The 72,089-nt window shown below is 40.1% G+C and overlaps 2 protein-coding genes, 2 long non-coding RNA genes and 1 pseudogene across 7 annotated transcripts; 2 read left to right on the top strand and 3 right to left on the bottom strand.

Moving 5' to 3' along the window:
* Positions 1-2,703: 2,703 nt before the first annotated feature.
* LOC139188298 (uncharacterized) lies at positions 2,704-3,483 on the bottom strand. Its single transcript, XR_011571662.1, has 2 exons — positions 3,316-3,483; positions 2,704-3,140 (listed from the first exon to the last, which is right to left on the bottom strand). It is a non-coding gene; the product is annotated as an uncharacterized lncRNA (long non-coding RNA).
* Positions 3,484-15,096: 11,613 nt separating this feature from the next.
* Positions 15,097-51,448, top strand: LOC108169290 (nudix hydrolase 3-like; annotated as a pseudogene).
* Positions 51,449-54,008: 2,560 nt separating this feature from the next.
* Positions 54,009-57,345, bottom strand: LOC103444004 (uncharacterized). Of its 2 annotated transcripts, none has more exons than XM_008382913.4 (5): positions 56,824-57,345; positions 55,599-55,816; positions 55,375-55,503; positions 54,379-54,510; positions 54,009-54,231 (listed from the first exon to the last, which is right to left on the bottom strand). In XM_008382913.4, the coding sequence occupies exons 1-5, from the start codon at positions 57,155-57,157 to the stop codon at positions 54,118-54,120; spliced, it is 927 nt and encodes a 308-aa protein (XP_008381135.1). In that variant the 5' UTR covers positions 57,158-57,345; the 3' UTR covers positions 54,009-54,117. The 2 variants fall into 2 exon arrangements, with proteins under 2 accessions (XP_008381135.1, XP_008381136.1); XM_008382914.4 differs by having other exon boundaries at positions 55,599-55,799.
* A 1,337-nt stretch (positions 57,346-58,682) lies between these two features.
* LOC139188224 (uncharacterized) lies at positions 58,683-60,807 on the bottom strand. 2 transcript variants are annotated; one of them, XR_011571518.1, is made up of 4 exons: positions 60,177-60,807; positions 59,984-60,091; positions 59,750-59,816; positions 58,683-58,897 (listed from the first exon to the last, which is right to left on the bottom strand). It is a non-coding gene; the product is annotated as an uncharacterized lncRNA (long non-coding RNA). The 2 variants fall into 2 exon arrangements; XR_011571517.1 differs by having other exon boundaries at positions 59,984-60,807.
* A 3,871-nt stretch (positions 60,808-64,678) lies between these two features.
* Positions 64,679-67,481, top strand: LOC103444003 (tubby-like protein 8). 2 transcript variants are annotated; one of them, XM_008382911.4, is made up of 8 exons: positions 64,679-65,372; positions 65,566-65,680; positions 66,075-66,251; positions 66,343-66,395; positions 66,477-66,573; positions 66,757-66,846; positions 66,930-67,022; positions 67,225-67,481. In XM_008382911.4, the coding sequence occupies exons 1-8, from the start codon at positions 64,861-64,863 to the stop codon at positions 67,366-67,368; spliced, it is 1,281 nt and encodes a 426-aa protein (XP_008381133.3). In that variant the 5' UTR covers positions 64,679-64,860; the 3' UTR covers positions 67,369-67,481. The 2 variants fall into 2 exon arrangements, with proteins under 2 accessions (XP_008381133.3, XP_008381134.1); XM_008382912.4 differs by having other exon boundaries at positions 64,701-65,372; positions 65,566-65,650.
* The last annotated feature ends 4,608 nt before the right edge of the window (positions 67,482-72,089 follow it).

The raw sequence follows: 72,089 nt of genomic DNA, 5'->3' as shown, positions 1-72,089 counted from the left end.
CAAATGGGCGATAGCATTGGGTGAGTTTGACATCTCCTACCAACCAAAACCAGCCGAAAAAGGTCAAGCAGTAGCATATTTCATCGCCGACTTCACATATCCTGTTGACATTGCTTCTACACCTGAAGCAGTAGCTTCATTACCATCGGAAGCTCAGAAAGTAGAATCAACGACCTCAGCATGGAGTCTGTATGTTGATGGCTCATCCAACCAATAGGGCTGTGGAGCGGGACTAGTCTTGACTACGCCCGACAAAGTAGCAATGGAGTATGCTCTTCGTTTCAAATTCAAGGCATCAAACAATGAGGCCGAGTATGAAGCCCTTCTAGCAGGATTACGTTTGGCCAAACACCTCGGGGTTAAACAAATTGATATTTTCAGTGACTCCCAATTAGTGGTCAACCAGGTTACCAACAACTTTGATGCTAAGGACAGCTCCATGGCAGCATATCTTGCGTAAACACAACTTTTGCTCAAGCACTTCCACTACCAGATCACCCAAGTTCCTCGAGCGGCAAACAGTCATGCAGACGCCCTGGCTCGCCTCGCCTCAGCTGTGGAAGACAAGATTGGAAGAAAAATTCATGTCGAACTGTTGGCAACACCAAGCACCATGGCCGCAGAAGTATGCAACTTACAACAGGGGGATAGTTGGATCACCCCGATCTATAATTTCCTTGCTCATGGCACCCTCCCAAATGATAAAGTCCAGGCTAAGCAAATTCGATACAAGTCTACCCGCTACCTGATCATCAATGATCAACTCTATAAGCGAGGTTTTAGCCTGCCATACTTAAGGTGTCTTACGCCTGCCGAGGCGGAAATCGTCCTTCGGGAAATACATGAGGGAGTCTGTGGAGATCATGCTGGATCTTGGTCCCTAGCACACAAGACTTTTCGCCAAGGATATTACTGGCCAACACTCCACCAGGATGCCATCAAAGTATCCCGCTCATGTGACAAATGTCAACGATATGCGACTATTCCTCATTCCCCTCCAGAGCCTCTTACTCCTATGATCAGCCCTTGGCCCTTCGCCCAGTGGGGACTTGATTTGATCGGCCCAATGCCGGCAGGGAAGGGCAAAGTCTGTTACGCAGTCGTTGCAGTGGACTACTTCACAAAGTGGGCCGAAGTAGAACCCTTGGCAACCATTACTGAGGCAAAGATAGAGGACTTCGTGTGGAAGAACATCCTTTGTAGATTCGGCATTCCCAATGCGATAGTCACTGACAATGGGCGACAGTTTGACAACAAGAAGTTCAGGTTGTTCTGCTCTAAGTTCAACATCAACTTATGCTTTGCCTCTCCAGCTCATCCCCAGTCTAATGGACAAGTTGAGGCCATCAACAAAATAATCAAGCGCACTTTGAAAACCAACTTGGACAAAGCTAAAGGCTGTTGGCCAGAATTTGTACCCCAAGTTCTTTGGTCATATCGCACTTCATATCGGACTTCAACAGGAGAAACTCCATTCTCACTTGCCTTTGGCACAGAGGCGGTTGTCCCTGTTGAGCTCGAGCAAGCAACATTCCGAGTCCAGAACTACATTCAAAGTGAAAATGACAAACAACTCACCCTCAACTTGGATTTAGTCGAGGAACACAGAAACCAAGCTCACTTGAGGAATGTCGCCTACAAGCAGCGCATCTCCAACTATTATGACTCTAGGGTCAAGCCTCGTTCTTTCAAAATAGGAGACTGGGTCTTAAAGAAAAGATTACTCTGCGACAGAGTCCCGAGTGAAGGCACACTTAGTCCAAACTGGGATGGACCGTATGAAGTCATTGGCATCAGTTGCCCTGGCTCTTACACACTTAGAAGCTCCGATGGCAAGACCCTTGGCCATCCATGGAACGCTGATCACTTGAAGTACTACTACAAATAGACTCACGATGTACAAGTGTTGAGCTATAGCCGTTCGGCATCCTATGTAATGAAGGCCATTTGGCAATGAATTCAATAAAGAGGTAATTTAGCCAACTCAGCCCTCACTCTTTTACATTCATAGCAAGCGATGCCGGAACCCTTCTCAATCAGAAAGCAATCCGTCTTCCACAGTCACTACAAAACAAGCAAATGAAGACCGTGTCAAGCGACAAAAAAAAAAAAAACAGCTTCATCCAAAAAGCTTCACCCGAAAAGCTTCACCTAAAAAGCTTCACCCACAAAGCTTCACCTAAAAAGCTTCACCCAAAAAGCTTCACCCGAAAAGCTTCACCTCCAAAGCTTCACCCACAAAGCTTCACCTAAAAAGCTTCACCCAACAAGCTTCACCCGAAAAGCTTCACCCACAAAGCTTCACCTAAAAAGCTTCACCCGAAAAGCTTCACCCACAAAGCTTCACCCAAAAAAAAAAAAAAAAAAAAAAAAAAAACTTCACCCGAAAAGCTTCACTTAAAAAAGCTTCACCTAAAAAATCTTCACCTAGAAAGCTCCCTCTACATACTTTCACCATCAAAGCTTCACCATCAAAGCTTCACCTAGAAAGCTTCATCTACAAAGCTTCACCATCAAAGCTTCACCTAGAAAGCTTCATCTACAAAGCTTCATCTACAAAGCTTCACCATCAAAGCTTCACCTAGAAAGCTTCAACACCAAAGCTTCACCTACAAAGCTTCAACACAAAACCTTGCTCCAAATAAACAAATTTTGTTCACAAAACCCAAGATGCCCTTGAACTTGTACAAAAACACTTGGGTAAACATAAACATTTTTTGTTTTACACCCACAAGGGCCCAAAATTTTCCTTCTTATTTATTCACTTATATATGTTCCCAAACATATTATAATAGATCCAACAACAAGCCAAAGTCCCAAGTTTCATAATGGACAAAAGTACAAGCAATTCATCAATAATGAAGGTGCTACAAAAATTGGAATCTGCCCCAAAATAGAAATCCAACCCAAGAGACTTTTTCTCTCTCTCCCTCTTCCGCCTCCTTTCATCTATCAAATTTCTGCAACCTCTGCTCTTCTCCAATGGAGCTGAATTTTGGACACCCTATAGTTCTTGAGCATATGAACAACTTTCAAGAAGGAACCATTTCTGTTTGAGCGACGGAAATTAAAGTGTTGAAGCTCCAAACATGATAGTCGGCTTCTTGCAGATTTCGAAGCTGTTGTGATGTTTCGAAGATCTGGAAATATTTAACCGTTAGTTCATCCTGAAGTTTTGATATGTTATGAACGAGTCGATGAGGAACAACTTCAATGAAGAAAGCATACCGATCTGAATAAGATAAAATGGAGTTTCGAAGCTCACAACAAATCTGACGGGTTGACAGAAAAATAATAACCAGTCATTCATCATACCTGGATTTCTGGAGTTATACTGCTCCGAGGGATCTCAAATTTGGATATGTTGTAGTTCACGAGCTGAGGAACAACTTCAATGAAGAAAGCATACCGATCTGAACAAGAGAAAATGGAGTTTCGAAGCTCACAACAAATCTGACGGGTTGACAGAAAAATAATAACCAGTCATTCATCATACCTGGATTTCTGGAGTTATACTGCTCCGAGGGATCTAAAATTTGGATATGTTGTAGTTCACAAGCTGAGGAACAACTTCAATGAAGAAAGCATGATGATCTGAGCAAGAGAAAATAGAGTTTCAAAGCTCACAACAAATCTGACGGGTTGACAGACAAATGATAAACAGTCACTCATCATACCTGGATTTCTGGAGTTATACTGCTCCGAGGGACCTCAAATTTGGATATGTTGTAGTTCACAAGTTAAGGAACAACTTCGATGAAGAAAGTATGTTGATCTGAACAAGAGAAAATGGAGTTTCGAAGCTCACAACAAGTCTGACGGATTAACAGAACATTGATGAACAGTTACTCATCATACTTGAATTTCTGAAGTTGTACTACTCCGATGGATCTCAAATTTGGATATGTTGTAGTTCACAAGATAAGGAAAAACTTTCATGAAGACGACTTTGCAATCTGAGCTATAGAGAAAGGTGTTATCTTGCATCCACTCAGGCTGATTAGTGGAAACGAAAAGCAATTCCACCAAAGAAAAGATGAAAAAGAGAGAAAAGCCACTAATTGCACTTGATCTTGTCTAGTCAATAGCATGCAGCATCAAACACACAAAAGTTGGAAATATTTTTAGATAAAGCATATACGAATGTGCGACATCGAAACAAGAATTCGTTACTTTGACAAATTAGTAACACGCGAGACACCTCATTCGGCAACTCTCTTCGCCTGAAGACTTGGGGGACTCCCACCATATGCTACTGCACCTTGATACTCGGCAGTCTCACAACCACTCAGTGACTTGGATTTTTCAAGTCTCCAACCGAGAAGTTTTCCTCACTCGGGAAATTAAGGGAACACTACCTCAAATTACATGCTTCACTCACAAAGCTTCAACAATACAGGTTTCAACAAAAGCAAAAATTCAAAGAACTTTATGAAGAAGGCTTTGGTGTATTTAACACAATATGTTGAAATGAAGCAAAGCTTATTTATTAATATTTTCGATAAGCCACAAATATGCACATATACATGAGTCAAAATAAACAAACAAAAGGGAGCCTTCACAAAGGTTGCTTAGGGGAAGTCTCAGCAGTCGGTAGAGCCCCAGAAAGAGAAAGCACCGGAGGGTGGTTATCCGGAACCTCAGTACTTGACAAAACCCCAGAAGGAGGAGGCATTGGAGGTTCATCATTTGAAGCTTCATTACCAGGTACAGCCCCAGAGGACGAAGGCAATAAATGCCTTTGGAACAAACCCACAAACCGCTGATGATCAAGTAAAACCTTACCATCAGATTCCTTCATCTGGTCAAGCTTCCTCTTCATGTTTGTAGCATAGTCATGGGCGAGCCGGTGCAACTGCTTATTCTCATGCTTGAGCCCTCTAATCTCCTGTTTGAGACTCATCACTTCAGCAGCCAATGATTCAACTTGGCGGGTTCTAGCAAATAGGCGTTGGGCCATATTAGACACAGAACCTGCACACTGAACACTAAGAGCCAGAGAGTCCTTAACAGCCAACTCATCAGACCATTTGGAAAGTAGTCTGTTATCTTTGGGAGTGAGAAGGTTCCTGGCCACCACTGCAGCGGTCATATCATTCTTCATCACAGAATCCCCAACGGTAAGAGGACCAGTAGGGGATATGAAGGATGGGCGCCATATGTTGTCTGGAGAAGGCGTGGCTGTCTCTTCTCCAAGGTTCAAGTCAAAACGACGGTCGGAGGGTCCAAACATTTTCAAATGTGTTGAAGAAGGAAGAGGTCAGACAAATCAAGATCTTAGAAGTGCAAGAAATGAGCTTCTACTGGTAGAGATTCAAGTGTGCTGTGGAACTTAATGCCAGCCTCTATAAAAATCTGCACTCGACGGAGCTTCAGAAATCGAAGAGGCGTTTGCTTTCTCAAAAGCTGGGCTGCTCAGAGACCACGAGGGCCGATCTCAGAAATCGAAGAGGCGTTTGCTTTCTCAAAAGCTGGGCTTCTCAGAGACCACGAGGGCCGATCTCAGAAATCGAAGAAGCACCTGCTTTTTCAGCCTCGTCAGCACCTGTCACATGCACAATCAGCTTTGCGGAAATTACGGGCACTCTGTCGAAGATTTCTGGTGAAGTAGAAAGCACGTGAATCTTACTGTTCAATCACCGCTCTCCATATGCACCATCAACTCCTCGGGTACCACATATAACTTTGTCAAAGATCTCTGACAAAGTTTAGGCACGAGAATTTCGAAGTTCCAGCTACCCTACTATTACCCATAAGGGTAAAGGAACAGCACCACTGCTTGACAACTGGAAAGTCCCTATGTGTGTCGACCTCCGTGTTTTGCGGCAAGACAGGTTGGCAAGAACGTCCAACCTTTACTCACATTCGAGAAAAGACTCCCAACATAATTACTTTCTCAAAAACCGGAGTAGCACCGCTTTCCGAATCTCGAGAGTCAGATCCTCGACGGGATTGCTTGTTCGAAAACCGAAGAGGCACAACTCTCAGAACTTCGAGAGCTAGATTTCCTTAGATAAAGCTTGTCTGTAATCTCCACACGTAATATCAGCTTTCCAGATACCACATACCACTTTTTCAAAGTGCTCTGACAAAATTAAAACACGTGAAGCTGGCAGCTCCCACTACATTGCTGTGACCAAGAAGGGTAAAGGAATAGCATTACTACTTGTTATTGGGAAATCCCTATATACATTGACCTCCCTCCTCAACGGACAGGCAAACCTGCAAAAATGCTCAACCCTTTCTCGCATTCGAAAATGCACCCTCAACATAACCTCTCGAAATACTCAGCTTTATTTCCCCCCGATAATACCTCAGCAAATAAGCCACACCAAGAACAAGAGTATCTCATATCATCAGGGTCGAAAGCAAGAGTATCCCATATCATGCTTTCTCCCTGTCTTTGTCTTTGTCCTTGTCCACACCTGCAGGACAAGGAGAAAGAGAGCAGTCAGTCGGAACCTGAAATCAAACCTCCAATTTGGAACTGACTGCCTGGAGCCTTTGCCTGGTTGCTTACTTAGCATTGCTCTCGAGTACTCATCCTCAACTGCTGTCAAGGTCACGAATTCCACCGGCAAATACCTCATGACAGTTGATCAGATATTGGCTCTTTACACTGAAGCTGCCAAGCGTGGATGAGTCACTATGAAGGAATGTTCTGAAGGACCATTTAAATGCAAAGGTTGCACACCACTTCTGCCATGCAAAAGATTGAAGCAGAAGGTTCAACGGTGAGCTGAAACAGATCACTACAGCACGACACCTTTCCATACCACATTCATTATTCCGTCAACAGCAAAAGTATCCCATATCATCAAGGTCGAACGTACTCTAGATTTGATGGACTTGTTTTGACCCTTAAATTTTTGAGTCGGCCTTATACTCTGAAGGGCACCAGAAAACCCTCCAGCACAGTTCAAGAATAAGCATGTGGAAAGTTACTTCTTCAAAAGCAAAAGTATCTCATATCATCTCTTATCTATTTGCTTCTCCTTATCCTGGCAGTTGAATGAGAGACAAGGAGAATGAGAACAATCAACCGGAAGCCGAAGTCAAACCTCTGATCCTGGGTTGCTTACTTGGAAGTTTGACTGCTTACCTTGTCTGTCACCTCTTTCAGCAGATCTCCTAGCTCGGCGACTTGGGGGACTCCTACTATAGGGTTTGTATCACACTTGACTAAGCCCGAAACTACAACTAAGCTTCAAGTGAAATTGATACATTACCTTGTGCGTCAACATCAGCTAAATACACCATTCCCAGATGGAGGAAAGGTACTTCCAGAGAAGGGCAGATGAAGATCAGACCACACTTCGGTACTTAGAAGTTTCGTGATTACTCAAGGGATTGGATCTTGCAAGTCCCCAACCGAGGAGTTTCCTTCACTCGGGAACTTAGGGGAGCACTGTTTGTACCATACTTGACCAATCCCGAAACTACCGAACACCGGCCAACGCTATACTGTCAAGGACCCAGAAGAGTTCCCCTCCGACCAGGAGGCCAATCACTACTCGACACGTGTCAAGATTAGAAGCCAATCAGAGCGCAGCACGTGTCAACATCAAGAACCAATCATAACATGACACATGTCAATGTGACAAAGCTACAAGTTTTTCTATAAATAGGGGTCATTCCCCCACAATATTGCCTAATGCCATTTTGTGTTAAATCATTCACAAGAACTCACTAAATTGAGAGCTTGATCCTTTGTACTTGTGTAAGCCCTTCACTACTAATAAGAACTCCTCTACTCCGTGGACGTAGCCAATCTGGGTGAACCACGTACATCCTGTGTTTGCTTCTCTGTCTCTATTCATTTACGTACTTATCCTCACTAGTGACGGAAGCAACCAAGCGAAGGTCATAAAACCTGACACTTTCTGTTGTACCAAAGTCTTCGCTGATTTTGTGCATCAACAGAAGGTATTCGTCTGCACCAAGATTTGCCATTATTCCTCGTCAGCACAAAAGCTCTGCTACTAGAACTTGGAGGGGCAAAAAACAGAAGGGTGAGTGAGCACAAAAATAAAGGTTTTAAAAATCCATTTATTTTCGAAACATACTAACCCCTCACTGTAAAACATGCATAGTTTCCAAAAAATCATACTACGTATAAATATGAAATCAAATGCATGCCAACAGTAAAACCAAAAATATGCAACAGCAAAATATCTCAACGACAATATAAATATAGGCATGTGCTTCACAATCTAAGCGAGTATGTCAGTCAGAGTCACCTAATGTGACCTGTACGACTGCACCTATTTCTCATCAATTTATGCTAACACAAGAGTCGAAGTCACCTAATATGACCTGTATGACAAGGCTAGGTGTATTAATATACTTTCTAGTTCTATGATCACGTGAAGGCTAGCGCTATGCGCGTCACCTAGAAGTCAAAGTCGCCTAATGCGACCTGTACGACAGGGCTAGCACCTACTTGAATCCAAGGCAAGCATGCGGTGCAAGGTGAACATCATGTGAAGGATTGGCCCTGGCCTGGGGCAGGAGCACTAACACCGGGTGTAGCAATGATGAGCCACTATATGAAAATGAGCATGCCATAACATTCCAAACAACACAATAAACTCGCCTGAACTTACATGCGCGTCCTGTAGAATTACTTAGCATTTCATAATAACATAGTATTTATGAGCAAGTAAACTGCATATGAATATGCCATGATCAAATATAAATCTCAACCACCACCGCATTATTATAAAAGTAAGTAAAATGTGGCATAACATGCATAAATCAACTTAAAAGCATTTGTGGAAACTATACAATATATATATATATATATATATATATGAAAACAAAATGCCCACTCACAGAACATGACGTCATGTCGAACCCACCTCGTGGCATCGAGAGTCCTTGCAATGCGTTTCACCTAGAAACAAAACCATTTAACGTAAATATATAATGTATTAACATATAAACGCATTTTTCGTTCAAAGTACAGCTATTAAAGAAACTATTTTAAAATGATCGAATTTTGGAAAACGGATGGCGGATTCGGGTCTGACACTTCGAGGAACCTAAGAAGGGACCTCGGATTCCTCTCAGTGCCGCCACAAGGTGGCTGCACAAGCAGCCATGTGCAGCCCACGCGCCATCACCACGATTTTTGCAGATTTTTCCCTCGACTTTCAGAGCTTATTACGAGCTCGATTCTCAACCAAAATCGATGATTCAAAAGCCAACTAGAAGCTAGAAATGTGGGGAACATGTTTGTACCAATTTGAAGTCGAATATTGGCCAGAGTTAGCCGGGGAAATGGTCTGAAAGTGGCTAAATGGCCATGGGTCCAAGTTTTCCAGATTCTGGGAAATTTTATCCCAACTTTCTGAGCTAATTTCTAGCTCGCTACCTAACCATTTTTAGTGTTCTACCTATGTATTTGAAGCTCATAATGACCAGAACATGGTCATACCATCATGAGGTCAAAACATGGTTGAAGCCAGCCGGAAAAGTGATATGAAAGCGGCTCAATGGCCACGGTTCATTCATTCCACAAATTTGGGGAAAGTCCTTCCCCGAGCTGCGATCTGCATTAAATCACCCACAAACCTCCTATTTAAGATTAGAAATATCACTAAGGGATCAAAATAAGAAAGATTCGGGGTTGGGGGGGTTCCAAAATCACCTTGGTTGTGCACGGTGGGAAGTTGCCATGAAAAATGGCAAGTATGGGTGGTGATGGTGGTCTGCCGCGAAAGCCGTGGTGGCTATACCTTTTTTCCACAATGAAATGGTGATGGTGGTCACGCTGGTTAGGTCACTACCTCTGTGAAATGAGTGCAGCAAGAGAGCTCGAGAGGGAGAGCCTAAGAGTGAAAGTGAGTGTCTGAGATAAAGAGTTATGGTGATGGTATGGCGAAGCTTTTCGGAAAAGGCAGTGGGTGGTGGTTGATGTTGGTTGAACTTGTAGAGAGGGAGAGCTGACAGATGTGAGGGAGGAAAGATAGGAGAGTGAGGGGAAAAAAGATGAGATATGGAAGGATACACGGGGATAGGAACACATGAAGGAAAACAAAAATGGCATCAGAAATGGGATGCCATGTGTCAGTCATGTAGTGGTCCAAAGTGGAGAAATATCTCCATTTGTGAACTTACCAAAATACCCTTACCTTTCGAATTCCATAATATCCCCGTTTTTGCTCGAAATTCAAATCCGCTTGTGCCTACGCATTTGTATCATCGAGTACTATACAAATACACTAAAAGAAGGAATCCTTCGTCTCTCTAACAGATGGTCAATGAAAGTCAAAATCTTTGCCTCAAAGGGCATTTTCGTAAAATCACTAATTTAAAATTTATAAAACTTCAAATTAGGGATGGATTGTCACAGTCTTCAACGCAGCCGCATCCTTTTTTGGAAGATGGTTGAGTCTCCCCGTCTTTTGTTTTGTTCTGAAGTCCTTGAACTTATGAAGTCTCGTTTCTGTAGTATACCAATTCATTAACATACCACCAAGCCATTTTTTATTAACATAATGACACCGAGTTTTTATTGCAGCCCGTGCTACTGAATCAGCTGCTTTATTTTGGGTACCAACAATTAAGAATTGTTTTCCCCTACTTCTTGCATCAAAAACTAAATCACAAGCTTCTGATAAAAACCATGTAGTTCTAGTAAGATTTATAATATGAATGCCTTTACGCTTTGCAGAGATATAAGGTGTCATTTTAGGATTCCATTTTTGAGTACCATGACCAAAATGAACTCCTGCTTCCATCATCTCTTCCAAATTGATGTTCCAATATCTTCTTGTCATTTCTCCCCACACTTCTCTTCTTCTCTTCTTTTTTTTCTTAAAAAAAAAGAGATGAAGTACCCTGAAAATAGAAATAAATAATTGTTCCCATGGAACCTTCTCTTCTAACGGAAATTGGCCATCGATACAGATCCAAACCGTTCATTTATTTCCATTCGTTAGTATCTTTATTACTATTACCAAATCAAATGACTGTAAAAGGATGAATTCTCTCTTTCGAATCATTAAATCCCATAAAGGATAAATTCACTCTTAGGAATCCTAAAAATGATTGTTATGATGTATCATGTAAATTCTTTTAAATGCAAAAATAAAATAATTCTATGTGGTGGAACAAAATATCTCTCATTTCCCCCCTCGAATAAATTCTTCTTTTTGGTTTCCAAAGGAATGTTGTTATGTTGCATTGAACAGTGCACTAATCCTTTGAATCCTGTACCAACAGGTATCATCCCCCTAGAACAACTTCTCTTTCAAACCTTTCAACCAATCGATACGACCTCGGAGAGCGGCTTTTTCTAAAATTCGAGCAGTTTCTTGAAAACTCGCTTCAGATATGAAAGTTTGAGTATTTAGAGATGTTTTCGTTATTCTTAATAATATGGCTCGATAACAAATTGCTTCTTCCAAAGCGCGCTCCGTTTGTTCAGCTCGCAGCAATCCAATTAGTTCTCTAAGTGAAAAAACATTAGACATTCCATCTTCTGAAACCAACATTTTTTATGCTATTTGACGTACAATAATTTCTATATGTCTATTATGGATCTGCACTCCCTGGGATCTATAAGCCCTTTGGATCTTATTAACCAAAGAGATACGACTTTGCACTATAATTAGTTTAGCACCAATCATAAATCCCTAAGAAACCCCAAGAATTCTTGTTATACACTCATTCCAACCCTTAACTCTCTTTTCTATCTTCAATTATCAAAAAGTGCTTCATTCAAGTCCACAAAACACCATCTCTACCTCGCTTTGAACACAATAATCGAAAACATTCCCAAACCCGTTCCCTTCCCTGCTATTAATAGACCTAGTACCCTGCAGGGGCCAAAATATGTGGTGAAATTGGCCTTTCCCATCTAAAGAACAATTCGAGAAATTGGTTCATAAAAATCAAAGAAGTTGGTTCATCACTTTTTATCATAGTCGAATGAATAAGGGAAATTTTATTCAGACCCATTTATCCTCTTTCTACACTTAATTTATCATTTTTATCTTGAAATTCCAAATGTGTTCAACAATTCTCTTTCTACACCCAAAATAAAAAAGAACAATATATATATATATATATATATATAAAGTTTAGCACTAGAAAATTCTACCCATCCTATCTCTCCATACCCCAACCACCCCCAATTTCTATTCTTCCCCGACCCCACCGCCACCTCCCCTACCACCCACAATGAAAACCCCAAAGATCTCAGCCATCACTCACTCTAACTTGTCGTTCAAGAACTGAATAGTTAGACAAAAGGTACTCGAGAATTTCATCACACACTTACCTTGTCGCAAGTGAAGAACGTTGAGGGACTTGAAACTAGGAGTGTGTCCACAACAGTGTAGACTTGGATTGTCAGAACTCATTAAGTTCTCCCATGCAAAATGCAAGAACTGCTTCAGTGTAAACCCTTACTTGCGTTGGTATCGATACCTAATACCTTGCGGGCAAATGCGTAATCGTTGGAACCAAACTATCAGCGAAAAACTCCACCGCAAGTGTGTGAACTCTCTTTTTTAATGCAAACTATTTTTAGGTTTTATTGGGATTAGTTGATTAATCATTTTTCTTATCATATCGTGTTCAATGATCGATGACTATAATTTTGCATATTGCGAATTAGTTGTAATGTTTATTCTGTTTTAGGATTACCACACAATGGCGAAGCTATGAATTGTGAGGGGGAGGGGTAAAATTTAAAAGGGTAAAAGGTTCCAATAAAATGGGGACACCCATTTGAGGTCTAAGTCCAAGGTTTGCAAAAAAAATTATGTGGACTACCCAGAATATTCGAAGAATGATTTGGACTAACCAAAATATTCAAAAGAGGACTTGGGTTGCCCCAAAGATTTGAAGGAGGATTTAAACTAACAGTATTATTTGAAGGAGGATTTAAGCACTATTTCTTGTTGTAAAGTTCCATTACATAACTATATAATGAGCAAAGTTCTAAAGGACGCTAAGCGCTAGTTGGGCAGTAGACATGGCCTAACGCTTAGGGAAGGATTTTGGCGGCTAGATGTTTAAATAAATTTATTATAATATTTTATGAATAAGTGTCTATTTATTATATAGTATATAGTATCTAAAAATATTGATTATAAAACATAATGTATAAAAACATTTGATATATTTTCTTTATTATTTTGTTGAATTTGATGGTACGAAATAAAAATTGGGATGATTACGAGTTCGTAGTACTTTAAAAAATATTTTTTAAAGCTCGTGTGAATTTATAGTAAATTTTAAGATATATAATAGTGTCAAACACGTGGGTTAAAAACCTTAGAAAAGTGAGCAAATTAACAATTAAAAATCAAAACATGACACACCCCGACCTGGAATGTCCACTATGACTCCGAATTAGGCTGTGCTGGCTTCGTCACCACATCCCGGGCCGGGATGTAACAAAACAAATCTCATAATAATTCACCACACGTAAGATTGGAAGAGGCACGTGGGGTAGGATGGGAGAGAGAAAGTCTTTCTTCTTCCAGAACCAGAAGCACCAATTCAGAAGCTGCAAAATGTAGCTTCCATTCCTCCTTTCTTTGGCTTGACTATTTTGAAAGAAAAAAACAAAAAAAGAGCTTGTGCGTAGCCTGCGCTGCACAACAGCATGGACTCCTCATGGAATTGCAAGTTTTCCGACCAACCAGAGGGGCGGCAACATAGCAAATCAATACTTCTGGGCTTGTTTTCCAATGAGAGGAGGGGCGGCAGCCCCTCTCTGCCCCTTAGTAGCTTCGCCAAGTTTTGAACTTAACAATTTTCAACTTCCAATCCTACTTCCACTACAGCGTTAGATTCGAATAGTCAGCTGCTTCAGAGAATTCAGACTGTTAGAAGAATTGCGTGAAAGATTGGAAGAGGGGTAGTGATGGTTGAGATCTTTGGGGTTTTCATTGTGGGTGGTAAGGAAGGTGGCGGCAGGGGAGGGTAGAAATTGAGGGTGGTCAGGATTTGAAGAGATGGGTGGCCGGAGGTTTCTAGTGTTGGAATTTTATTTTTTATTTTTTGTTCTTTTTCAATTTGGGTGTAAGGAGAGAATTGTTGGGCATATTTGGAATTTTAAGAAAAATAATAATAAGTTAGGTGTAAAAAGATGATAAATGGGTCTAAATAAAATTCCCATTGATTAATCTCCAAAATGAATGAAACTTTATAGAATTGATCTTTTGGTTTGACTCTAAAGACATACGCTCTAGGACTGTATCAAAACGATGTATTATTATTGGCAAAAAAAAAAATGATGTATCTGGCAATTTCATTTCTGAATCATTACCTGAATAAAAATAAAGTCCCTAAATTATTTGCTTTAGAAAGAAAAAAATCTTAAATTCATTAAAAGTATCAATTTCCTTCATAATATAAGATTCAAAGTTGTTCTATCCAAATTATATTTCTATATTTTTTTTTCTTAAAAATAAATCTTTAAATACGTTAAACATGACAATTTCCTTCCCATTTTAAGATTTGAATAACACACATGAGTACTCCTAGAAGAATAACTTTGAGTCTTTCAGAAGGGAAAGACAATGGTATTTTTTAATGAATTTACGTTGCCACTTAGTAATATACAGGTAATATACAACCTAGTGATATTTCTTCTTAATTATAAATTACAAGTGAAATATCTTAAATTCGAAACAGGTGAATGCCGAGTTGATAATCAATTTATTCTTTTTTTTTATTTTATTAAAAAAAACAGTTGGTAACTTCATCATGGCAATCCACTTTTCCGAAGGCCGTGAACAATCACACAAGCATTTTAATCTCCTCCTAGCCACCACAGTATGATTCACTAGCGTCATAAATTGAACTAAAAACATACTTCATAGAATATGGGACTGAAATTTATCCCTTCGACTGAGGCACTGGTCTGGTTAACTAATTTATTCTATTAAACAGTAGTACATGCACGACTTAATTAACTCAGGATCGTTGCTTCCATTGTTGTCAACGCACGCATACTCGGCCTTGTTACGAACAAAGAGAGTGTGGCTGGAGACAAATCAACTGAGAAATCAGAATCAAATAAACTCTCATGGCTCATGGGGTGGGGGGTAATCAGACTGACAGACAGTAGCGATGCCGGTGGCGGAAGGTGATGCTCATCCTCCTACACAAGAAGAGTGCTTTGACGTCCTCACCAAAACCGGCCAGAAGACCGGCATTTCCAAGCCCAGGCAAGCTCCTAACCCTAACCCTAACCCAAACCAAGCATAATCAAGCAAAGATATTTTGGATGCAAATTTTCTCCTTCTCCATCTTGGACAATTTTTCACCTACAAAACAACTAGCACCTTAGGTTAAGGCCAAAAGCCTCACGCGCAATGGGGGGGGGCTTTGGCCGAAGAACCTTCGATGCCAAAGTTAGAATTTTAGAGAGAAATAGTGTTTAGAGTATTTGGGATTTTTTGTAAGAGAATTTGAATGACTTTTTGGTGAGAATAGGTGCCTATTTATAGGATTAAGCTTACCCATTTTTCCCCTTGGTGTGGCCGGCCTTGATGGTTTTTGTGGTTATGATTTTGGCTTAATTAGCCAATTTATTGGTTAATTAAGTATGAAAGAAGTAAATGGGAGGTTATAAAATTATTTATTTGTATAAATGGGGTAGTAAAATGGGGAAAAGTAAGAAAGACTAAGAAGAATGTGAGGTGGCCGGCCACTACCTATTTTTAGGGTGAATGGGATATATTTTGTGATTAATTGGGTAATTTAATTGATGTTTAATGGATTAATTGGGTAATTAATCCATTAATTAACCAATTAACATTATTTTGTAGCTTACCTTGCAAAAGGGGATTTGATGAGATGGACTTTGAATTGGTTACCTCTTTTGGAGCATTTTTTATTTTGTTGAAAGATGATTCTCCGCTACTCGCTCGTAGGAATCCCAATGTGCCTTAAGGGTATTCTTGTCCTTTTTTATCCAAAGATCTACATGTCGCCTTGTGATTATTTTTGGCTCCACAAATGCCCCCACACCTGTTAGGCTGCTCGTAAGAAAGGGCAGCAGGTGTAGAGATCTTCTTGCTTCAGGAAACGTAGGATTGCTTCCCATTCTGATGTTGATTTTCTCTTTAATTGGAAATTAGGTCCTTCTAGGAAAGGGAAATAAACTTCTCTCAAAGTCTATTTAAATCCACTTTAAGTGGGTTATTAAATAAACTTTGGAGAGCAATTTATTCTACCTCATAAGAGAGAGAAAGTTAGAGGATATTTGTTCCCCCTCATCTAGCAATCTTCTACATCTTGCCTGTGCAAATGACCATCTTTCGTTGATTTCTTCGTCTTCTCTGTGCCGCACTGATGTAAGAAAAATTTAATTTTTCTTGCCTTTTTCTTGGATAGTGCTATTACGGGGCAGCCGTCGGGGTAGTGTGGCACGTCGGCTGGCAGGGGCCAGAAGTTGGCTCGACATGGGTCGAGGAGATGTTGTGGCAGGGACCACTGCTTGGGCAGCTTGGCTTGGCTTGAGCCAAGGGTAGCTTGTGCGGCTGGGGTCGAGGATTGTGGCGCTAGGGCGCAGTGCTAGGCGAGTCGCATGGTTCATGTCCTTTGGGCTCTTGGACCTAACTCGGGCCAGGCTGACGATTGAGAGAAATGATAAGATTATGGGTCTCATGGGCTGCTGTAATGTTGGGTATGCAGGCCTCCTGCTTGCAGGTCCAAGAGGAAAAAATAAGGGATAAGCCAGTATAGGTTGAGCTCCCATGCTGAGTATCATGAATGGCATTGTTGAATGTAGAAAGAAGAGATCTTCCCCACCTTAGATTCAAGATCTTAAGCATGTCGCTTCTGAGCTTTGTTCTGCTGCAAAAGATAAAGAGTTGATTACTGCTTATAACCAAGTGATCCACTTCAAAAGAATGGTCGATAAGCTTGAACCCCAAGTGTTGGAACTTCAAGGCGTACTGAAGATCAACGAAAGTCTGAAGAAGGAAATGGATGAGCTGCAGAGCATCCACGTTGGTCTGCTCGAGGAGGATGAGCAACTAAAAGATGAAAAGGCTGGGCTTGGGGCTTCTATATTTCTCCAGAAGACTTGCTTGATTTTACTTTTGAGGCTTCTATTGGTGAAGTAGTTGGAGAAGTTAGTGCCCAGGCTGGGGCAGCTGGGGGTGAAGCGCCAGATGATACCGCTGCTAAGAGCGTCGCGGCTGCTAAAGGTGTGGCAACCGAGTAGTCGTGGGATGTCCAAGCTGCTATAGTCTTCTAGGTTGCCTTTAAGATTTTATTTGTTTTTCCTTGTAGCTTTTGTTTTTCTTGAACTCCTTTGACCTTTGCTAGTTGTTTATAAACATGTTTTCCTTCGTTTTTCTTCATCTTCGCTTCTTTTGTTCATGCCCTAACCTTTAGATTTGATAGACCAGTGGCAGGCATGCTACTTTTTTATAAGCATACAAGCCCGCGTAGCCTATGCTGCCATAGGTGTTGGTTTAGAACTTTGCAAAGTTGTTAGCCATAGGGTTGGCAGCCGGATGTCTTACTTACAGAAGTAGACAAGTCCGCGTAACCACTAAGCTGTTAACCTTGGCTTTCTCCAATTCCGTAGGTTGCGTAGCAAGTATCACAACACTTTAGGACTTGATGTAGGTTGTTCCGCGCTTAGCAGAGGTGAAGTTTATCAACTACGTAGCATGTCGGCAATGGATAAAACTTCATATATGCGTGCTAGCTTGTTTAACCTTTCACAAGAATGTGCGGTTGTATAGTCTAGCGCGGTTTTACTGCTCGAAGGGCAAGCCGTAGACAATCTTCCAGAATCCGTAGGCTACCTTAGTGCACTCGGTAGTAGCTTTAGGGTTCCAGGGCAGCCGTCTGTTAGGCGTACTGCATAATGTGCCCCCTCCGTCTCTGGGGTCCGGTTCCCCACAGATTAGGCCAAGAGACCCAAAATCTTTCAGTTAGCTAAGCCTTGAAAAAGACCATTGTGGCTACTTCTAGGAATCCCGGCGCAAGCCATCGTGCATCTAGTTATACTAGGGTAGCCAGGCTCATCCACGTCTGGATATTCGGAGTGTAAAGTTTATCCTCCCGTTTTGGAGAGCTGACCCATATGGGTGTCGGGGAATTGGTTTACTCTCTCACACTAGAGAGCATGGTTGGTCCATCGGGGGGCGCAATTCCTGCGATGAGTCCCTAAGTAGGGCGCAGTCTTCTTTTGAAGTGCAGGAGTGATCAGTTGTTGTAAGCATGTAGCCGAGCCAAGTTGTGATTACTTCTAAATTCCTTATTAAAAAAATGAGTGAAACGAACAAGACTTAGCTGTAAGGTAGGAACTGCATAACAACTGGATAGTCCTCGGCTTGTGAGGCGGTGCCCGTCGAGCTTCTTGAGTCTTCGGGTTTTGTTGTAGCTAGGGAGGAGTTGCTGCTAGTAGACTACTATTTAAGTAATGGTCTGCTCACGCTTCTCCTCTGCCAGATCTAAACTTGTGGCCATCTCCTTACCGTTCAATTGTTCGTCTTTTGGTGGTGCGATATGCCCATAAACATCCGAAGAGTTCGTTTGGCCATTTTCCCTTCTTGTTGGTAAGGGATTTCTTGAGGCAATCGAGGATCGTCTTGTTGGATACTTCGGCCTGCCCATTGCCTTGAGGATATTTCGGTGTGGACATGTGCTGCTAGATGCCATATTCTTAAGGCACTTTTGTACTAACTCCTTAGCATCTTGGTGCATGGTAGGCTAATAGTAGCCTGCGTTAAGAACCTTCTATGCTAAGGATTGGCCTCCAAAGTGGTTTCCACATACACCTTCGTGGATTTGATCTTAGAACTTTCAAGTCATCGGGAGGCGCTAGGCAGTGGATATGTGATCTGGTGTGGGATCTTTGGATGAGAATGCTATGACACTTAGGCTGTTGGCTCTATCTCTATGCTTGGCTTGTCAAAATATTCCACTGGAATAGAGCGTTTTGAGTTGGTGATCGAGTGCGAAGCCTAGGCCAGCTAGTACGTTTGCATGGGCGTTGTCTACCCGGGGAACTTGAGTGAGAGTTTAAGTCTGAAATGCCTCAAGCTGCTTGCGTACTTTCTCTAGGTATTACATCATTGACATGCAAATGCCAAAAATCTCCATTGAGGGAGCAAGTGCAGCTAATGTGTGCTCGGCTACCTTCGGGGAGTCGTTGGGCCGCTCTGTTGCGTTGTCAAGGCTAGGTGTGAAGGCACGGTAGGGAGCCGTGGGGCTAAGGCCATGTTACATGTAGCAGGAAATGCTCAATTTCTGGTATTGGGCCACTCTAGAGCTGAATAATGGAGCAAAGGTTGGATAGGGCTGTGTGACGTGTAGCAGGAGGTAGTGCTCAACTGCTGGTACATGTTGCTTTTATGTAGAATCTTCTGGGGCGACGAGGACAAAACTTGCTTTTGAATGTTCCTTCCAGTGTTCATCTACCCTTGGCGTGTCTTTTGGGCCTAGTTGTTGTGTTCGTCAGGATTCGGTGGAATAGTGCATCATGATGATGACTACGTGCATTTGAGGGTAAAACTTGAGCCTTTAGGTTACAACAACTATCGCCAAAGTTAGCTTTTGAATTTTTGATAACATCAATGAGAGCTTTTAAACTGTGGAATACAACTTATAGCATCGAGGAGAGCTTTTAAACTGTGGAATACAGGTAATCGGGCCCCCAGCTCTTCTCGTATGATGGTAGAACTTATTTCTGCTTCAGATGTGACTACTTGTCTAGTCAGACTTTGAATCTCCTTCAGAGTAGTGGGGAACTTCATATTCAAGATTGCTTGGATTTTCCTTAAATGGGCATCGGCGAACTTCGTCCAAAAGTGTATGCTTCTCTGCCATAGCGAAAGAGTCTGCCAGAGTTAGATCTTATTTCATTATCAGTTTTCCGAACAGTGGGTGGTCTGCTGGAAGTTCTTTTTGGAAGGCTGCTCTAGCTATCAAGTTGTTGCATCCGACTATTTTTGCCTTCTCTACTTTAAACCTCCTCACATAGTCGCGAAGCGACTCCTTTGGGTTCTTCTTGACGTCAAACAAATGGTCAGACTTCTTTTTAATCGAGCGATAGGATGAATATTCTTTGGTGAAAACCAAAGAAAGTTCGTAGAAATTCCGGATGGATTGTGGCGGCAGGGTGTAAAACCAATCTTGCACCTCGCCTTGTAGAGTGGTGGCGAATATCTTGCACATGAGATCATCGTTGTTTCGATAAAGGATCATTGCGCTTCGATAGCGCTTTAAGTGTCTCTCCAGGTCTTCATCCCATTTGAAAGATGTGAAATGTGGCATGCTGAACTCGCGTGGAGGCTCTGTTTGCTCGATCTCGTCCGTGAAGGGTGACCTGCTTGTGTTGGTCATGTTCCGTTGTAGTGCCTCGTCGGTGACCTCATTGCGTTGGAAATCGTGCAATCACTTAGTCTATAGTCTCTCTACTTCCTCCTGAATTTGCCTTTGTTGGGGTAGTGGAGCTTTCGGTTGCCCCCAGCCATGACTTGCTGGTCTAGGCTGCTCTTCCATAAGTTTGGCTCGTCTATACCATTGATGTAGTGCATGTGGTGCGTTCCTAGCAGGCGAGGGAGTTCTTTGTAGGCTGCTGGTTAAACTTGAGCTGGATTGAGTGACTGATTCTCTCCGTCCGTCGTGCTGCCTACTCCGATGTGTGGTGGAGGATGCTCCTTGCCGGCTTAGCCGCGAATGAACACTTTGCCTGGAAGGTTGCTCATGTTGACTATCAAAGTGTGACCCCAACCATGAATGCATGCTCATCCGTGGGCCTAGTCTAGAGTGCACGCTCCTCCGCGCTTTAAGATGGGAGTATACGCTATTTCGGGGGCCCAATTGGGAATGTACACTGCTCGAACGCTCAGCTCGTGGCTGTTCGAGTGGCTGCTTACCGAGACGCTCTGAAAAGGTTTGTCTGCCCTTGTCCTACTTTGGGATACCTCGTCCGGGGCACGTTGGATCCCGATGCGTTGCAAAAGTTGATTCACCAAGGTTGTCTGTTGTGCAAGGGCGCTCGTCAACTCTATGACTTGTCGAGACAAGTGTTGTTTGCCATTTGGATTGGAAGAGCTTGGAAGGAATACGCCTCCTTGGGTAGTGGAAGGGTGGTAGACTCCATGCGAGAGATTTGAGTTGGGAAATGTCAAATCCGAGAAAAAATGTGGTGAGAATGCCCCCAGCTCGATGGTAGGTCCGAATAGTTGAGATAGTCTTGGGCCAACTTGGGCTGCTTGGAAATCCACAGGAGCAGACTGGGCCACGGGAGCAAGCTGGGCTATGAGAGCAGGCTGGGCTGCGAGAGTGGGCTGCTCGGTGGGAGCAGGCTGGACTACGGGAGTGGGCTGCCCGTCGGGAGCAAGCTGGGCCACGAGAGCAGGTTGGGCCGCGAGAGTGGGCTGCTCGGCGGGAGCAGGCTGCTCGGAGTGTGATGCACATAGGTGCGAGGCTTGGGCTTGGCTTGGCAACGCGTTAAGTTCGCGTTGGGCTTGGAGTGACATGGCTTGGGTCGTGGCCTTGGTGCCGTGAGCCTTGGATGGCACGGCTCGGGCCGTGGTGAAGGCACCATAGACCTTGCCACAGGTGGCTACCGAGGTAGCGATCGTGGTGGTTCCCGTGGTGGAAACTCGTGATGGTGGTGTCGCTCCACTTATTGTCGCATTTAGCCTCACGGATCTCCGCAATCCCATTTCTTGAATATTAAAATTTTCACTTGTGGAATTTTCTAAATTTCTAGCCATTATATTTTTCTTATACGTTTTATGAAAGAACCTTTGCAAGTAAAAAATTCTAATAATAAGAACGTATGAAAAATATTCAAATGGACTAGAAAATAAAGAAAAAACCTTTTTGTGCGAGAGTCTTCTACAAGTATGGATTTCAACTCTCAATGAAAGCACCAATTTGTGGATGCAAATTTTCTCCTCCTCGATCTTGGACAATTTTGCACCTACAAAACAACTAGCACCTTAGGTTAAGGCCAAAAGCCTCACGCGCCCACGATGAATGGGGGGGGCTTTGGCTGAAGAACCTCCGATGCCAAAGTTAGAATTTTAGAGAGAAATAGTGTTTAGAGTATTTGGGATTTTTTGTAAGAGAATTCGAATGACTTTTTGGTGAGAATAGGTGCCTATTTATAGGATTAAGCTTACCCATTTTTCCCCTTGGTGTGGCGGGAATTAAGTATGAAAGAAGTAAATGGGAGGTTATAAAATTATTTATTTGTATAAATGGGGTAGTAAAATGGGGAAAAGTAAGAAAGACTAAGAAGAATGTGAGGTGGCCAGCCACTACCTATTTTTAGGGTGAATGGGATATATTTTGTGATTAATTGGGTAATTTAATTGATGTTTAATGGATTAATCGGGTAATTAATCCATTAATTAACCAATTAACATTATTTTGTAGGTTACCTTGCAAAAGGGGATTTGATGAGATGGACTTTGAATTGGTTACCTCTTTTGGAGCATTTTTTATTTTATTGAAAGATGATTCTCCGCTACTCGCGCGTAGGAATCCCAATGTGCCTCAAGGGTATTCTTGTCCTTTTTATCCAAAGATCCACGTGTCGCCTTGTGATTATTTTTGGCTCCACAGATATTTTATTTTATTTATAGTGTTCATTATTTTCTTGTAATTTCTGGAGAAACAAACAGAATATATTGTATAAAGAAAAGGAAATGATATGGGTTAAGCAAACTAAGTCAATCAATTACTATTATCAAGTAAATTAAGCAAATCAGTTGATAAGTTTTGATCAATTCAAACACAATATTTTTCCCTTTTTTAAATATGTATGTATGTAAATGTTCTGTTTCTGATTTTTAAGAATTTTGTGCTGATAACCCATTAGTTCTGAATCTTTAGATTCAACTGTATATGTTGTGGTATAATATGCCCATGTAGGGGAGATGTTCATCGAGACGGGGATTACCACCAAGCTGTTCATGTGTGGATTTTGGCTGAGAGTACGCAAGAACTGCTTATCCAACGGGGTGCCGACTGCAAAGATTCATGGGCCGGACTGTGGGATATCTCAAGTGCTGGACACATATCCGCTGGTGATTCGTCACTTATAACAGCTCGGTAGCTAGTTTCATCGCCCCTACTTGTAACAGGTATATAGTTTGTACTTAGATCCATCGCATTTTATGAACTTTTGTTTGATAATATATTTGCATTTTAAAAGGCATGTACAGATGAGATGATAACCAATTTAGTTAAAATGTCATTCGAGCACACCCCCCCCCCCAGGTCTTCCCTTGTTTAATCAAGCGCCTTTAGGCTGTAGGAGGGGTAGAATTTCATTGACAAGTAACTGCGGAATGAAGTGGGAATGTGTGATAATGAGCTTGTTAGACAGTTACACGAGTCTTTGAGCACCCCCATCGGACATGTGGCAAATTAGGCATTGCTTGGTAAAAGTTTCTCATTTTCTCAAGTTAGGATATAAACAGACAATGAATTTATACCGGTTTATTTATTTATTTTCCGGTGAAAGGAATTTATACTGGTTGACTAGATTTGGTGAAGGATTATATCATTTGATTCATATCATATGTTTTTTAAAGAATTAACTTATGTTGGGCATACTGTCTGGCAGAACTTAAGAGTTAGTAGAGTTTCTTAAGATTGGAAAGATGAGAACGGTTATCCTTTAGTTTTGTGAAGCTTTGGCCTCTATTTCGATGCCATGGTGGGAAAGGGATCAAAGAATTTTTTAAGATAGGACAGAAGAACTAGATTCCTTGCATCCTAGTGGGCATATTTGTCATTTTAGGGATGTTCCTGTTAGTGTGATTCATCTGGATGGTCTGCTGTTTTGTGCCTGGTGTGGCTTATTGTATGTATTGTTTGGCCTTTGTGTGACTTTGTTGGGTTTGTTCCTGTTAGCTTGATATTGTTGAGTTTTTAAAACTTTCTAGGCCGTCTAAAACTTGGTAAGAAACTGTAACAAAGTTTTAAAGCTAATATTGATCTAACAAGTTAGAGCTAATATGAGTTTTGTGTTAGAGATAATGTAGAAAAATAGAGAATAATCCGAATAATGACTTTGAGGTACGATTTGAATCGTTTCCTTAAAGTGTTATTTGCCCCCACTCGAATGAGTTTGCTAAAGGATTCTTGGCAAATCACTTCCAGGATACAACAAAGTATGGAATATTCGATTAGCAAAACCGAATTATATTCCCTTAGAAATAACTAGAAAGAAATTGTATGAATGTGATGAAGAGAGTAGAGATAAATGAATTTAGAAATAAATCTCTAAAAATTGTGTATGAAACATTATGCCACAATAGGTATTTATAGGCATTAAGGCACCCGTTCATCGAGGCCTTTCATTTTAATTGAAGATATACAACTCTTCTTAAAAGTGTTGATCTAAAAGACATGTCTTCTATTTAGAATTTTTAGAAAATAAATATTGACTAATTATATCTTTTAATTTTACTCATACAATTTGAGTAAACATCATATCTTTTAACCAAAAGTTGTAACCATTTAACAAGATGTACAAAGGTTGAAATCCAACCTTTCCGCCTGTAGGCTTGCTGCGCACCGCAGCAGCCTTTCCCTATTATACATACAGATATGATGCATAATGCAGCACCAAGTCTATTATATATATATATATATATATATATATATATATCTTTATTTATTATTGAAATCTTTAACATTTTGATGGAAGCCATTTTACTTACTGTCATTATTTGTTCCTTTCCTATTATAAGATTTACTGTTTTAGCTCTTTGATCTGGTCCCCTTCATATTAAATCTTTTCTTGTTGCCCCTTTTAACGGTAATCAGGAAGCTAACTTTGGCCATAATTAAATTTACTTTGGAATTAATATTTATAAATGATTTTTCACTTTCTTGAATAGTAGATAAAAAATATTGTTGTAGAACATTTAAAAGGGGTTTATACAGATCTGCCAATTTCATAAAGTACCTATTTCTGAATTGAAATATTTTCTTCCTCATTTCATTGAGTTACTACGCCACCTCGACCTTTGTACGAGACAGTCATGCCTATTTATTGATTTTTCTTTTTGTTGTGACAACTTAGAGCATTCTGAACTGTAGTCACTAAAACATAATAATGTTATGTTTCAGGAGGGAGCTTCAAAAAGAGCTGGGTATAGTACTTCCAAAGGATGCATTTGAAATGCTATTCATTTTTCTTCAAGAGTGGTTAGTAGGTCTATGTTGGATATATATTTCTTTATCTAACATATTTTATTATAAACTAGTTTTTCTTGAAAATATTGCTAGGCATCTTCATTGTTATTGTAATCAAGAGTTAGTTCTGGAAGGTGAGGTGTTATACTTGGGAAGTTGTTGGAGTTGTTGTGGAGGTCTTAAGCAGTTGAAGGTATCTCATATAGGATTCCAGTTTCATTCTGTTTGTACCATACTTGACCAATCCCGAAACTACTGAGCACCGGTTAACGTTATACCGTCAAGGACCCAGAAGAGTTTACCTCCAACCAGGAGGCCAATCACAGCGCGATACGTGTCGACATCAGAAGCCAATCATAGCGCGACACGTGTCAACATCAGAAGCCAATCACAATACGACACGTGCCAATGTCAGAATGAAACTAGAAACTTTCTTCTATAAATAGAGATCATTCTCTCACAATATTTCCTAATGTCATTTGTACTAAATCATTCACTAGTACTCACTAAAGGAGAGCTTGAACCTATGTACTTGTGTAAACCCTTCACAATTAATGAGAACTCCTATACTCCGTAGACGTAGCCAATCTAGGTGAACCACGTACATCTTGTGTTTGCTTCCCTGTCCCTATCCATTTACATACTTATTCACACTAGTAACCGGAGCAATCTAGTGAAGGTCACAAACTTAACATTTTCTGTTGTACCAAGGTCCTTACTGATTTTGTGCATCAACATTTGGCGCCGTCTGTGGGAACGACACTTATTCCCACTCTCTTCAGCTTTGACAAGCTGGTTTCCACCATTCGTACACTCTCTTTTGACCAGGCATCCCTCTCTAACATAGGGAACGAAGGAAACCACATCGTACAGAATGACACCCCTCTTGCACCTAGTGCGAAGCAACGAAAAAAGGAAGGAAAAAGGGTTGCTCTTCAAGATAAAGTCAATGAGCTAAAAGCTCAGAACAACAAGATAGCAATGAAGAACGAGGTCCTCCAGGAGCAGTATAAGAAGCTCTTAGAGACGCTCCACGAAACTAGGCGTACTCAAACACGCGAGCTCGTTGCCCTTGTGAACATCAACCATCATCTGGGTACCCCCCCAACACGGAGGGTCAGCTCCCTTTGACATGGGTATCCCTGATGAGGAGCGAGCTAATCATCAAAACATTGATCAACATGGGACTTCTCTCAACCCAGATGCTTCGACCCGAAGCAGGAGAAGTGGAGAAAGACACCTCCTTGCATAAGGGTTGGAAGGATCAAAAATCGTTTATCGTGACTGCCGAGACTTCCTAAAGCAACATTGAGAGAATCCCCTCCACATATGCTCGAAAATCAATGACCCAAGGGTTTCTGAAAGACTCGGTCCCCTATCACGACCCAGGCCCGCTGCCAATCTAGGGAAGGAACAACAGGTCCCAGAGGAACATGAAGGTACAGGGGACTCTGAGGTATTCCGACAAACTCACCCTAGAAGTCAGTACAGCGAGTCCAAGAAAAAACCACATGCCCTTGCTCAAACTTTCCTACTTCCAAGAGGGGATGAAAACTTACGAAAGAAAATTCCAATGGTACATGGCTCCATCCTTGAAGAAGTAAACTAGTTGAAGGCCGAACGTCAAGCCGAGATACCTGACTGGAACCAACCCAGGCCTGGCCCTCTCGCAAGGAGGATCCTCGACACCCCCCTTTAAGCGAAGACAAAACAAAAGCTTGGTTTACAACTATATACTGGAATGGAGGACCCAATTGAACACCTTAACCTCTTTGAGTCCACCATGGCATATCAGATGCACACCAACGAAGAGCGATGTCTTCTCTTCCCCTCCACCCTCTCTGGCGGAGCTCTAAACTAGTATTGCCGTCTTTCATCTGAGACAATAGACTCATTTGAGGAACTGAGGAAACTGTTTATTTCTCAACACATCTTCTAGACCGATTGCTTGCATTCTACAGATGACTTGTACACTATTTGCCAGAAGCCGGACGAGTCAGTACGAGAGTATGCCGGTCACTTCAGCCATGAGTATTCTCGCTGCGCTGAGGCAGATGACAAAACCGCCCTCAAGGCCTTCATGGCAGGCCTACGTGATTGTTTCTTCAAGTACATGATCAATGCCAACACTTGGAAGACTAACTCTGAGGTGATGGCACAGGCTTACAACCACGCCTCCGCCGAAGCAATGACATACCAAGGGAACCCCCATATGGTTAACCCCTATCAACAATTGGGAAGTGGAAGTCAAGTTCAACCAAGTGAGGAGATATTGGCCATTCAGACACCCATTGCATCATCTCTTGCCTCATTTAGCTACTCGCTAAGTCACCAAACGTATTTGTCTCTTGGTAAGAGGAAGGATTTTTACTTTCAGCAAGCCCATTACAACAAGAGGGACAAAAGTTCGTATCAAGACAACTAGGGGTGAACATACCGTCGACTATTATGACTATGAGGCCAAGCCTCACTCTTTCAAAGTGGAGGACTAGGTACTGAAGGAAATGCTATTATAAGAAGGCATACACATTACAAATCTTTTGACTCTCAACCACTTGAGATCTTTTGTTACACAAGCCATTCGGCAAATATTTAAACAAGAGGGAATTCAAACAACTTCTTCTGAGTCTTTTGCGTTCCTAGCATTGGAACACTTAGTCTACGCTGACATACCCTTATACTCCAACTCAGAGCTTCAACATGCGTACTTTGATATAAAGTATGTGATACTAAGTGTTACAACCAACATGGTTCACATATCAAAAGCATGGATCCCTTCATGCATAGCAAAACAATCATAAGCATCACTCATATCAATCAACATAAACGTCATACATTCCAACCCATTCATACATAAACATTATACATTCCAACACATTCATACATAAACATCATACATTCCAACACATCCATACATAAGCCAACTATGCTTCGAAAGGGTTCAACATACTTTGTGTCTTCGACACTTGCTACAATGTGCCTCGACACTTTGCCCTTATTCTCACCAACCAGGTGATGAAATGTGAAGAATGAACTCATCTTCCTGCCACCAACCAGGTGATGAAATGTACAACCCGTACTTTAATATCATTTGGCAACTTGTCACTCATACCACCAACCAGGTGAAGAAGGAACTAATCTTCATGCCATCAACCAGGTGATGAAATGTACAACCCATACTCTCCTTCATGCCACCAACCAGGTGATGAAATGTACAACCCGTACTCTAATATCATTTGGCAACTTGCCACTCATGCCACCAACCAGGTGAAGAAGAAATGCCACCAACCAGGTAATGAAATGTACAACCCGTACTCTCCTTCATGCCACCAACCAGGTGATGAAATGTACAACCCGTACTTTAATATCATTTGGCAACTTACCATTCATGCCACCAACCAGGTGAAGAAGGAACTCATCCTTATGCCACCAACTAGGTGATGAAATGTGATGAAAGGTAATGAAGGAACTCACCTTCGTGCCACCAACCAAGTGATGAAAGCAACTCACCATTCATTCCACCTACCAGAAGACAAGTGGTATAACTTGTACATGTGAACTCCTAGCATTCACAAATAATCAAAAACCCTCAAGCTTGACAACTCAACTAGGGGAGCACTTATGCCCAACAAGAGCTATAGTCACCAACAAAGTCTTATTGCAAGCCAACAACAACTTCAGTGCATAGCATACGAAGATCAAGCTATTCAACCCTCTTGCATCTGCTTCAAACATTTCCCCCCTGTAACAATGCAAACACTACAACTCGTAGAAAGCTTCACACACTCTTGATTAATACAGTGTGAAGCAAAACAAATTTATGGTGCCAACAAGAGCCTCATCAATGGAGGGCAACCACAATTCTCAAAAGCACACACTCTTGATCAAGACAATGTGAAGCAAAACCAATTTATGGTGCCAACAAGAGCTTCGTCAAAGGAGTTCAACCACAATTCTCAAAAGCTTCACACACTCTTGATCAAGACAGTATGAAACAAAACCAATTTATGGTGCCAACAAGAGCTTCATCAATGAAGGGCAACCATAATTCTCAAAAACTTCACACACTCTTGATCAAGATAGTGTGAAGCAAAACCAATTTATGTTGCCAACAAAAGCTTCATCAATTGAGGGCAACTACAATTCTCAAACCTTCAAAGCAAATTCAAGACTGTTCGAAGCAAATTCAATTTACATGGTTCATCCAAACCTTCGACTACTACAAGGTGTGGCTTGCATCACAATCTCTTGCTCAACAGTGTGGAAGCAAAATTTGTATATGTTGTCTCTCCCACATTTTCAAATTTCTAGTTTCCCAAAAAAAAAAGGGGAAATTCAACAAAGCTTCATCAATGGAGGACAACTACAAATTCTCAAAAGCTTCACACTATCTTGATCAAGATAGTGTGAAGCAAAATCAATTCGTGGTACCCAACAAAGCTTAACCACAAAAGCTTCATCAATGGAGGACAATTACAAATTCTCAAAAGCTTCACACTATATTGATCAAGATAGTGTGAAGCAAAATCAATTCATGGTACCCAACAAAAGCTTCAACTCCAAAACTTCACCAACAAAAGCTTCATCAATGGAGGACAACTACAAATTCTCAAAAGCTTCACACTATCTTGAGCAAGATAGTGTGAAGCAAAATCAATTCGTGGTACCCAACAAAGCTTCACCATAAAAGCTTCACCAACAAAAGCTTCATCAATGAAGGACAACTACAAATTCTCAAAAGCTTCACACTATCTTGATCAAGATAGTGTGAAGCAAAATCAATTCATGGTACCCAACAAAAGCTTCAACTCCAAAGCTTCACCTACAAAAGGGTCACCCATAATAGCTTCACCTACAAAAGCTTCACCAACAAAAGCTTCACCTACAAAAGCTTCACCCACAAAAGCTTCACCCACAAAAGCTTCACCCACCACAAAAGCTTCACCCATAAAAGTTTCACCCACAAAAGCTTCCCCCACCATAAAAGCTTCACCCCCAAAAGCTTCCATCATAAAAGCTTCCCCCACCACAAAAGCTTCACCCACCACACAAGTGTCATCCACAAAATCTTCACCTACAAAGCTTCAACACAAAAGCTTCACCTACAAAAGCTTCACGCTATCTTGATCAAGATAGTGTGAAGCAAAATCAATTCATGGTACCCAACAAAGCTTCACCTACAAAGCTTTAAAATATATATTTTTTTTTTTTCGGAAATTCGAAAATTCGAAAATTTGAAAAGAAAAAAAATAGAAAAAAATATTTCAAAAAAAAAAATTACCTAGGCCTCCTCTTCTTTGGGCCTAACAACTTTCATAACAAATATATATGAAGAAGGCGTTTTGGGTTACCACTTAGAAAGGAAATGCCTCATTCGTCAACTCCCTCGACCGGAGACTTGGGGGACTCCTACCATATACTACTGCACCTTGATACTCGGAAGTCTCATGACCACTCAATGACTTGGATTTTTCAAGTCTCCAAACGAGAAGTTTTCCTCACTCGGGAAATTAAGGGAGCACTACCTCAACCTACATGCTTCACTCACAAAGCTTCAACATACAAGCTTCAACAAAAGGAAAAATTCAAAGAACTTAGTGAAGAAGGCCTTGGTGTATTTAACACAATACGTTGAAATGAAGCAAAGCTTGTTTATTGATATCTTCGATAAGTTACAAATATGTACATATACATGAATCAAAATAAACAAACCAGAGGGAGCCTTCACAGAGGTTGCTCAGGAGAAGTCTCAGCAGTCGGCAGAGCCCCAGAAAGAGGAGGCACCAGAGGGTGATTATTTGGAGCCTCAGTACTAGGTAGAACCCAGAAGGAGGAGGCACCAAAGGTTGATCATTTGGAGCTTCATTACACGGTACAGCCTCAGAAGATGAAGGCAATAAATGTCTTTGGAACAAACCCACAAACCTCTAATAATCAAGTAAAATCTCTCGATCAGATTCTTACAGCTGGTCGAGCTTCATCTTCATGTTTATAGCATAGTCATATGCGAGCCTGTGCAACTATTTATTCTCATGCTTGAGCCCTCTGATCTCTTGTTTGAGACTTATCACTTCAGCCGCCAATGATTCAACTTGGCAGGTTCGAGCAAATAGGCGTTGGGCCATATTAGACACAGAACCTGTACACTGAACACTAAGAGCCAAATAATCCTTAACAGCCATCTCATCAGACCGTTTGGAAAGTAGTCTGTTATCTTTGGGAATGAGAAGGTTCCTGGCTACCACCGCAGCAGTCATATCATTCTTCATCACAGAGTCCCCAACGGTAAGAGGACCAATAAGGGATAAAATGGATGGGCGTTATATGTTGTCTTGAGAAGGCATGACTACCTCTTCACCAAAGTTCAAGTCAAAATGACGGTCAGATGGGCCAGACATTCTCAGAAATGATGAAGGAGAAATGAGATGCAATAAATCTCTGAAGTAAAGGGAAATTCCTACAAGCAATAACTCTCTGAATGTACTTCTTGCACACAATTGGTGCCCTTATAAAAGAAAAGGCAACAGGGTCGTTGGTTCAAAAATCGAAGAAGCACCACTCTCCGGATTCAGAAGAGGCACAACTTTCCACAAGCAACATTAGCTCCTCGAGTACCACAGATAACTTTGCCAAAGATCTCTGACAAAGTTTAGACACATAAATTTTGAAGGTCCAGCTACCCTACTATTACCCACAAGGGTAAAGGAACAGCACCACTACTTGATAACTAGAAAGTCCTAATGTGTGTCAACCTCCGTGCTCCGTGGCAAGGTAGACTGGCAAAAATGCCCAACCTTTACTCACATTCGAGAAAAATCGAAGAGGCACCGCCCTTCGAATCTCGAGAGCTAGACTCCCTACAAGATTACTTTCTCAAAAATCAAAGAGACACTGCTCTCTGAATCTCGAGAGCCAAACTCCCAACATGATTACGTGCTCAAAAATCGAAGAGGCACCACCCTCCGAATCTCGAGAGCCAGACTCTCAATAGGATTACTTTCTCAAAAAAAGTAATTAGTCAGCACTTGGAATCAAGCTTCCAGTCAGGAACTGACTGCCTGGAACCTCTTGCCTGATTACTTATCTGGCATTGCTCTCGAGTACTCATCTTCAACATCTTATGCTTCCAGAGAAGATACCACTTCTGCTTGAGGAACAGATAGGGCAAGTGAGAAGGATACAAGGAAGCATGTGGAGACAAGCGTAACAAAACACGTGCCGATACATCCACTACTTTGTCAACAGCAAAAGTATCTCATATCATCAGGATCGAACGTACTCTAGATTTGATGGACTTGTTTTGACCCTCAAATTCTTGAGTCGGCTTTATACTCTGGAGGAAACCAGAAAACCCTTCAGCCCAGTTCAACAATAAGCCTGTGGAAAGTTACTTCTTCAAAAGCAAAAGTATCTCATATCATCTCTTCTCCATTTGCTTCTCATTATCCTTGTTGCTGTTTATGACACAAGGAGAAGGAGAACAATCAACCGGAAGCCGAAGTCGAACCTCTGATCCAGGTTACTTGCTTGGAAGTCTGATTGCTTACCTTGTCTGTTACCTCCTTCGGCAAATCTCCTAGCTCGACGACTTGGGGGACTTCTACCAGAGGGTTTGTATCGCACTTGACCAAGCCCGAAACTGCAAGTAAGCTTAAAGTGAAATTGATACATTACCTTGTGCATCTTCATCGGTTAAAGATACCACGCCTGGATGGAGGAAAACTACTTCCAGAGAAGATGCCACATTTACATATGAGATAGATAAAGCAAGTGAAAATGATACCACACTTCGGTACTTAGAAGTTTCGTGATTACTCAATGGCTTAGATCTTGCAAGTCCCCAACCGAGGACTTTCCCTCACTCGAGAACTTAGGGGAGCACTATTTGTACCATACTTGACCAATCCTGAAACTACTGAGCATCGGTCAACGTTATACCGTCAAGGACCCAGAAGAGTTTCCCTCCAACCAGGAGGCCAATCACAGCGTGACATGTGTCGACATCAGAAGCCAATCATAGCGCGACACGTGTCAACATCAGAAGCCAATCACAACACAACACGTGTCAATGTCAAAATGAAACTAGAAACTCTCTTCTATAAATAGAGATCATTCTCTCACAATATTTCCTAATGTCATTTGTACTAAATCATTCACTAGTACTCACTAAAGGAAAGCTTGAACCTTTGTACTTGTGTAAACCCTTCACAATTAATGAGAACTCCTATACTCCGTGGACATAGCAAATCTGGGTGAACCACGTACATCTTGTGTTTGCTTCCCTGTCCCTATCCATTTACATAGTTATTCACACTAGTGACCGGAGCAATCTAATGAAGGTCACAAACTTAACATTTTCTGTTGTACCAAAGTCCTCACTGATTTTGTGCATCAACACATTCCATCCAGCATCAGTGAATATCTCTGTCCATAGGCCAACTGTTTTCTACGGGACAAAACAAGTGCATTGCATCCATGCAGGATAAAAATGGGTATTTAAAGGTGGATGATTGGTGTGACTAGAAAGCAGATTTGAAAATCAGTCTGTTTACAACAAAATGTAGACCAAGTGGCTAGATCCATGAAGCAGGCGTAGGTGGTATGGCATAAACAACATAGACCACTAGATGCATATATAAGTTTATAACTAAAGAAAGACATGTTAAAGTAAAAGGTATAAATAAAAGAAGGCGAACAAAATTGACAGGTGGTAGAAGTGTCACAAAAGTATATGGAAATCAGATTAATAGAAGACATTGTATATTAATATGATCACTTACATTGTATTACATTTTGAATGCAGTGTGACAAATGATGGAAAATTCATTAACAATGAATCCAATGATGTATATTTGGTGACTACTGTGGATCCAATCCCTCTCGAAGCATTTACTCTTCAGGTGAGAAGGGTGATGCATATCAAGTTGCAATTCCAATTATTTGGGATTCTGCTTTTGCTTTCGTATTAAGTTACATTCATGTATTATCAATACATTGACTTCTCTAGGAAGATCTGTCAGTTATATTCTCTCTAAGGCAGGAAGTATGGCCGTAAGAATTATTGACCATTCCTAGAAATAGTTCAAAGACTAGGGTTGAAAAGTAGTAAACTACGAAGATGATTTTGGTATTGGTTGCAATGTACCTATGTATTCATAGAAATTTTCTTGTGTATCGGAAGAACATATTGCTTTTCTGTTTAATGACAGGAAACTGAAGTCTCTGCAAAGAAGACCCTGAGTATGTCCCTTGTGATGTAAATGGGCAATATGGTCAGCTCTTTGACATAATTGCATGGAGGTAACCTGGCCAAGGAGCAAATTTACTTGTGATTAGTAAGTCCTTGATGTAGGCTGGATTAGTTGCATCTCCAATAAATTTTCTTTCTTAAAACTTTTATTGTGTTTTTATACTTTCAAAATTTGAAAGTCAAGATCTAACTTTTTCTTTGACAAAAAGGAGATTTTTTTTTTCTTTTTATTGTTCCTCACCAGCTTCATAAATGAATGTTCTTGTGCCACCATGGCAACACAATTTTATTTTATGCTTTGGTTGGCAGGAAAAACCTTAATAGTAGATCAATATGTTTATAATTGTGAAGATAGAAAGACATACACCATATATTCTTATCACGTCAAATTTCTTGGATATTCACTTCTTTCTTATGCCTGTTATTTCATATTAAATTTGATAAAGGTACAAGGAGAACACCATAGATCGAAATTTATCACTACAAAAGCAACTCCAACGTTATGCTCTTGTTTCCCTCAGTGCCGAGGTTAGCACCCTTTAATCAGTTCTTACATCTGTTATTATTTTAGTAAATTATTTCTTTAGTTTATTCCTTTTTCTTCTCACTTCATTTGATTTAGACTATTCACTCATGGTACAACGATTATAAGTTTTTGTCTGAAGTTGGAAAGGCAGAATGTTCATAAGTTTTTGCTTCATCCTAAGTTGCCTTCTTCAGTTTTAGTGATCGGGATTAATTTGCTTCAGCCAAAATCTGCATTGGGTGTTTTTGTTGCATCGTGTATGGGTAATGTGACATGTGAATTCTATAGGTAGTATTTGGTGTGCATATGGTAGAAAAGGCATGCAAGGGCTTTCAAAGGCATTGAGCTTTTTATGAACCTTGTGGTTGTTGTGTTTGTTAGCCCATCCAATATTCTGGGGATACAATTTAATGCTTCCTTGGCGAGCATTTCATAGGCTGAGTACCATTCTTTCCATTTTCTGTAACTTGTACAACCAGTACATGCAAACTGTGCAAACCAATTAAAAGTTGATTGAAAGTGCAATAAGCTTTCTTGTCTGAAAGGTGAACACTGAACAATAGTATTACATATTTTTAAGCAGATGGTGCAATTTGTTTTGTCGTATTTCTATTTGAACTTCGTGTCCAGAATATAGGATATTATACACTTTTGATGTTGAAGTTCCTCCTCCCTTTCCCATATTTTGTGGTTAGCTGGTGTCCTTCCTTTTTTTCTTTTAGTTGGTTGGATCCTTGAAGTTAAGTTCAGCATATTTTGCTTCATTGTTGCAGTTAACAGGTCTTACAGAGGCAGACAGGGAGGCTCTGGTGTTACAATTAAGGCTGCAGCAATTGTAAATCAAATATTTTACCTTCAGGTTGTATAGGCTCGTACAGAAATACATGCATTGTTAGATAATTATGCAACCATTCCGACCTGTATATTTGTGCTGTTAGGCTATTCAGAATGTTTGATGCATAATGATCGTTGATGTGCATGAAAACCATGATCTGGTGACGCTGCTGCATGGTACATTTGACTATCAACAGTAGTGTGATCTGCGTACTCATTTTGGAATGTATTTTGCACAATAATTAGCTATTTTCATATGAAAGTAAAAATGCACTAAATGAGCCAGGTGGGAAGCTATGCAAAAATATCTTCTAATTTCCATGTGTTGCAGCTAGTTTGTCATGCACCTTTTTTCTTTTCCTTCTTTTTTTTCAATCCTTAATCAATCTTGCAGTGACCATCTCTGATTTTTTCCATTCCATTTCTCTAATTTTACGTTTAGGTTTGGTACGGTAACCCAGTTCTAAGGGAATGGTTAAAGGAGCATGCGGATGCATCACAGTTGGACAAGTTGAAATGGATGTACTATGTAATTGATAAGAGTCCATGGTATGTATTTTTTTAACTCGGTGCTCTTTCAGCTGTATGCACATGACATTTTTACGTGCATATATACCATGATGTGTGTGTCTTTGCGTGGGTATGCTCCAATGTTTTAAAGAACTCGCCTCGGGGCGCGCCTAGGGCGCCTTTGAGGCTGGGCGGTGAGGCAAACGCCTCAGTTTTGCTGGAGTAGGCGAAATGCTTCGCCGGAGACGCCGAGGCGGCGGAGGCGCGCCTCACGGCGTCCAGGCGCCTTGTCAGACCCTTTTTTTTGTTTTTTGAAAACCATCCAAACCCAAAACAACGCCGTTTGGGTAAGGATTTTCAGTCTTCATACCATACCTTCGAATTCGATCGCCTTCGTCTACCTCTGCCTTCTGCCTTCTGCCTTCTTGCTTCTTCTTCTCCCGCGCGCCAGAAGCCCAGAAGCCCAGAACACCGGTCCGGTCGCCACGCCACCGCTTGGAGCAACATCGTCGCCACACCGCCATCACCCCACCGCCGTCACCCCAGCACCGTCAGCCCAGCCCCCGCGCCGTCAGCAGGATCCCAAGGGTTAGGGTTTTTGAAATTCTGATATTAGGGATTTAGTTTTCTGGGGAAGGTTTTGCTATAATAGAGGGGTTAATAGTTAGACAGAAAAGTTATTAATCTACCTCTACGTGCTACCTCTGCGTGCTGCCTTGTTTAGGCTATAAATTTATTAATCTGCTCTGCCTTTTCTGGGGAAGGTTTTCTGGGGAAGGTTAGGCTATAAATTTAGTGGAAGGTGCTAGTAGGTTGGAAATTGTTAGGCCTAAGTAGTCGGGACTACATGGGTATATAAATTAATTAATAAATTGTTGGAAATTGTTGGTATATAAATTAATTAATAAATTATTGGTTCATTAACTGTATACATGCATTGAATGTTTATTGTTTTCTTTGTTTGTATTACATTTTGAATGATGAATTTGGATGATATTACCTTTGAATGATGAATTTAGATGATATTATCTTTTGAATGACTATGGATTTGAATGAAAAATTGAGAATGGATGTTTATTTTACATAGTATTATTTTTATACAATTATGTGTATAATATATAAAACATATATATATATATATATATATAAAATTAAATCCTGTGAGGCTTCGCCTCACGCCTAGGCCGGGCTTCGCCTCGGACGCCTCGCCCACGCCTTACGCTTTTAATACATTGGTATGCTCGTGTAATTTTGGAAGATTCTACCTGAGTAAACATCCACAAATGGGCCTTTAGCTGTGGTAAAATTGATTCAGTGGCAATATTCTGCATGTCAATTAAATTTTCTGGTTATGTGAAAAATTGGGTTGCTTTACTTTCGTTTTGTACTGAATGTGGCTTTCTTGTTAAAACTAAATTTGACATTTCCACTTTAGTGTGACGTGGTTCATCTTGTCTGGACCCAAGTTGTTCACTGAGTGTTGCTTGCTTGCTAGTTTTGTTTGTTTTGTACAGATAGTCATCTTGTTCATCCTCTTTTTAATTTGCTTTTCCCTTTCTGTAAAATCTCTGTTTCCCTTAAATCAATGAAAATAAAAATATTTTCATTTTCTATCAACAGGTCATCCCTTGATGAAAATGAGGCATTTTTGACAATTGCAGATTCGGCTATAAAGTTGCTTCCTGAAGCAACAAGACCGGTTACTGGGTGGAAGGGACTTGAATAGAAAGTTGTGTTTCCTGTGCTGAAACCTCGCAAACTTCTATCCGCCCGACATGGACAAAGTGGTATATAACAGGAGCTCATTGTATTTCAGGAAAGATTTTTTTGCATTTGTGAACACAAAAGAGTTTCTTTTGGTGTAGGAATTTGAATTGTGGAAGAAAAGTCTAACAGAAGACCAAAAACAAGCTGCAACAAGCTTTTTCGCAGTTATTAAAAGACAGAGCGAATTAAGCCTGGATTCTTCCTTGTATGGAAGTACAGATGGAAGCACAAATCATTCAGTGACATCCACTCACGATCTATATAGTGTTCCCTTCTCCCAAGAGTATAATGATTTCCCCACACAAGCAGCTGACTTATTGCATAAAGTTGGTGACATAGCCAGTTCCCCTAGGTATGAGATTGAAGACTTTCTTTTCTTAAGCTGTTTCATTACTAATTCTGAGGGTAAGGATTGTTTATGCAATTTCCAAGCTAGCGTGGGTTTAAATACCGAGATTTCAAGCTTTACAATGTAACAAATATAAATAAGTCATGCAAGAGTCCAACAAAACTTCCTTGGTGTTTTATATCAATATGGCTTTTTTACGTCACTTGATGTCAGCTATCCCTTAATATTTTTGTATGTGCGTCTTCTTTTATAACTAGTATCCAGCGGTATATCACAATGAAATACCAAGGGACAAATACCTTAAAGGGATCTGTCATTTGTATATGTCGTTGTACCTCGTAAAGCACGGTTCTTTCTTCTTCTTCTTTTTTTATCACTGAAACCTCATTATTTAAACTCATTAACTCATCATCCAAAAGTTCCTAACGTTATATTAGAGTGAGAGTGTGGTAATTACTGATGTTAGAAAAAATTACAACTACAGAAGTTGACAGTGGTTGTGCTAAATATTATCGTTGTACAAATGTTAACTTTAGGGCGTCAGGTAGTCGACAGCCGGCACTCCATGATCACGTCGAATCCTTATGAAAATGAATCCAGAACAAAATCGCGCTAAAGCTAGGGCGTCACCCGTAAGTGGCGCGCTGTGTGGCCCGAGCACAGTGATAAGTGAGCAAGGGTCGCTGTATCTCCATCGGCACCCGGATGCAGTGTTAAATGAGCAAGGGGGCCATAGAAACTTCTTTTCGAACGACTCCACTCAAAGTTGTTTGGGAGCATATGCTCCTATCAACTTTACCCGGGACACACAAAAGAAGTACTTTGATCCTATTAGACGGGGGAGGGTGAAGAAGCTAGGACAGAAGGGTAGAGTTCAAGAGAGCAAAATGCGTTTAGGAACGTGGAATATAGGAACCTTAACGGGAAAATCTATGGAAGTAGTGGAAGTTATGGTGAGGAGAAGGATAAATATTATGTGCCTACAAGAAACTAAGTGGGTTGGTAGTAAGGCAAAGGATCTAGAAAACTCAGGGTTTAAACTTTGGTATTCGGGCACAAATAGAACGAGAAACGGTGTTGGCATCATCGTGGACAAGACCTTGGTACAAGATGTTGTAGATGTCAAGAGGGTAGGAGATAGAATCATGGCAATCAAGATTGTAATAGGACAAGAACTTATCAATGTGATTAGTGCGTACGCACCTCAAGTAGGGTTGGATACGAGTTCGAAGGAGAAATTTTGGGAAGATCTTGGAGACTTGGTGCAAGGAATTGCTCAGACGGAGAAGTTATTTATAGGAGGAGATTTAAATGGACACGTGGGCAGGGAGACAGGCAACTATGGAGGTTTTCATGGTGTACATATCAAAAGAGTAAGACAAAAGAACAAGACTTGGAAGTGCCCAAGGACTAGATGGTGGAATCTAAAAGAAGAAAAACAAGCCATTTTCAAAGAGAAGGTAATCACCCAATGTGTGTGGGATAGAGAGGGGGAAGCTAGCCAAATGTGGGATTCCATGGCTAGTTGTATCCGAAAAGTAGCAAAAGAGGTATTAGGAGAGTCCAAGGGCTTTGCCCCACACCAAAAGGAATCTTGGTGGTGGAATGAGGAGGTACAAACAAAGGTGAAGGCTAAGAAGGAATGTTGTAAAGCCTTATACAAGGAGAGGACCGATGAAAATGGTGAAAGGTATAGAAAAGCGAAGCAAGAGGCGAAGAAAGCTGTCAGAGAAGCTAAGTTAGCGGCTTACGACGATATGTATAAACGACTAGATACCAAAGAAGGAGAGTTGGATATCTATAAACTATCTAGAGCAAGGGAAAAGAAGACAAGGGACCTAAACCAAGTGAGGTGCATCAAGGATGAGGATGGAAAGGTTCTTGCTACAGAGAACGCGGTTAAAGACAGATGGAGAGGTTATTTTCATAATCTTTTCAATGAAGGACATGAAATGAGTGCTTCTTTAGGGGAGTTGAGTAACTCAGAAGAGTGTAGAAACTATTCTTTTTATCGTCGAATCCGGAAGGAAGAAGTGGTTGTAGCGTTGAAGAAGATGAAGCATAAAAAAGCAATATGCCCAGACGATATACCAATCGAAGTGTGGAAACTTTTGGGAGAGACAGGTATAACATGGCTCACTGACCTTTTCAATAGGATTTTGAAAACGAAGAAGATGCCAAATGAGTGGCGAACGAGCACTTTGGTGCCTATCTACAAGAATAAGGGCGACGTACAAAATTGCATGAACTATAGGGGTATTAAGCTAATGAGTCATACAATGAAGCTCTGGGAGAGAGTCATTGAGCATAGATTGAGGCAAGAGACACGGGTTTCGGACAACCAATTCGGGTTCATGCCAGGGCGCTCAACCATGGAGGCAATCTATCTCTTACGAAGATTGATGGAAAGATATAGAGATGGGAAGAAGGATTTACACATGGTCTTTATAGATTTGGAAAAAGCGTATGATAGGGTCCCAAGAGACATTCTTTGGAGGATTTTAGAGAAGAAAGGAGTACGAGTAGCATATATCCAAGCTATAAAGGATATGTATGAAGGAGCAAAGACTGCCGTAAGAACTCATGAAGGACAAACCGAAAGCTTTCCCATAACTGTAGGATTACATCAAGGCTCATCCTTAAGTCCTTACCTTTTTGCGTTGGTAATGGATGAGTTAACAGGACATATTCAAGATGATATTCCTTGGTGTATGCTTTTCGCAGACGATATAGTGTTGATAGATGAAACTCAGGAAGGGGTAAATGCAAAGCTTAACCTTTGGAGAGAAGTGTTGGAATCTAAAGGTCTTCGCCTAAGCCGATCAAAGACAGAATATATGGAGTGCAAGTTCAGTGCAAATGGAGGCCAAAACGAGTTAGGGGTGAGGATCGGAGATCAAGAAATACCAAAGAGCAACCGTTTTCGTTACCTAGGATCTATCTTGCAAAAGAACGGAGAATTAGATGGAGATCTCAACCATAGAATACAAGCTGGATGGATGAAGTGGAAGAGTGCATCTGGCGTGTTATGTGACCGTCGTATGCCACTGAAGCTCAAGGGAAAATTTTATAGGACGGCAATAAGGCCGGCGATGCTGTATGGCACAGAATGTTGGGCGGTGAAACATCAGCACGTACACAAAATGGGTGTAGCGGAGATGAGGATGCTTCGTTGGATGTGTGGGCACACGAGAAAGGATAAGATTAGGAATGAGGATATCCGGGGTAAAGTAGGAGTAGCCGAAATTGAAGGAAAGATGAGAGAAAATCGGTTACGGTGGTTTGGACATGTACAAAGAAGGCCTACTGACGCTCCGATTAGAAGATGCGACTATGGGACAGAGGTTCAGGGCCGAAGGGGTAGAGGAAGACCTAGGAAAACTTTGGAAGAGACTCTAAGAAAAGACTTAGAGTACTTGGATCTAACGAAGGACATGACACAGGATCGAGCACAATGGCGTTCTAAGATTCATATAGCCGATCCCACCCAGTGACTTGGATTTTCCAAGTCTCCAACCGAGAAGTTTTCCTCACTCGGAAAATTAAGGGAACACTACCCCAACCTACATGCTCCACTCAGAAAGCTTCAACATACAAGCTTCAACAAAAGAAAATTCAAAGAACTTAGCGAATAAGGCTTTGGTGTATTTAACACAATACGTTGAAATGAAGGAAAGCTTATTTATTGATATCCCCGATAAGCTACAAATATGTACATATACATGAGTCAAAATAAACACACAAGAGGGAGCCTTCACAAAGGTTGCTTAGGAGAAGTCTCAGCAGTCGGTAGAGCCCCAGAAAGAGAAGGCACCGGAGGGGGATCATTTGGAGCCTCAGTACTGGACAGAACCCTAGAAGGAGGAGGCATCAGAGGTTGATCATTTGGAGCTTCATTACGCGGTACAGCCCCAGAAGACGAAGGCAATAAATGCCTTTGGAACAAACCCACAAATCTCTGATGATCAAGTAAAACCTGACCATCAGTTTCCTTCATCTGGTCAAGCTTCCTCTTCATGTTTGTAGCATAGTCATGTGCGAGCCGGTGCAATTGTTTATTCTCATGCTTGAGCCCTCTAATCTCCTGTTTGAGACTCATCACTTCAGCCGCCAATGATTCAACTTGGCGGGTTCGAGCAAATAGGCGTTGGGCCATATTAGACACAGAACCTGCACACTGAACACTGAGAGCCAGCGAATCCTTAACAGCTAACTCATCAGACCGTTTGGAAAGTAGTCTGTTATCTTTGGGAGTGAGAAGGTTCCTGGCCACCACCGCAGCGGTCATATCATTCTTCATCACGGAATCCCCAACGGTAAGAGGACCAGTAGGGGAGACGAAGGATGGGCGCCATATGTTGTCTGGAGAAGGCGGGGCTGCCTCTTCAACAAGGTTCAAGTCAAAACGACGGTCGGAGGGGCCAGACATTTTCAAAGGTGTTGAAGAGAGAAGAGGTCGGACAAATCAAGATCTTAGAAGTGCAAGAATGAAGCTTCTACTGGTGGAGATTCAAGTGTGCTTTGGAACTTAATGCCAGCCCCTATAAAAATCTGCACTCGACGGAGCTTCAGAAATCGAAGAAGCGCCTGCTCAGAAATCGAAGAGGCGTTTGCTTTCTCAAAAGCTGGGCTGCTTAGAGATCACGAGGGTTGATCTCAGAAATCGAAGAGGCGTTTGCTTTCTCAAAAGTTGGGCTGCTCAAAGACCACAAAGGCCGATCTCAGAAATCGAAGAGGCGCTCCCCAGAGACCACGAGGGCCGATCTCAGAAATCGAAGAGGCACCTACTTTTCCAGCCTTGTCAGCACCTGTCACACGCACACTCAGCTTTGCGGAAATTATGGGCATTCTATCGAAGACTTCTGGGGAAGTAGAAAACACATGAATCTTACTGTTCAATCACCCACTTGCCACACGCAACAATAGCTCATGGGTACCACAGAAAACTTTGCCAAAGTTCTCTGCCAAAGTTGAGCACGTGAAGCTTGCAGCTCCCACTACATCGCTCTGACCAAGAAGGGTAAAAGAATAGCAAATAAACAGCACTAACAAAGTTTAAACCCATAAATTTTGAAGGTCTAGCTACCATATTATTACCCACAAGGGTAAAGGAACAGTACCACTGCTGGATAATTGGAAAGTCCCTGTGTGTCAACCTCTGTGCTTCGTGGCAAGGTAGACTAGCAAACATGCCCAACCTTTACTCACATTCGAGAAAACACTCCCAATAAGATTGCTTGCTCCAAAATCGAAGAGGCACCGTCCTCCGAATCTCGAGAGCCAGACTCCCAACATGACTACTTTCTTAAAAATCGAAGAGAAGCTTCGTGGCAAGGTAGACTAGCAAACATGCCCAACCTTTACTCACATTCGAGAAAACACTCCCAACAAGATTGCTTGCTCCAAAATCGAAGAGGCACCGCCCTCCGAATCTCGAGAGCCAGACTCCCAACATGATTACTTTCTCAAAAATCGAAGAGACACTGCTCCCCGAATCTTCGAGAGCCAGACCCCCAACATGATTGCTTTCTCAAAAATCGATGACGCATCGTTCTCCGAATCAATCGAAGAGGCGCTCGCTTTCTCAAAAGCTGGGCTGCTCAGAGACCACGAGGGCCAATCTCAGAAATCGAAGAGGCACCTACTTTTCTAGCCTTGTCAGCACCTGTCACACGCACACTCAGCTTTGCAGAAATTATGGGCATTCTGTCGAAGACTTCTGGTGAAGTAGAAAGCACATGAATCTTACTGTTCAATCACCCACTTCCCACACGCAACAATAGCTCATGGGTACCACATATAACTTTGCCAAAGTTCTCTGCCAAAGTTGAGCACGTGAAGCTTGCAGCTCCCACTACATCGCTCTGACCAAGAAAGGTAAAAGAATAGCAAAGAAACAGCACTAACAAAGTTTAGACACATAAATTTTGAAGGTCTAGCTACCATATTATTACCCACAAGGGTAAAGGAACAGTACCACTGCTGGATAATTGGAAAGTCCCTGTGTGTCAACCTCTGTGCTTCGTGGCAAGGTAGACTAGCAAACATGCCCAACCTTTACTCACATTCGAGAAAACACTCCCAACAAGATTGCTTGCTCCAAAATCGAAGAGGCACCGTCCTCCGAATCTCGAGAGCCAGACTCCCAACATGACTACTTTCTCAAAATCGAAGAGAGGGTAAAGGAACAGTACCATTGCTGGATAATTGGAAAGTCCCTGTGTGTCAACCTTTGTGCTTCGTGGCAAGGTAGACTAGCAAACATGCCCAACCTTTACTCACATTCGAGACAACACTCCCAACAAGATTGCTTGCTCCAAAATCGAAGAGGCACCGCCCTTCGAATCTCGAGAGCCAGACTCCCAACATGATTACTTCCTCAAAATCGAAGAGACACTGCTCTCCGAATCTCGAGAGTCAGACCCCCAACATGATTGCTTTCTCAAAAATCGATGAGGCATCGTTCTCCGAATCTCGAGAGCCAGATACCACAGACCACTTTTTCAAAGTGCTCTGACAGAGTTAAAACATGTGAAACTGGCAGCTCCCACTACCGTGCTATGACCAAACAGGGTAAAGGAATAGCATTACTACTTGTTGTTAGGGAGACTCCTATATATGTCGACCTCCATCCCCAACGGACAGGCAGACCTGCAAAAATGCTCAACCCTTCATCATATCTGAGAGGGCACTCCCAACGAAGCCTTTCGAAATATTCAGCTTTCTTTCCCCCCGATAATACCTCTGCAAACAAGCTATACTAGAGCAAGAATATCTCATATCATCAGGGTTAAAAGCAAGAGTATCCCATATCATGCTTTTTCCCTGTCTTTTCCTTTGGCCTTGTTTTTACCTGCAAGACAAGGAGAAAGAGAGCAATCAGTCAGCACTTGGAATCAAGCTTCCAGCCAAGAACTGACTGCCTGGAACCCCTTACCTGATTACTTACCTGGCATTGCTCTCGAGTACTCATGTTCAACATCTTATGTTTCCAGGGAAGATTCCGCATCTGCTTGAGGAACAGATAGGGCAAGTGCGAAGGATACAAGGAAGCATGTGGAGACAAGCGTAACAGCACACGTGCCGATACATCAATTACTCTGTCAAAAGCAAAAGTATCCCATATCAGCAGGGCAGAACGTACTCTAGATTTGATGGACTTGTTTTGACCCTCAAATTCTTCAGTCGGCCTTATACTCTGGAGGAAACCAGAAAACCCTCCAGCTCAGTTCAAGAATAAGCCTGTGGAAAGTTACTTCTTCAAAAGCAAAAGTATCTCATATCATCTCTTCTCATTTTTCTTCTCTTTATCCTTCATGCTGCTGCAAGATGGGGAGAAGGTGAACAATCAGTCGGAGCTCTGATTGCTTACCTTGTCTGTCACCTCTTTCAGCAGACCCCCTAGCTCGGCGACTTGGGGGACTCCTACTACATGGTTTGTATCGCGCTTGACCAAGCCTGAAACTACAAGTAAGCTTCAAGTGAAATTGATACATTACCTTGTGCATCTCCACCAGTTAAAGATACCACCCCTGGATGGAGGAAGAGTACTTCCAGAGAAGATGCCACATCTACCTATGAGACAGATAAGGCAAGTCAAGACGACACCACACTCCGATACTTAGAAGTTTCGTGATTACGAGATCATTCTCCCACAATATTTCCTAATGTCATTTGTACTAAATCATTCACTTGTACTCACTAAAGGAGAGCTTGAACCTATGTACTTGTGTAAACCCTTCACAATTAATGAGAACTCTTCTATTCCGTGGACGTAGCCAATCTGGGTGAACCACGTACATCTTGTGTTTGCTTTCCTATCTCTATCCATTTATATACTTATCCACACTAATGACCGGAGCAATCTAGCGAAGATCACAAAAAGCGACTGTTTTCGCTACCTAGGATCTATCTTGCAAGAGAACGGAGAATTAGATGGAGATCTCAACCATAGAATACGAGCTGGATGGATGAAGTGTAAGAATGCATCTGGCGTGTTGTGTGACCGTCGTAGGCCACTGAAGCTCAAGGGAAAATTTTATAGGACGGCAATAAGGCCAGCGATGTTGTATGGCACAGAATGTTGGGCGGTGAAGCATCAACACGTACACAAAATGGGTGTAGCGGAGATGAGGATGCTTCGTGGGATGTGTGGGCACACGAGAAAGGATAAGATTGGGAATGAGGATATCCGAGGTAAAGTAGGAGTAGCCGAAATTGTAGGAAAGATGAAAGAAAATCGGCTCCGGTGATTTGGACATGTGCAAAGAAGGCCGACTGACGCTCCGGTTCGAAGATGTGACTAAGGGACAGAGGTTCAGGGCCGAAGGGGTAGAGGAAGACCTAGGAAAACTTTGGAAGAGACTCTAAGAAAAGACTTAGAGTACTTGGATCTAACGGAGGACATGACACAAAACCGAGCGCAATGGCGTTCTAAGATTCATATAGCCGACCCCACTTAGTGGGAAAAGGCTTTGTTGTTGTTGTTGTTGTTGTACAAATGTTAACTTAATCTTTTGTTCTCTATGAAGTTTGAAGAGATTTTTTCACAGCAAGGCCGATGCTTTCCTTTCAAATGACTACTATGACTCGGATATAGCTTGGATGGAGTTGGTTTGTAGAGTATTTAATATACCATTTACAATCATGAATCTGCTCAGTATTTCAGTTATATGATGTTGGTTCTTAGTTATTCGTTCCTATAAACAATTATTTTCATCAGCTAGTTTATTAATGTCGAAGTTGCTATCAATCAGCTTAATTCTTTAACACAATATGGTCTTATTATTGATTTCAATGTAATTTAACAACAATATCTAGTTTTCTGAAGTTGTATTGCCTGGATGTAAGTGGTGTTACTTCATATGAAATGGAATTCCCTATTTTATTGCCTGTTGACTATTATTTTTTTCAGCAATGACCACAATTTTCTTTTTTAATATAATGTAAACAGCAATACATTAAATGCGAAACCAGCTGTCCACTGGAGGTACTAACGGCAAATCTTGGCTCTATCCACTAGAAATATGTTTCCACCCCACACTTGCATTCAAATGTTCAACCATTCTTTCCCTCTTAAATGACCCAAAAAATTGCCAACAGACTACAACTTTACAGAACTGTAGCTTTTTACCACCACCAAAAGCACAATGTTTCTCACTAAATAGTGAAACACAAGACTGAAGTTACCAAACTCAACCATGATTCTCGCAACAAACTGTACCATAGTCTCAAGCAGATGAGACAGTGAAAGAATGGAAGCTTTCTAGTTTTCCTCTTGTTATTTGCTTATTGTCTGTAAATTCTTCAGAGCATAAACTGCTGAACCAGCCTTTGTTTCTATCTACTCTTCTGTTGTAGGACTCTAAGCTGGATGTTACTATTGGGCCATATGAAACATATGAAGATGCTCTTTTTGGATACAAGGTATTTTTTATATGGACCACCCTTGTGTTTTGAGCTTCTACATTTATGACTTTGAATTTTGAAATGTGATCAAACGGATATACTGCAAATACAATTATATTGAATTAAATTTCTTCTGTTTCTTAAAGTTTTTATAATGTTCATTTTCTTGCATATGGAGTCATGGACATTTTTTTTCTGAAAGGAACCTATTTGGGAATTTAAGTGATGTAGCATGGTAGTAAATTTTAGATGTTATTGAACTACCTTTTATTTTGGGCTACTTTTGAAGCATTTGTTGGAGTTCGAGATGAAAAAGCAACTGCTCAAGTAAAACTTTTTGGTGACAATTTGCAGGTACTATTGTACAAACGTTTTCTACCAGAGATGCAATATCTTACCAAATAAAAAAATGATCCTGACAACTTTGTTATTCCTTCTAATTATCCGTTACCTTATTTTTATAAGGTTTTGGAACAAAATCTGCCACTGGATAATGTCTGCAAGTTCAGAGATGTGATATATGCTCCTATTCAAGTCATCGATCTTATTTATAATGCAGGAGAATCTTTCAAGATGTTCTATTTTATGGCTACATGCAATTTTTTCATCACAGGCACAATGATCGGGATTATAGTTTTCCTTGCTTCTAACCCTCTACTGTTGAAGAAAATAGTCAATGAAAAATAGTGTTTGGAGGGTAGAAAATGAAAATGTATACTTCTCATATTTAGGTTTGAGTTTGACATACCAATCACAAGTTAGTAGTGGGTTGGGTTTACTAAAATAGTTTTCTTCTTAGTTATAAAGTCAGTCCATGGAGGTCAGAGTCTTCTTGACCTATGTTTAACAATATATATGCAAATTGATCTGGTTGATGAAGTGACATTGACAACTTTCAAGTTTTACCTTAGGATGTCAAGGGTCCTCAAACTGCTGCATTTAATCTACCAAATGACGAGCGTATAGTAAAAGATCGAGGAACATCAATGGTCATGCTTAAGAATATCTCAGAGGCTAAGTAAAACTCTCCTTCCCTCAGATTAATATCCATTATTGCTTTTCCAAATTTTGATCTGTTCATAATGTGAACTACCTTTGCTAAATCAGGCTCAAGCACATTCTTCAGCCTATAGCTGATGTTTGTATTACAAAGGAACAACAGGAACTTGTAGATTTTGAATCTTTCTTCACTCACACAATTTGCCATGAGTGCTGCCATGGGATTAGACCTCATAGCATAACACTTCCAGATGGTAGAAAGTCAACAGTGAGATTGGTCAGTGACATCAGTATAAGTTATCTAATTTTCTTGTTCACTATATATTAGTTTGACAACCTTTGTGAATTGCTTCGCTGCTAATAGTAAACTAAACAATTCTTCAAAATAAGGTTCAAGATATCTAGCAGAACAGAAAGTTTAATAAACTTGGATCGTCAATTTGATAGCAATTGTTGCTGGTCAATGAACATTGAAATTTGAAGTTGATTTCATAACTCTATCTTACTACAGACAGAACCTAAACATATTTGAGATTACTGCAACACTTTGTTAAAGTCCAGTTGATAACCAGAACAGGTATCTGGCTTTCAGCATCTTTGAAACTTGTTTCCATGCAAAATCCTATTTGGTTGCCTAAATTTAGTTTGCTTAAAACATCTATATTTTACAGTCAGTCTTATTGAAGATTATATTCGAAGTTCTTGCGCTTCTTGGTTTACCTCTAATGTCATTTTAAACAGTTTAAGAAAAAGCAATAAAAAAGAAGGAAATTTTTGAAGGTTAAGTACATCAAGTGTGCACTGTTTTCTTAATGTCAAATCTGATTTTCCATGTGTTTTCATCTCTTGACAAAGGAACTGCAAGAACTCCACTCAACTCTGGAAGAAGCAAAAGCTGATATAGTTGGCCTTTGGGCTTGAAGTTCCTAATCGACAAGGTGAGTGGCTATTTATTTGGTTGAGATTGCTTTCCTTCACTTTATCTCATTAGTGGGATAGTTTGGTTTACACTTTTTTTTTTTTTTTGTTTACAAATTTGCATCTTTCATTTGTTTTAATTATGTTATCATTGAGATGATGCTGGACTTCTTGTTGATCGATCGAGTCTTTTTACCTTTCTTTTAATAATTATTAATGAAATTTTGTTTCTTGTAAGTTGTGTTACTGACACTGGTATTCATATAGTAATGGCATACAAGCAGTGTTCTAGTGCTTATACTAAATGAAGTTCCATGTCTCTTTTCTTGCTGGTTCCAGGACTTACTTTCAAAGAGTTTATTGAAGTCTATGTATGTTTCTTTTCTTGCTGGATGCTTCCGCTCAGTACGGTTTGGTCTTGAAGAAGCTCATGGGTAAGCTAGTAATTCATCCTTCTCAAGTCCACTTTTTCACTTGTCAGCGGGCATTGCTATAGTAACCATCCAGCATGTTTGGCCTCCAAAGTATCTTATACTTTATAATTGCAGAAAAGGACAAGCTTTGCAATTTAATTGGTTGTATGTGCAAGGAGCCTTTATTTTGAATCCTGATGAAACATTTTCTATTGACTTTACCAAGGTATTACTTATCAATTTCCAAATTTCCTCCTTTTGCCCCCAAGGTGACGCATCAAGGCTATCTATAACTACTCCTTTGTTTTGGTAAAAGGTTGAAGGTGCAGTTGAGACCCTGAGTCGGGCGATACTCACCATACAAGCAAAAGGTGACAAAGAGGCTGTAAATGTACTGCTTCAGAAACACGGCATACTGACAGACCCATTAAAAGTTGTTTTGCAAAAATTAGAGAAAATTCAGGTACAAAAATCTATTTCGATAAAATTGATCAAATATGAAGAGTTCAGGCACTTGTATGCATATTATTAAGCTGATATTTGCAATTTGCGTGCATTGGACAGAAATCTCTGTAAGACATATTCCCAGTTTTCATTGATCAAGTTGACATTTCGCATTTATTAAGCTACATTTTCGCTTTGATAAAAATTCAGGGATTTGCATTATGTAGTTTGTTTTTGGCTCCCTACTTTTCTTTTTACTATAAGGAAAATCTAAATTGAAATCTGTAATCCAAAAAGATGCCCTAAGATTCTGTGCATCATAGCAACGCTTCGTGTAGTTACTAACATGTTCGTATTTGCATAGGTCCCCGTGGATATAGTTCCCACATTTCCGGTAGATGATAAAATATTGGAGCAAAGACAATAAATTGGTGAGTCTCATTACCATCTTTCAAGGATGCTAGTAAATGATAACATAATTCCTGAGCTAATGACAGATTGCAATTTTTCATGTCTTGATACCATCTTATATAATCCTCTACCTATTGAATATTTCGAGTATTAATCGCCTAATTTTTGTACTGTGAGCTTGCAGATCATGAGACAGACATGGCTTCGATGACTTTTTATGCCACTTGCAGTAATCTGGTTTAGCGGTGTCTATGCCTTTTGTTTTTCCGTCGTAAATTGCAAATGAATACCTTGTAGTTGTAGATATAGAACTACGATATACATACGTACATATACATATATATGTATCTATATATGCAGGAGATTTTACGAACACCTGAAGATTATCTCAGGCGCCCCATCTTAATCTATTCGTGTAGATGAATAGTTAAAAATGCAGGCTAAATTTCAAGTTTTTAGCCCTTTGCATTTGGAGATTATCCAAGCTAGTTTGTAGCCAATAAAAGCAGTTTCAAGCTTCTTGTAGTCAATACAAGCAGGCACTACCTCGTTGTAGCAAATAAAGGCAGTCTCAGGCTCGAAGTAGTAGTCAACGTAGACAATTACAAGCTCGTATGCCATTTGCAAAATTAGTTATTTTGTGTTTGAGAGACAGTGGGTAGTGGTGCGTATGAATTGGAGAGGTTGGAGGTTTACTTGTAGTCACGTGAGAAATAAATTGTGATCATGAATCTCACTAAGATAGAGCTTGAGAAAGCTGACTCACAACCCAAGTCTGAATTTGAGATGATGAATTTTGGGAAAACTCGTCCATATCTCGGCATGTGGTACGAGGATTTGTTAACCTGATGTGGTTGTAACAAGGCATCCACATCATACTGGTCATACTCTTGACATGTGCATTTACTGCCACTTGTTCAACTTGCATTAACTCACATTTTTTCCTTAAACTACAAGTTTGTCCCACTAGGTTTACTGTTGAGATATGCCCTGAACTCAATATTGAGAAGAAACCTTTTAGGATAATTCCAGAATGATTAGTTATGACTAATACAACAAACATGCAACACTACTAATTAAGACTATCCTATTTAATCTATGTAGGTCCAAATAGTGGATCCCATGGACAATAGATTAATGAAAAAAGCAATCTAAAGAGACAATTGGGACCTTTTTTTCTTTAACCCTATGTTCTAAAAGGTTTCTAGACATAGGATTGTCATAGACATTGATAGTCCGGAGAGACCGGTACATATTAAGTCTACTTTATAGGAAGAATGTCTAGTCTCAAACCATTTGTATATGGATACTGAGGCAAGTGTGTAGGTGCTCATTAATAAAATAAGATCACTGAACATAATCAAACGAGAGTACTTGCATAGAATTCTACATACATGTCGAGCAACTTTACAAGTTGGAATGATGCAAGTATTCCTTTGACCTGAGACATCATACTTGTCTTGGGGGTACGTTACTAATCAATTAACAATGAAACATGACCACATTGCAACTTGGATGTGTTCTATGCATTGTTAGGATTACTTACTTATTCTCAAAGACATTTGAATATTCAACATGGAATAGGTAATCCTCAGTATGAGAGGAAGAATACTCTTAAGATATGATTCAGGAACTTTCGGCCAAAGTATCGAGCGTTATAAAGGAAGAGATTTCTATATGTCTCAATGGAATCATATAAATTAGGATGATCACATTAGGGGGTTTGACATAAATGTAACCATACCCTAATTATGTGATTGAGAGTATTCACGTAGAGAAGGATGATGGAATGGCACATGGGTTGACATAAAGTAACCATACATAATAGGTTCTCCAACCAATTCTACATTATCTTGGGTAGCCATGACACATCACTAGATATCACTCATGGCTTGCGGGTCTCTTTGATAATTAATTATGTAGTTGTCAATGTACAGAAGAATTAAGAGTAAGTTTTAATTCACTAAGTGATTGTATAAATACTAATCAATTGTACTAACAACAATCACCTCACTGCCTCCATTGCCTTGCTAATTAAAACCTAAAACAGTTGTACATTGATACACTTGTGTAATGAGATGACTAAAGGATGATAAAATTAGTTAATTAGACTAATTAAGTGATATAATTAATCAAAGGGTCTAAATTAACCATAGAAGCGATAACTTCGTTGTTGAACTTAAAAGTAGTTCAAGTTCTTTTAGCCTATTGATTCATTACCACAACAAAAGAGAAAAAAACCTACTTTCTCTTTACACACAAACAGCCGGGCAACTAAGGGAGAGGACTACTCTCTTGGGTTATTTCCATCATCCATCTCACTAGACTTTCTCAAGGTGGAGCTTAAGAAGATATCCATTTCTTTCAAGGTGGAGGAAGCTAGGAAGAGATACTCCAAGGAGCAAAGAAGTTGGTGGAACTCTTGGATAGGATTAAAGTCTAGATCCAAAGGTATGAGATCCAAATCCTTCTCTCTGCTTTAATACAACTATTTGTCACACCAAACTAAATCTATGCTTCTTTAAGGGGATTTGCATGACTATAACTCATCAAACGGGAGAAATTTTAAGATCCAACACCCTGACCATGTGTTCCGTAGGGTCAAGGCCAAAAACATCACACCAATCCCACCCTCCCTAATTTTGAGGGCCACACTTACCCCACTCTGGTCCCACGCTCTCTTATTATACCTGGTCCCTCCCCAATTTCAAATCACCCTCCCTACAACTTAAACGAATTAGTATAAATCATCCAAGTGTTAGTATTGAAAAAGATTATAATTTTTTTGTTAAAATGACATTGTTGTTATGCGATGACATGGAAATCTATTCGTGCTTAAATTTTTCATGATGAGCATCGAAGTTGGCACATTGCCAAGCCATGTTTCTTTGTGTAGTAAAGGCCCGTTTTAAGCATGACTGAGCGAAAAATAGAATGCGCCCGCCCCTTACTTGAACCCTAATTCGAATCTTCCTTGACCTAGTTTACAATATTACCTTGTCAAAATGAAGTAAAACAGACAAAAAAACAATTCAATTTTATTTCTGCACGTAGTTCAATAATGGAAGACAAGCAATCTCTCTGGTCCCTTGTATTAGTAATAACTGATATGGTAGAGTATGTTTTCCTAGACAACTTTCAAATCTTTGAGCCATGCCGTATGGAGCGGACAGGGATCCGGCCTTCCTTCGGCAATTGCCTTTTCGGTTAGAGAATAAAACCAACCATTTCTCCATTTGAACTGCAAGCAAAACGCAATCACCACAGTGAAAAAACAAATTAAACACATTCGAGTCACATGCGTATATGTTATACATATATATATATATATATATATATATATATATGCTTGCAAAACTCATCTATATGGCTTGCATGCATCTCTCACCTCTTTAACTGCAGTAGGAAAGTGTGCAACCGCGCGTGAGTATGCACATAATCTGTCCTCCATGGCTTCTTCAAATACCAACCCCTTCTCTGCAGCAGCTGCAGAGGCAAGCTCTGCAATGAGACTAGACACCTGAAAGCATAAACATCGGTCAAGTTTTTATCGGTTCCTTTTCTTAACACATAACCAATGTGATGAGCCAACCCCTTCCTCCCTAACTCTGAAAATTTAGTATGGACTCTATACTGCGCTAACCTAAAAGTGGTTTCGTGTCACGATACTTCTTTGTCAATGAAATGAGAGATGTCCATTCTTATGCAAGTATTTGGACAATTACAGTTCAACCTAATAATCTGGTTACAGCCTTGGCCATGATAATTATTATGCGTTTGGCTTGATGTAAGCCAAGCAAATCCAGACAGCACCACACCCCCAATAGAATTTACTTTTAGTAACCTTTCAGTATTCTGTAACAAACCCATGTTAATAGAACAAAACCTCGGTGTTATTTTTACTAGAAAGTCATGCTTCCCAGAAATAAAGAAATAAATAAAAACTAGGAAGTCATGCATAATGATGAAGGAAAAATACATACAAAAGAAAGTAACCTTAGAATTGCTATTGTTGCAAATCAACGATATGAAACCAGTTTATAACGAAGTAAAACACAAGGAATTGTTGCTCCATCATTAAGTTCAGACAACTTATGAGATTCCAATCATATGATAATATTTAGTCCCTCTTTTCATCGTCCATTGATTGTAGTTCAGTTCGCTAGCTATTATGCCATACATAGTAGAATTACAATAGCCAAAAGGTAACAAATACTAGGTAAAGTAAATTTGTACATGGCATTTCCAAATCTGCAACCTAATCATGAAGTAGAAATTGTTTTGGACAAAGATCCTATTTCACCATCAATATGCCAAAGGCAGAATTACATTTATTTTCTAGTCTTTCAACTTTAAAAGAAAAGATAAAAGTAAAAAAGATTACCTCAGAGCGGTATACTTTCTCTACACCACCTACAGTTGTTCCTGGATGACGAGCTCCGACAAGCATGAATGCTGAAATCCAGATCAACTTCTCTAACATCTGCTTCTGAAATGCTTCCTTGTTGAGAACCTGCTTTATATTTTCATTCATCAGTAAAAGACTAACGCAACAGAAAAGCCAATTCCAAATTAGTGTAAAATGCTACGGAGATATTATTCTTTTACCTTGCAAGTGAGGCCTCCAGCATGTAATCTATCAGCTACTGCCAATGCCCACTTCCCATATGACGCAGTCAGTCCTTCAGGATTGGTATCAGTCTTTCCATCAACAGGAGGTTCTCCAAGCTTGGAGACAGCAAAATATGCTAGGACTTGGTCAGCATCACCAAGAACTTTACTTTCAAACCATGGTTCCAGCATTCCATTCTGGAAAAAAACCAAATCTGCTGGATTGTCAAGTCCATTGGGTCAAGCAAACCAAGAAGCAAAAATCCAAAATAAATTTTGCAAATTAGGTGAAGTAAAAAATCCAGTTAAAGCCATTCACAGAAGAATGCAATCTGACATCTCCCCCTTTCTCCACCAATTTTGGCAAGCAACAAAACTTGAAACAAGGAGAGGGGGAGCATGTTATATAGGTTTGATTGACATGTAATTTAACTGAAAGTGAATGTTTAGAAAATTGCATTACAAATAATGAAGTTTCATATCAGCCTGAATTATAAACTGCCAAGCTAACAGTGGTACTATAGCTGCACAAGGGAGTGCTGCAAACAAATGGTAGCAATATTTGGTCACAAACTCCTAACTTTTTCACATATCTTATAATCAGTAGTGAGTAAATTCAACAAATCTGAAAAAACAAATGAACAATTTCATGAAATAGAAGTCACAGGCCGAATTAGTGGTTTATGGCATTGGACAAGCTTTGGTCAATGAAAACTCCAAGTTCATATTTACAAGAGACATAGCAGTCGAACCAAGAATTCAGTCATCTAATTTTCTAATTTGGATCCAATAATTAACAGTATGAAGGTCCACTTTTGAGATTCATCACTCAGCATTTTGACTTTGTACTAAGAAACTCCATTAAGCACTCTTACATGAACATGAACCGATAGTTCAAGAGTATTGGGTTTGAATGTAATCACAAGTGAAAAGCCCCATCCAATCAAATTCCCAACTTACTTCCACTTCCAGTAACCAAACAATTCATATACATATAATACAGCAACAGCAACAAAGCCTTATCCCACTAAGTGAGGTCGGCTATATGAATCCTAGAACGTCATTGTGCTCAGTTTTGTGCCACGTCTTCCGTAATTCATATACGTATAATATTAACAAAAAAATTGATTGATAACACCTGAATTTCATATAAAAAACCATCAACAAATCAATTGAAACTGCTCAGACAGTAACTGGAAAAAGAGTGAAGAGAAAGTAGTACCGTTCCATCTAGGCCTTGGAGTGGCTTCAAGAACAGCTTCAAGATCATCATTCCTAGTGCAAACCAAAATTGGACCTTGGAAATCAAGAGGCACGGGCTCTCCTCTTTTCACCAGCAAGTCACAGCCATTCCCCATCCCCTCCAAGGCCCTTCCGACCCTTCCACCGCCCACTATCACTGCAGGTACCACCTTGGTTTTGGCGGCGGAGGCCGCAGCCATGGCTGTGGAGGCCTTGGCTCTGATTCTTAAGCTGAGTGTTGAAGTCAGTGAAGTGGGTTTTCTAGTGAGGTGGCAAAGAGTGGAGCTAGAGAGTGCGACGGCGCTGCTGGCCATGGTTACACAGAAGAGTAGTAGTCAGGGAGGACATGATGGTGGTTTGGATTTTTGAAGTGGGTTTGGTGTGGGAGTAAGGAAGTGAAAGAGATGAGCCACTCGTTTTCGGCGATTGCCAATCCTTCTATCCAAACGAAAATTACTAGAGCTCGTTTTACAACAGCCGTTGAATTGTATCTTCTTAGCCCAATCTCATCTGTTAGTTTAGTTTATTTATTTAACAGAGTTTATATATCTAATTAAGTCATTCTCCCCAATCAAATAAGATAAGATTCTTTTACTTCGGGTTGAAGCATCTGGGTTGAAAGAAGTCTCATGTTGATCAATGTTTTAATGATTAGCTCGCTCTTCATCAGGGATACCCATGTCGAAGGGAGGTGACCCTCTGTGTTAGGGGGCACCCAGATGATGGTTGATGTCCACAGGGGCAACGAGCTCGCGTGTTTGAGTACGCCTAGTTTCGTGGAGCGTCTCAAAGAGCTTCTCATACTGCTTCTAAAGGACCTCATTCTGCATTGCTATCTTGTTGTTCTAAGCTTCTAGCTCATCGACTTTAGCTTGAAGAGCAACCCTCTTTCCTTTCTTTTTTCATTGCTTCGCACTAGGTGCAAGAGGGGTGTCATTATGTGTGTTGTGGCTTCCTTCGCTCCCCATGTTGGAAAGGGATGCCTGGTCAAAAGAGAGTTTACGAATGGTGGAAACCAACTTGGCAAAGCTGAAAAGAGTGGGAATAAATGTCGTTCCCACAGACGGTGCCAAATGTTGATGCACAAAATCAGTAAGGACTTTGGTACAACAAAAAATGTTAAGTTTGTGACCTTCGCTAGATTGCTTTGGTCACTAGTATGGGTAAGTATGTCAATAGATAGAGACAGAGAAGCAAACACAAGATGTACGTGGTTCACCCAGATTGGCTACGTCCACGGAGTAGAGGAGTTCTCATTAATTGTGAAGGGTTTACACAAGTACATAGATTCAAGCTCTCATTTAGTGAGTACTAGTGAATGATGTAGTACAAATGACATTAGGAAATATTGTGAAAGAATGATCTCTATTTATATAAAAGAGTTTCTAGTTTCATTCTGACATTAGCACGTGTCGTGTTGTGATTGGCTTCTTATATTGACACGTGTTGCGCTATGATTGGCTTCTGATGTCGACACATGTCGCACTGTGATTGGCCTCCTGGTTGGAGGGAAACTCTTTTGGGTCCTTGACGGTATAACGTTGACTGGTGCTCAGTAGTTTCGGGATTGGTCAAGTATGGTACAAACAAATAGAATGTACAAAACCTCATTTTTAGGTACGTTTGGTTAATCGGTACATTTGATTATGTCGGCGTTGGTTACTTATAAGATGATTACATTTGGTTTATGGTATATTTGAACTTTTGGTACATTTAGCTTCTTGGTACATTTGAATTGTTGATACATTTTGACACACCCCGACCGAGGTCAAGGCATGCTGGCCGTCACGTGAGAGTGATGTAGCCATGTGCACAGTGCAGAAGCGGTAATGATAGCAATTAAACGAATAATTAAAAACCAGATTACTAGTGTGCACTACTAAACAGAAAGTGATAGGAGTTACACAGTAAACACTCCTAATCAGAGCATAAAGTTTAGGTGTAGTCCAGTAGGACAAGTACTAGTTACACAGTACCAGGAATGTCCTACTATTATTCAAATAGGTCAAAACTGCCGAAGATCTCGAGCCACCAACATCAATCTTACTTAGAACCTGGAGGGGCGCAAAACAGAAAACGTGAGTGGGCAAAAAAAAATGTTTTACAAAATCATTTCACTTATCAACATATTAACCCCTTGCTGTAAAACATATAAGATTTTCCCAGAATCAAGATATAATCATATACAAAAATATATCTGAAATCATATCAAGTCAATTCATGCTTCACATAATCATATTCATATGTATGCCATGCCAAAACATAACAAAGTAAATAGTTCAGGTAAGAATGATTTCATGGAAATACGATATGTTAGCCGGAACTCCTGTGGTAGTCTGTACGGCTGAATTCATAACCCAAACTCAATCTAGCTGGAGTCACTTCTATGACCTATACGGCAATATAATGCACATAAGTCGGAACCATTAAAATGATATGTACGACAAGATTGGGTGAAATATAACTATGCTCAACTCTATTCTCTCATAATAGCTGGGCGATAAATCGCTAGTCACCTACGAGTCGAAACCATGAATAAGGTCTGTACGACAAGACTATGCACTTAAATTTGATCCAATATGAGCATATAGTGCGGGAGGTGACGTAAATAAACAGACATGTACTTTATATCTTTGGCTAAATCACAATCACCTTATGTGCAGTTTTATGAGCTCAACATCATTCAATCACATATCACATCATTGATGATCCACATAACCAAATATAACTTACCTGAACTTACCTATACCTCCACAACACCACATTTATATATATGCAACCATGAAATGCATATTCAGAATATAAAAGCCTTTGGCATATTAATTCAAAGCATACTTTCCTAAAAATGCATTTCTGGGAAATATATCAAATATATAAGTATATATTGAAAACAAAAGCCCACTCACTGATATGTCGACGGGTCGTAACCCCCGAGTTGCCCGTGGATACGCTTGTCCTCGGGATAAGTCTCACCTATATGCGAATTAATTATAAAAACGTTATTTTAAAGCATATAGGCAAAACTAGCTAATAACTTCTCATACATAGCTCAAAACGGGTATATGAATATACCAACGTGACCTACACAACCTCACAAACATTGTGATATTTTTAGAAAATTTTTCCTATAGCTCACGCACCCTCACGTGCCGGGGAGGGCACGACATCATGCGCTCTTACATGCATCACCTTCAACCTCCAGACGCCAGAATAGTTCCACCGCCGTCGGATTCTGGGCAGACCTGCAACTGCCCATTTCCCTCTTGTTTTTGCACCATTTTCTACAAAATCTTCACCCAAATGTCACAAACTTCAAGAGGAAGAAGGTTATACCTCTTTGGAGCCTCAAATCCTTCGAAAACACGTCGGAAAAATCTCACCAAAACCAGCCACCTTCGAACCTTGTGATCCCGAGCCACCTTCGAACCTTGTGATCCCGACGTCCAAAACCTTCAAACGAAGCACTCCGAGCTTCCTTGGGACCTCACTAAGCTCGCTATGAGCTTGGATTGTCCTAAAATACAACCATTCGAAAGTTCATGAATAGTGTTCAACTCGGAGCTTGAGTTTTCAACGTGAAATCGAACGAGTTCTTACCTAAAATGAGTACATTTGTACTCGTATGGTCCTCACAAACACAATGGTACAAATTTCTTCTTCGATCCGTGATGATTTGGCTTGGTTTGACCTTGTCCGTACGGAGGAGAGGGAAGAGAGAGAGTGAGTCTGAGAGAGAGTACGGGAGAGGAGAGAGAAAGGGTATGGATGTGAGTGTGTGGTTCCAAAGTGTACACCAATCACAACCAAAAATTTTCTTACTTCCAATTGGGTCCAAACTAGTAGGGACTTAATACATTGGTCCTCAACCACAACCACACCTAGTCCCACGATGCCACAAACGCTCGAGGGCATTTTAGTATTTTCACACCAACGATAACAAAATAATGTACATTTCCGGGACGGGTTGTGACACATTTGGTTTCTTGGTACATTTGAATTGTTGGTACATTTGGTTCTTGCTAAATTTGAATTTTTTGTACATTTAGTTTTTGGTACATTTGAATTTTTGGTATATTTGATTTATGGTACATTTTTTTACTTTCACTTCGTTTGTTTTCAACCCATAAGTTTTATTACTTTTTTTTTTTTTACTAATAATGAGGAATTAGTTTAATTAATATTTTTTTAGAAAGAGTCATTAAAAATGTAGGAGTTTAATTACTTATTTTAACTCTAATTAATTATTATTTTTATATAGAAAGAGTCATTAACATGCAGGAGTTTAAAGGACTAGGAAAATTAAATTTCCTAGATTGTCGGCAATTAGTTACAAGGTGAAGTGAAGATGCCTTTAAACTAATTACAAATAATTAAAAAAATAGAAAAATATTGATGTGGCAATTGATCAAAGCCTCTAAATCAAATCTTATAAAAGAACTAATGTTTAATCTAAAAAGTATTAAAAAAAAAAATTGGGGATTCCAATTTCGCTATATAGAAATTGGGGCCTTTTGGGCCTAATGCCACTTAATACATCTTATGTCATAAATTATGCCCCATGAGTTTTGACCCAACGGGCTTGAAAAGCCCAAAGTATTTTAAAGCCCTATTAATGTCTTATCATTTATTTATTAATATGAGACTCTAATTAATCAAATCTCTGTACTATAATCCAATTAATTTCATTCATCTCGTACTATCATCCCAATTCACTAGTATATCGATGTACGATTTATATTAGGTTATAATTAGTCAGGCAGTGAACTGATTAGTCTTAATATAATCACTTAGTAAATTAAAACTTACTTTTAATTCTTCCATCATTGAAAATTAAACTATTTAATCATCGAGATGTTCCCACAAGCCAATGTTGAGATCTAGCCATGTATTAAGGCTACTCAAGCCAAAGTAGAATGCATAGAAGAACATTTTTGGTATAATTACAATGTAATTCGATTTTTCTCTCTTTCAATACTATCAATCACATTATTAGGGTATAGATACTTTATGTCATACCTCTAATGTGATTATCTTGTTGTATACAACTCTATTGAGACGTGTAAGAATGCCTTCATTTATCACGTTCGATACTTTGACCAAATATTCCTGAATTATATCTTAAAGTATCTCCCTCTCATACTGAGGGTTGAATCTTCGTTTTAAGGGGTGGTTTGGGAGTGAGGTGCTTAAAAAAAAGCACTCATGAAAAAAAGCTGTGAGGGTTTTAGGTGTTTGGTAAACTAAAAAAAAAGGCTTATTTTGGAAGCTGCTGTGAGAATAAGCTGAAATCAAAGGAAAAAGCTGAAACAGCTATTTGCAGCTTTGGAAAACTGACTTTTTTTTTTTCAAAGCACACGAAGCTACATTGCTCCTTTAACGAAAAGACCCACTACCAGACTGTTTTTTTTTTCAAAAGTACTTGTACAAAAAAGTTTACCAAACACTCTGCTGATTTATTTCACAGCTGCTTATTCTCACATCATAACCGTTTATTCTCACAGCAGTTTTTTTTCAAAGCACATCAATACCAAACCAGCCCTAACTCCCAAATCCGTTTTGCTTGTGCTAACGCACTCGTATCGATGAGCACTATAAAAAATGTTAAAAGAATAATTCTTACGTGTCACAAGCACGAAAGACAATGAAATTTTAGCATTTACCCTTCCAGGGGCATTTGGTCATTGCACGATTATGAGGAAAAAATTACAGGGTAAATTTGTTGGAAAAATAGGGGTATAATATATACACACACACACTAATAATTCATGCAATTATATACCAAATAATTTGCAAACTATTAAAAAAATACAATGCTAAATGCATATGAATGTGGATTTGAAGAACCTGTAAATTTGTCGAGCAAAATGTTAGATATTTTGTCCTTAAAATAAGTTTACGCTTCACTATAATGCTCATGGTTGATCGGAACTTGACTTTTCGGATGCCATAAACACGTCTTTGTAATAGTATCACTCCAAATCACAAAATTCTAATAAACCATGATTGTGTTGAATACTCTCTCATATGAATTTAATGAGACTCTCTAACAATTAATGCACGCCTATGAATGATTATATGAATGTGAAAGGGAATAAATAAATTGCAGTAGAGATTAACCTATTTATAGGCGTTACAACATATTTTCATTTAAAGTTGCAACCATTCAAAACAATCCAACCAAAACAGCTATTTACTTTGTACCAATGCCTACAAGCATTTTGTTACCAATAGATACATTATTTGGTATTGGTTGGAATTAGACCTTTTCATTCATGCGTTTTTGTAACATAGCCGATATTTTAATGAGTCGTGTCGTGTAACATCCTTTAAAGTAAACGGGAAATATAACTTGACCCAAAATCGACTTATTGATATTTTAAGGTAATATGACCCAACCTGTTACCGGTTAAAGAAAATATATTTTAAACCAATAACTAATGAAAATGAAAAACATAATTTGACTCAAAAAATGGAAAACATAATACTAAATTAGTATATGCATACCACATTGTCATATAAATATTACTTCAAAACATAAAAAAAAAATATTTTCCTTTCAAGTATTCCATACCCAAAATAAGATCCTAATGAAAAAATATTAGTACATCACTATAAAATACGAAATGTTTAAGGATATACAAAATGAAGGTTGAGGAACATTGCATGTTTTTTTTTGCAATAAAACCCTTCAAAATCTATCAATCACATAGTGTCGAAGTTCTATTATTCTCACCAGCAACAACAACATCAGAACATTGAAGTCAAGCAAATCCATACACAGGACAACCTGGCCGATCTATTCACAAAATCATTGCCCAAGTATACTTTCAGAAGTTCGTCCAAAGAATCGGTATGCATAAATTGTTGAAGACCTAATGCGATGTTTTGTTTTAGTATTTACACACTCAATGGGGAGTGTTGAAGTCATATTAGACTAGGAATGTAATTGTGTAAATCCTAATGTATTTAGGGTATCTTGGAATATTCTCTTTAGTATATATTATCCTATTAGAGTTGTAATCCTATTACGGTAAGGATTTAACTTATTATACTATTATAAATAAAAACACAATGGGGTGATACAACACACACCTTATAATTGCATCTCTCTTTCTCCTTCTCTTGCCGCCAACCCTCTCCCTCTCTAGTCCTAAATACCGTTAGCAAATTAGGCCTACCACATTTATTTAATTTTTAACGATATTATCTACACTAAAAAAATAGAAGAATTGGTCAAGTCTCACATTGTACTAGCAATAATGTAGTTTGAATTCACCTTTTATGAAAATCGAACTAAACACAATCCGTTTATCAAGTTTAATTCAAACATGTCTCCCGCCCATTGTGATTTCCCCTAGACTTCGTTTATCGAGTCTCCCATTACACACACAAACTGACAAAAGGTCAACATAATTTGAATAGTTACCGTTTAACCCACTAAACCGGAGACAGATGAAAACATCCTAATTCCTTTCCTCGGCAAAACACAAAAAAACACTCCGCAGTTTCCAATGCTTATTCAAATTCAAACATCCTTGATCCCACTACTTTACCAAAACATGGTAAAGAAAGCCAGAGAGAGCCCCACCATTTTTATGCAAATGTAGCAGAACAGAGCTGGGTGTTGTTTTGCATGGAATTGGATCCTATCCTATTCTGATTCTGTTTGAGAGGATTTCGAGAATCCCTTTATCGTGTCTGTTCATTTATCATTTTGTGGTTAGAAATTATTTTATTTAAAATTAACCACAAACAATACTTGATAAAAATTGACCGCACGATATACGATGAACAGACACGATAAAATGATTTCCACAATCCACACAAAACGATCCGGAGATGATTCTCATCTGTTTTACATAAATTTTGACACATCTGGAACTGTACCCACTATCACACTAACTCACCTACTATTCAGTAAAAAAACCCCAGCTTTTTGTACTTGTTCATTCAAGTGAAGATTCAAATTCTCCCTCTCTTCTCTACAACATCATTCAAATCTCTCTCTCTCTGAACCATGATGATGGATGGTTGCAAGAAAACCACATTAATTCCACGGCAATCCTCATACAACTCTCTCTATGTCAATCCCCTCACAGACCAGAAACACAGCCGCAGCTACAGCGAAGGCATCGCCTTCACCTCCAAGAACGACAACTCGAACCCGAACCAATCACCCTTAAACGACAACAAGGAGAACGCAATGCCCAACAGGCCACAGCAGGCCGTGCCCGGCAGCGACAAGGAGAATTTGGTCGCACAAGAAAACGGGTCTTCCTCTTTTGCGATGCAGCCATTGAAGCCGAGGAATTTGAAGTCTCTGTCCACTGGCTGCAGGGCCCTCAAGCCCTCATCTCTTCAGTTCTGTATGCAGGCGAATGAGCCTGAGAAGGCACTCTTTGGTGGACCCATATCCACAATGTGGGACCCACCCAGCAAAGGGTCCGACAACTCGAGCTCTTTGAAGATCTGGGACTACTCCGATTCTGAGGCTGCCCCTGCCTCATCTTGGTCTACACTGCCTAACAAGTGAGTTCTCTGCCCAATTTGCTTATGCGATTTATTTAGAGCATTCTGCCTTGCATCCGAGGTTCCTAGTTCGAAACACCACCTCCCCAATATCGCTTGTACCAAAAGTTTTGCTTTTGCTAAAAAGATGAAATTTTTGGTTCTTTGAAAAGATATTTACTAAACTTGTAATTTATTTGGTGGGTATTTTTAGGTCATTGCTTTGCAGGCCATTGCCAATGGATGTCGGAAGGTGCACATGTGTTATAGTGAAGGAAGCAACCCCAGAAGGATTAGATGTGGGCACTCTCTATTCTCTTTATACCTATGTAAGAATGTTGTCCATATTTTGGGGAACTTTGAATAGCTTATGGCATGTTTGATTTAGCCAATGACGTAGTTGTGTTGTACAACTCTTCTGCTGCGCGTAATGCTGGTCAGTCATTCCTGTATTTAGAAGGTAGAGGCAATGTTAGAATACTGTTATTCCCAAGATTGCGAAACAAATTTGCGAAGGCACAGAGATGTTTGTTACTGGACTATCAGGGGTTTCTTTTCGACATATGAATCAAATATGCATTGTTAGTTTGATTCTAACATAGTCTTCACGGCTTCACCCGTGACCTGCCCGCCCTGCTCTATTGCTGTTTGTGTTGCAGTAGTTTGAAGCTCCATGTTTTCTGTTATAACTTGTTAGATTGGTGTGGTATTGCGATATTTCAGGAAGGCAAGGGAAGGCAGGACCGGAAACTAGCTATTGCTCACCATACGCGGCGGAACGGGAAATCTGAGTTAACTATTGCTCAGAATGTGAAGGGAATAATGTCTCATTCAGATGATAGTTTTATTGGGATTGTAAACGCTAACCTCATGGGTTCAAAATACCACATATGGGATCAGGTTTAAAATGAACTCTATGAATTATTATTACTTGTAGAAATCGTAATCTGATTTCTTTGGACATTTGATGTCATTTGGTTGATAATTGCAGGGTGGTCGTCCCAATTCCTTGAGCAAAGAGGCTAAGTCACTTGCTGTTGTAGCGTAAGCCTCCTTCTCTCTCGCTCACACATGCGCACGCAATCTGCCTCCTCAATTTGTAATGGTTGCTCTTTGTCTCTACAGGTTCACGCCAACAATCTCGAGCTGGACAGGAAGTTACAGACGTATGAGGGCATATATACCCAAGCACCAATCCATGCAGTTAAAAAACACAACGCAGGTGATCTTAACAGTTTCTAAGACGTCTTAGGTTAATTCTTACATTACATCGATAACTTGTATAGACCAGGTTCTTCTAGTGAATATGTTATTTTTCTCAGTGTCTGGTAATGTAAGTTGCATTCAGAAATCCAGTTTTTGGGTCAACTTTTGAGCTTGCGTGGTACACATTCTTCTCTTGCAGGTACAACACATTAAGGGACTGCCAAAGGACTGGGAAGGGAAGCTTGACAAAGTCCATCAGCTATTCTCACGAGTTCCCCATTACAATAAAGTAGGCCTATTACCTGACCCTATAGGAATTTTCCTTGCTTTAATTGTTCTCATCTCCATTAACGGAATTCTATTTTCATCCAGATTTCAAAGCAATATGAGTTAGACTTTAGAGATAGGGGAAGAGCGGGTCTTAGAATCCGAAGTTCAGTCAAGAATTTCCAACTGACACTGGAGGTAACTACTATGAACAATGGTGATTCCAAAAGTCTTACTCAGGCTTATCTGAAACACGTATATGTTTAAGTGCCGTATTGTCTGTGGAAACAACGTGATCATCAGTTAGAATTTGTTATGATAACGGGATGAGAGAACCAGTGTTTAATTAATCTTACATGACTATGGGATTCTAACTTGTATATACACATATGTTTGTCAGGAAAACGGAAAGCAGACAATTCTGCAGCTCGGAAGGGTCGGGAAATTGAAGTATGTGATGGATTACAGATATCCTTTGACAGGCTACCAAGCGTTTTGCATATGTTTGGCTTCTATTGATTCAAAGCTTTGCTGCACTGTATAGAGCAAATTATCTGCCACTGCGTTTTGTAGTTCAACCTCTGAACGCATGTATTTCTTTTTCCAATCAACCTTCCATTGTTCAATATTAATCACTACACATTGTTGAAAGTACAACACCAGCCCAATAAAGGGCCAGCCCATTTGGAATCATGAATGAGAAAATGCTAGAAAACTCTAGCAAAGTGCAGCAATTGGTGGGAAAAGACAAGCCCACAGCCTTAGGCTTAAGAAAATCTAGAAAAATGGGTTGTATGTAGAAAAGCCTAGAACCCTCACATATTATATGGCTATTAGCCATATGTCGGTGTGTGTGTGCATAATTAGTTGCTAGAATAATCTAGCAAATGTCCAAGTCGGCAACCATTGCCTATAAATATGTATGCTAGTGTGGTGTTGTAATCAAGTAAGAAAACAAACCAAGAAAACCAAGTAAGCTAACCAACCAAGTGAGAGTGAGAAGTAAGGGTAGTCTTGTAGGAGTGTGAGTGTTCTAGTGAGAGAGTGTCCTTAAAAGTGTGTTGTAATATTTTGTGTGTGTAATACAAGTAATTTGTTTACTTGTGTTGCCTTTCCAACACTTGTGTTAGAGTTGTGTACTCTAAGTTTTTCCTCAACACACATGAGCAATCTTCACAAGCTGTTAGCGTTTTTGTTAGAAGTATGCCTATAAATCCAATTAGGAGTAAATAGTTTATGGAAATTACCTAGTGTATTAAGACAAGTTTATTCAGTTTTAATATAACGGGTAAAGATTATTGTTTGTTAACTAATTGTGATTAACTAAAACAATACAAGTCTAAAACAATATTGGTTATTTAAAATTGGGGTCGCAAACTAATAGATTTAGGTTATTGAGACCAATCCCAAATGACTTAAATATTCTTAATGTTTCTAGTCATAAGATTGTTAATTGGCCTTTGACTATCTGTTAAGAATAGTATGTATGATGTTTATGATGACATGTCTCATGTCGTGTGGGACACTAAAACAAATACATAGGTGTTCAAATGGAGATTGAGTTCACTGAACGTGTCAAGACACGAATTCTTATAGGTGTATACTAGATGCACATTCATGTCAATAAGAGTTAACGATTTTAGTATTGCAAAAATAATCCTTGGACCTGATGTGTCACTGTTGTCTTATGGACAACTCAATGAATTTGAGATGTGCATAACACCCCTTAGGGTAATCGAGTGCATGGCTCGGGTCATTATTCTATTTATGGAGGTAGGTGAGTGTATAACAAGGAATCTCTAACCTTCACAATGCAAGAGGAATGCTCTTTTGGGATGATTTAGAAGTCTTTGGCCAAAGCATATAATTGAACAAACCAATGAAATGTCATTTAGGCAAAGTGACTTGAAATAGCTTATCCAAATGACTAAGGGCATTGCAATTAGAGAGGAATTGTATTGCATTGTAATTGTAACGGAATAAGTTATCCTCTATGTTTTCTATATTGACTTGGGTGCAGTGTTCGAAAAATCAACCTAGGTAGTGAAGGCTTGCCGTGATTTAAAACAAATGGTTTCGAAAAATCAGTCTGGAGCTAAGCGGTCCTAGGTGGCACCTAGGTGGGCTAGGTGGTCCTAGGTGGTGGGCTAGGCGGCACCTAGGCGGTCCTAGGCGGTTTGGTTTTTTTTTTATATTATTAATTGTGTGCTTTTTTCTTTTTTAGTTTCATGGTGATATACTTATGGAAATGATGTACTTAATTTGCAAATGATGGATTGACTACAAGTTCATCCAATTGTAAATGAATTGGAGTACTTTTGAGGGGATACATACAAAGAAAAGAAATAAACTAGATACAACAAGGTTAAATAATTTAGTCTTTGTCCAATCCAATGCAAAGATCAAATAAGAAAAATTTAGTCTATCATCCAAGAATACTCTTCATTATGATTATATGCTTACTATTTTTTAAATATTGAACTTGTTGGATTGATGTACTTTTTGTATTCTTCTACTTTTATTTTTGCATTATATCATTCTTTTATTATCCATGCAAGTATTTCTTTTTAAGTGTGAATAGGCACTTATTTACAAGATATATAATAAATTTATATAAATCCGTCTAGACCCCGCCTAGGTGCCTAGGTGCTAGGCCCCTGCTCGCCACCCAAGTAGAGCCTAGCGTTTTTTAGAACCTTCCTTGGGTGTTATGACATGGAATATGATCATCTTCGGATCCTTTTTGTGGGCATCCGGAGGACCAATCAATCATGTTCGTCCATCATACATTGTGCGGTTAAAAATCATTTTGAATTTTGAATTTAAAATTGAATATAAATAGTACTTAATTAAAACTGATAGCACGATGTACGATGAACGAACAATATTGATTGATTCCCGGATCCCCACAAAGAGGATCCGAAGAGGATCCTTGTCCTTATGACATGCGGCTAGGCATCACTTATAGTTAGTGAGGTCCTCATCTTACTACCTCGTCAATTAGAATCTAACGGATCACACACCCTACTCTAGAATCAAGGATTATAAGGTTATACAACGATGGAATAATTAATGTGATTAATAGGGGTGGAAAATATTGCCATAAAACGACATACCGATTGAACCGTATTGGTCGGTTCATATTGGTATGATAAATTTTGGCATAATTTCATAATCGGTTGGCATTATACCAAACTAACTATTAATGGCATGGCTTTGGTATTGAATTTTGTATACTAGCGGTATACCGTACCCACCAATATATATAGGGATATGATCAAGGGACAAATTTTTTTTACAAATTTTTTTACACTTCTTTTGAGCCTTTAGATTAAAGCTATTTTAATGGTTAAGATTGTACTGGTTTATTTACTAATTCAATTTGTAATATGAAAGGAAATTAAATTAATTAATTGTAAAAAATTATTATTGGTGTTTCTCTCTCCTCTAGATATCTTAAAAGATTTAACGCCATTAAATCTTTTACATTCAGTGTCACATCCCAATCTGGGGCGGACCACTTCTCGGGCCCGCTCCACCACCGTAGCACGATATTGTCTGCTTTGGTCCTCGACCACGCCCTCACGGTTTTGTTTCTGGGAACTCACAAGCAACTTCCCAATGAATCACCCATCATGGGAGTGCTTTGGCCACCTTCTCGCTTAATTTCGAAGTTCCGATGGAACCCGAAGCTAGTGAGCTCCCAAAAGGCCTCGTGCTAGGTAGGGATGGGAATATACATTTAAGGATCACTCCCTTGGCCGATGTTACAATCCACCCCATTAGGGGCCCGACGTCCTCGTCGGCACAAACCGTAGCACGATATTGTTCGCTTTGGGCTTACCATTCCTTCACAGTTTTATTTTTGGAAACTCACGAGCAACTTCCCAGTGGGTCACCCATCCTAGGAGTGCTTTGGCCTCCTTCTCGCTTAACTTCGGAGTTCCTATGAAGCCCGAAGCCAATAAGCTCCCAAAAGGCTTTGTGCTAGGTAGGGATAGGAATATAGATTTAAGGATCACTCCCCTAGGTGATGTGGGATGTTACAATCCACCCCCTTTAGGGGCCCGACATCCTCGTCGGCACACTTCCGGCCATGGATTGGTTCTGATACCATTTGTCACATCCCGACCCGGGTCCACCATATCCCGGGTCCGTTCCACCACATCCTGGGCCCGTTCCACCACCGAGGACAATATTGTCCGCTTTGGGCTTACCATTCCCTCACGGTTTTGTTTTTGGGAACTCACGAGCAACTTCCTAGTGGGTCACCCATCCTAGGAGTGCTCTGGCCTTCTTCTCGCTTAACTTCAGAGTTCTTACGGAACCCCGAAGCCAATGAGCTCCCAAAAGGCCTCGTGCTAGGTAGGGATGAGAATATACATTTAATGATCACTCCCCTGGGCGATGTGGGATGTTACAATCCACCCCCCTTAGGGGCTCGACGTCCTCGTCGGCACACTTCCAGCTAGGGATTGGCTTTGATACCATTTGTCACATCCCGACCTGGGTCCACCACATCCCAGGCCCATTCCACCACCGTAGCACGATATTGTCCGCTTTGGGCTTACCATTTAATTTGTCACATTCCGGGCCCGTTCCACCACCGTAACATGATATTGTCTGCTTTGGGCTTACCATTCCCTCACGGTTTTGTTTTTGGGAACTCACGAACAACTTCCCAGTGGGTCACCCATCCTGGGAGTGCTCTAGCTTCCTTCTCACTTAACTTCGGAGTTCCTACAGAACTTGAAGCCAGTGAGCTCCCAAAATGCCTCATGCTAGGTAGGGATGATAATATACATTTAAGGATCACTCCCCTGGGTGATATGAGATGTTACATTCAACAGCAAAGTATATAGAATTTACTTCGACCTACTGGTTTGCAAGTGGCAACTTCCTTTGAGAAAAACAAAGTATGCATAGTTGATCTAAACACAGGTGAAGATCATTAGTTTGATTTGGAGCGTTCTGGTGTTGTTTGAGTTCATGGGGATGGTGCCTGTAATTTCTCCATTTCACCCCAATTCCAAAACGTGTTCTAAAATAAAAAACTATTTTTGATGTTTGTAATCCAAAATTTAATCTTTTATTTATCCTCAAATATCTAAAGATTATAAAAGAAAATAGGATATGTGACTACAAGAACTCCATGAATCATACAAGTTCAATCCCATGTCATTTGGACTCTTTTCCTATTTCTTCCTTCTTCTCCACACTATCAGAAGGACTAGGTAGGAATAAACCGTTTTTATTTTCGAATTT

The sequence above is a fragment of the Malus domestica genome, chromosome 09 (genome assembly GCF_042453785.1).
Source record: "Malus domestica chromosome 09, GDT2T_hap1".
NCBI lineage: Eukaryota > Viridiplantae > Streptophyta > Magnoliopsida > Rosales > Rosaceae > Malus > Malus domestica.
This window is presented reverse-complemented; position numbering and strand designations above follow the sequence as displayed.

Bases quoted from the DNA above. Each gene is read 5' to 3' on its own strand.
- LOC103444004 (XM_008382913.4), bottom strand. From the start codon at position 57,157: ATGGCCAGCAGCGCCGTCGCACTCTCTAGCTCCACTCTTTGCCACCTC. The intron at 55,817-56,823 runs GTACTACTTTCT...ACAATCCAGCAG, and splicing joins TCCAAGGCCTAGATGGAACG to ATTTGGTTTTTTTCCAGAAT. The intron at 54,511-55,374 runs GTAATCTTTTTT...TTATGCTTTCAG, and splicing joins AGAAAGTATACCGCTCTGAG to GTGTCTAGTCTCATTGCAGA.
- LOC103444003 (XM_008382911.4), top strand. From the start codon at position 64,861: ATGATGATGGATGGTTGCAAGAAAACCACATTAATTCCACGGCAATCC. The intron at 66,396-66,476 runs GTAAGCCTCCTT...TTGTCTCTACAG, and splicing joins AAGTCACTTGCTGTTGTAGC to GTTCACGCCAACAATCTCGA. The intron at 66,847-66,929 runs GTAGGCCTATTA...ATTTTCATCCAG, and splicing joins GAGTTCCCCATTACAATAAA to ATTTCAAAGCAATATGAGTT.